Here is a 72089-nt window from a genome sequence, read left to right on the forward strand (position 1 = left end):
CATCCCCTTGCCTTGCCTTGCCGATGGCAGACGGTACAATACGACTCCTAGCCATCGTCGTCATCCCATGGGTGCTCCTGGCCAACCTTGGTTAGGTTGGTTGGGGGCACCTGGGAAGACATGGGTGCTCCTGGCCAGCCTTGGTGAGGTAGGTCAGGGGCGCCTGGACAAAAATGGGAATGATTCCAGGTCATTCTCTTCTTTAAGTTTCGTCTAATGGAGATTCAGTCCTGCCTGAAATATCATGCCAGCTGGAGGCTTTTGCCTCAGGCTGCTCTCCCAGTCAGCAGCACCGCATAGTCGCACCTCTCTCAGCCTACCCCTTGCTCCCATAGCTCATGAAGCCTGGGCAGTAGTAAGGAGCAGTTCAACTATAGGCTGAGCAAGTGCATAATGGTGGTAGAATGTGCCTTTGGACGTTTAAAAGCTCGCTGGTGCAGTTTACTGACTCAGTTAGACCTCAGCAAAACCAATATTCCCATTGTTATTACTGCTTGCTGTGTGCTCCACAGTATCTGTGAGAGTAAGGGGGAAACGTTTATGGCAGGGTGGGAGGTTGAGGCAAATCACCTGGTCACTGATTATGCGCAGCCAGACACCAGGGCAGTTAGAAGAGCATAGCAGGGCGCGCTGTGCATCAGAGAACCTTTGAAAACCAGTTTCATGACTGGCCAGGCTACGGTGTGAAAGTTCTGTTTGTTTCTCCTTGATGAAACCCTGCTCCCTTGGTTCCCCCTACTTCCTTGTTAGTCAACCGCCCTCCCCTCCCCACTTTGATCTCCGCTTGCAGAGGCAATAAAGTCATTCTTTATTAATTCGTCATACAAATGGCGGGGGGGATAACTGCCAAGGTAGCCCGGGAAGGGTGGGGGAAGAGGGAAGCACAGGGGTGGGGTAGTTGTAGGGGCACCCCCTATAATGGCATGCAGCTCATCATAGAAGCGGCATGTCTGGGTCTCTGACCTGGAGTGGCCATTTGCCTCTCTGGTTCTTTGGTAGGCTTCACGTGGCACTGGTGCGGGTCCCTGTTATAACCTCTGTCCTTCATGCCCTTGGAGATTTTTTTCAAATATTCTGGCATTTCATCTTTTGGAACAGAGTTCGCTTAACATGGATTCGTCTCCCCATACAGCGATCAGATGCAGTACCTCCTGTTCAGTCCATGCTGGAGCTCTTTTGCGATTCTGGAACTCCATGGTCACCTATGCGGATGAGCTCTGCATGGTCACCTGTGCTGATCAGCTCGCTATGCTGGCCAAACAGGAAATGAAATTCAAAAGTTTCTGGGGCTTTTCCTGTCTACCTGGCCAGTGCATAGGAGTTGAGAGTGCTATCCCAAGCAGTCACAGTGGAGCACTCTGGGATAGCTCCCAGAGGCCAATACTGTCGAATTGCGGCCACATACCCCAAATTTGACCCAGCACGGTCGATTTCAGTGCTAATCCCCTCGTCAGGGAGGAGTACAGAAATTGATTTTAAGAGCCCTTTAAGTCGACAAAAATGGCTTAGTCGTGTGGACGGGTGCAGGGTTAAATCGATCTAACGCTGCTAAATTCGACCTAAACTCGTAGTGTAGACCGTTAATTAGGCTGTGCTTTCACCTGGGCTAACAAGCTGCCCCTGCCCTATTATGAAGAGGTTACAATCTAAGTGTAAGGCTACAGACAACAGATGGCTAAAACAGTGATTTCTGGAGACTGCAAAACAGTGAGGGATTAATCCAATAAAAGTGCTCCAAAACTGTACATACAAAATTATAAGGACATAATGGAAGCCCACCTTTGAAAATTTGATCCTAAGAAATGAATACCAGTCAAATTTCAAGTACCATAGACATGGTCAGCTTCACTAATCTTGTATCTGAGATTGCGCACAGTCAGTAGTTATTTTATATCATACCATTCTACCAAATTTCCTGAATTTCCCTAAAAAGATTAACACTTTATAACTAAAGCTGGGTGAAATTTTTCAAGATGAAATTTTTTTCACCAAAAAATGCAAGTTAAGTCAACTCAAATTCACTGAATTCTTTTGGCTGAAAAGACAACAAAACATTCCAAAACATATAAATGTTTCATTGGGACATATTGGAAATATTTCAATCTGAAATGCCTTTTTGTTTCACAATTACCCTGATTTTATTAAAGATTTTTTAAAAAATAAAAAATAAAATAAAATATTTAGTTTTGGGTGAAAAAACAACATTTAATTCAACCTGAAACAATTTTATCAACTTTTGTTTCACCAAAAAATAAGTTATTTGCATAGTTCTATTTATGACACCCTGAATATTATTTTAAGTACCATAGCATCCTACAGCATTAGACCTTAACACTGCACCATTGCTATAGCACTAATTATAAAAGTTACCTTCCAAAATATGGTTTTAAAAAGGCAAAGATTTCATATATTTGGTACTCTATAGGATGTGGTCTCTTATATAAAACAATGATAGCATATTATATAATTAATACGAGAAGTCATTTCAGAAAAAAAATTGTTCAGACTTTCATTAGGGACATTTTTCTGACCTACTTAAACTGGACATAGTGACTATGATGTATGAGAAAAATCCCCACCTGGCAACAGTAGTTGCTATGGTGATAACAGTGTGGGCAGGAGGAACTGTGATTCATTGTATTTTTAATGCTTGACTTCATCATCTTCACAGAGGAACTGCATCTGGCCTAGGATTACCTTTCAGGCCTTTTTGTTATCTCCTGTACTGCCACTTAGGGGGCAAATAAGATGGCTTTGGACATCTTATTTAATACAAATTTGTTACACACTGGAATGGATAGAAGAGCTGTTTTTCCTGAAACACAGTGCATGTTCAAATGAAGGAAAACCTCAACATTCTATACATTACATTAATGTCATACTGACAATATAACTATTACAGGTAGGATTCAGAGGGAAGAGTAAGCACTGTGCCTTGCCTGATAAAAAGGGAAAGCTCATGGCTTTCATTCCAGAGGTCTGCTGCTTCAACTGTAACAATGGATTTTTTTAAAAGGTAATTTATATTGAAAGTTGATGAATTACACCACCATTCCTTGCCAGTAGTTTAACATTTTTAAAACTTAGATATATCTATGGGAAACACACCAGGAAAGCTGGAGGGCATCAAGATTTAATATTTTTCTTTGTTAATTGGAAAATTAAGGATTTGAGTCAAATATTGGTTTTATTAATTCTACAGCAAACCAAGCTTTAAAAGGAAAACTCTTGAAAAAGCAAGGTTGAAGTGGAACACAGTTTGGTGTAAAGGAAAGGGTTGCATTCTGATATAGTCTTACTCTTCCGATCACGGGCACTCGCTTTCCAAATGTACCCTATTCCACAGAAGTTGTAGCTGTTGGGCAAATATCTTCAGGTGGACAATGCTCAAATATCACCAAAGCAGGTACAGTAGCTGGATTTTTTTTTAACCTCTCATAATTAGTACAATACATAAATTCTTGCCCATGCGTATATTTATTGTGTATGCCCCTTACTTTTAATTATTGTGCATGATTAAATTGCCAGTGTCTTTTAAAACTGTAAAATACATATAGCCTGAAATCGGATACTTAATTATACGATGATCCATTGCCTAGAAACAGCTTAAATATATGATACCAGTTCTTTATAAGAAAGCATAGATTAATACCATTCTGTTAACTTGCAATGAAACACAGAAAATCTACAACGTACATTCCACTAAATATTATTGATGCTTAGAGAAGCAGGCAATTATTTATATGACATTGAAGAGACAGTAAAATGAGTTTTATAACTGCTGACCATCGTGGAGGTTTCTCAGTGTTAACTATTATAGTTATTATTGCATTTAATATCCATAATATTAGCTCTTGTGAAATTCACAAGGAGTTAGTGTCAGTGTTCTTTTATATTGCCAGAACACTTTCTAATTTTGTATGCCACCACAAAGCTGGTGAGATATTCTGGATTCAAGGTCAAAACAATGAATGTAAACAGTTCTTACAGAGTTTTCAAAGGTTCTAGTTTTCATATGCACTTTTATCAGAGTGCCTAGGAAAACAGAAATTACTTTTTTTCTGGCTTTATATTATCTGATTTTCTTGGAATACCTCAGATTAATCAGACCTGTGCTTTTAATTCAGTGGTTTTGGCTAGTGATTCAGACAGCAGAGCAATATTTTGTAAAATACCATTCAAATACCAAATATCACATACAGCACTCTGAGAACAGTATTGGTCTTAAAGACAGACAACTGTAAATATTGATCAACATTCCACGATCGGATGCTGTTTCATTAATATGTTTCTAAAGACTTAAAAATCAAGGCGCAATGTTGCTGATGCATTAGGTGGCCATTTAATTAGTATGGAACCAATGCTTAAGCACTAGTGTTGAATAGCGCTGCTGTTACCAGTGCCGCCTTCTACATATGACGTAAGCATACAGCGTACTTTGGTGTTGAAAAGCCTACGGGACTTTTTGCAAGAGTTGCCCTGGTATCCTACACAAATTGCAGCTAGAGTAATTATATCTATCTAAATTCACTTCTTCACTGTGCAGTTGCTCTACGCTGTAAGTAGCTGACTTTTAGACCTCGGTAAAGGAATTTCAGTAGCAGGTTTAGTGAACCATCTGTGTATATGTGATAGTCTTTGGAATCATTCTAGATGAAAGATTATTTACAAATACACATTATTAATTATCATTACTGAAAGAATCATGTGTTGTTAACATCTTTTAAAGTGCCAGTTTGAACATTTATTCTCACACAGAAAAACACTGCAAGTTTGAGTTAGGATTGCTACAATGCATAATCCACCAACGCAAACTGTAAAAACAAGGAAATAGTTACATTATTCAATTGCTCAGCAATGTTTCAATCATCAGCTCCCCTTCCCAATCTCAGCTACCTTCCTTTAACTACCCACAGCCCACATACATCTACCTTCCTAGTCATAATGGCTTCTGTCTGAACTGCTTTGTCTTTTCCGGTAACATAAGTCAGAAGACACAGACCACATTAAAAGGTGTAAGAATTCTTTTCTTCTTTCCCCTTTCTGCCCTTCCTCTCTCATTGTTGCCAACATTCATTTTTGGCATCCAATTGCTCACTACAACTGGGCTATTCTCTGTTACTGTATTGATCTGACAACGTGTGTGCACACACACAAAACACACAACCTTATTATCCCCACCTATGAACAGTGATTTTAAATCTTGAAAATGATTTTGCTTTCTGAAGTGCTGATACAAAGCAACAGGGGCTGCTATTTTAGTAGAAACCAGAACACAGACACGGAATAAGTTAGAGAGGAAGCATGGCCTTCTAAAGCACTAGACCTGGACTCAGGAGATTCAGTTCAATTCCCAGATCTACCACAGACTCTGTGTGACACCTTGGGCAAGTCTACATGTACCGCACTGCAGTGGCGCAGCTGTACCTGGTGAAGATACTCTATGCCAACAAGAGAGCTCTCCCGTCAGCATAATAAAACCTCCGCGAATGACAGAACCTATGTCAACGGGAGAAACTCTCCCACCAACATAGCGCTGTGCACACAAGTGCCTATGTTGGTGTAACTTATGTCGCTCAGGCGGTGGTTTTTTCACACACTGAGTGACATAAATTATGCCGACATAGGCTGTAGTGTAGATATGGCTTTAGTCTCTGTGGGCTGGATTAACAAAGGGATTTAGGTGCCTAACTTCCACTCTAAATTGCCAAATGCAAAATTTAGATCTTCAAAACCCCACCTAAAACTGTAGGTGCCTAAATTCCCTCAGTGCCTACATTTCCACTGATAAAGTCCATTAGGTGCTTACCACTGGACATACACTCAGCCACCTAAATTCAGACACCTAGGCAACTAGCTCATACCTAAGCCCCGGTGGGATCCTCAAACTACGCATTGCCCTATCTATCTCACCTGCAGGGCCCAGTCTAGTAGGCATTTTCAGAGGCTACCTAACATATTGGGCCCAGCACAAAGTACAGCTGGAAGAGTTTGTGGTGGTGCTGCCCAGTAAGCAGAGCACTCACTCCAGATTAGAAGACTTGGGTTCAGATCCTGTCTGTCTCCCAGATTGCAGGCGAGTGTCCTGACCACTGGGCAATAAGGTGTTCTGGGTTGGTGCTCTCTCAGTCTTTTCCTATTGAAGCTGCATGTATACTCTCTCTCTCTCCTCATGGTGAAGAGATGTTGGTGGCCTGTAGTCTACCTGAGCCCCTTCCAGTCAGTCCCTAGCTCAGGTGAAACATTTTCCTTCCTAACCTAAGAGACGGGGGGGGGGGACCTTTAAAGGACAGGCCATGACCCCTTTCTTCCCACTTGCCAAACAAAGGATCCTCTCCTTCAAGGCTGTGCAAAGCACACTGGCATAGGGACTGTCTCTTATTCTAATTATGTACAGCACCCAGGGGCAGCTCTAGCTTTTTTGCCGCCCCAAGCACGGCAGGCAGGCTGCCTTCGGCGGTTTGCCTGCGGGAGGTCCGCCGGTCCCGTGGCTTCGGCGTACCCACCGCCGAATTGCCGTTGAAGCAGCGGGACCCGTGGACCTCCCGCAGGCAAGCCGCTGAAGGCTGCCTGACTGCCGCCCTCGCAGGGACCAGTAGGCTGCCCCCGCGGCTTGCCGCCCCAGGCATGCGCTTGGAGCGCTGGTGCCTGGAGCCGCCGCTGACAGCACCCAGAACAATGGGACCATGATCTAAATTGTAATCTCTCATTGCTAGTGTAATACCTTACTTTAACTTAGAATTATTTGTATGAAAATCATGTAATCCATAACTCTATAGCACTTGTGATTTTTCAAGAGCCTGTTGCTGACAGATGAGGGAATACATTTTTTCAAATGTTGGCTGAAAAATAATATCACTTTAAGACATGCCATACTCAATTATATGGCATCGTGTCATAAGAAAATCTGATACAATCTGACATACGCAGAGGGTTTTGAGCATCAGAATATAATGCTAAATGTCAGGCAAAAGATGTGATCTATCATGGATTTCTGTGACACACAACAAATCTAATATTAGCACCCAAAATTAGCCAATCAACTATTTTTAAAGGATTAGCAAGTATATCACACGAACATAATAACTATTACCCATATATTTTAAGTTTGGTTTCTCCAAAACCCTTTTACATGCATTATGATGATCTGACAGAATATAACTATTAATACCTCTCCTATAATTTGCATTGTCATGTCAAAATCAAAACAACTGATGACACCTGGACACAGAAGCCAAAAACCAGACTGTCTGGGTATAACCTGGATGGGGGGGAAACCCTTCAAAATGTTTAATTTGCAGAAACTCACTATGAATGGAAACACAGATGATGATGATGATACAAAATATAGTAGTCTACAACTTTCATATCCATTGTTCTGCTGTCCACCAATAAAGTTCACCACCACTGCCTCTGGGAGGATGACACAATATTATAGAAAACAGGTATGCAGATTAGTACTTTTGGATCTAAATTTTCAAAAACTTGAACTTATTTACACACAAAATGTGTTGTCGCACCTGAAAATGGAATAAAGAGTGCCTGTTTATTTGGTTGTAATTATTGTTTTGAAAACCACAACCAACTTTTGATGCACCCTAATGGGTGAATCTACTTAATCATTTGACATATATCACTAAGGTGCAATATTTGCTCCTAGTTTTGGCCCATGGATTTACAGATTTGAAAGAGTTGGGGACTGTAAATGCAAACATTTAAAACTATTTTCAGAAATAATAATGTACAAGCTTTCCATGTACAAATTTCCATGACTGGAGAACTCTGTGTAAGCTCAAAAAACTCATGTCTCTCACCAAAAGAAGTTGGTTCAATAAAATTTATTACCTCACCCACCTTGTCTCTCTGACTCATTTGACATGCACTGAAAAAGTATGTCCCAATCTACTGCTCATTAAAGTCAATAGCCATCTTTTCCCTGATTTCAGTGGACACTGAATTGGGCCCTTATTTCTTAATTAAAGTTAGCTCAGTTGGAGATGACTAATTTAGCTCATTTACATGACTTTCTCCTAGTTTTTTTTTTCATTTAATTGGAACAGCCAGCAACCTGCTAACATGACTCTTTTTGCAAACATGGTTATGGAAAAAGGAGGTTTGATTTGTTTCCTAAAGGGTAGAATATGTTGGTATGATGCCTTTCCTTTGAAATCTTGACTTTTGTTCCACCTGGTGTAATTTTTACGAGCATAAACACACCCAAAAGTTGATGGAATGCAAAAGTGAATGACTATTTTCTTCCACATTATTCATCTTATGGTTACTAAGAGAATTTTTATACAAAAAAGGAGCGAGCGAGTGGGCTGACCTATAGATGCATGTTCTTTATTAAAACTATCTGCCCACCCATTTCTCAATTTATGGAAGAAAAATTAAAAAAGAATCCATAGTCAATAAAAATTCAGTCAGATATGCACTTCTCTTGTCCTTTTTAATGCATTTGACTTCAGGCTTTCAATTTTTAAACATGCAATAGTGTTCATTCATAGGCAAGTGCAGCTTCCATTCATTCTGTGATGGTAATCAACCTAAGTGCTCCCCTTTAAAGCTATTAGGCAATCTCATTGTAAATGAGAAAACAAATATTTCATAGCAGAATTCATTACCATCACCAATTAACCTATTAATCAAACATCCACATAATTCGAGAGTTAAAGATGTTGGATTACAGGATTGTACATGAAAGGAGGCACACAGGAGAGAAATGTTGGAGTAATAGTGTAATTCTCTAATGCTGATAATGTTGTAAAAAAAGTGCTTATTACACAGAAGACTAAGAGATACCAAGTTCATGCGTTTTTCACCAATTTATGACTCTCCCAATAAATTGCTAGCAATACACTTGCAACAGGCAACTTAGTAATTCATTTAACAAGTTTCCTTATACAAATTGTCAACGTAGCTGAGAATTCACAGATTCTAAGATAAGCTTAGGTGAGATTTTCACTACATTTCAAAATAACTTCACTTCCCCATGCATAAGATTACTGGAGATATCTTGCTATTTTCTAAAATAAGACAATGAATTAAAGATGCAGTAGGGATTTTTTTTTAAATAGATAAAAGTTGGGTCAATATTTCTCTTTAGAATTGCCTGAAGACTGGACACTAAGATGTTGGAATATGTGCTGGAGTAACGCGTCAATAAATTGTACACTGATGACAGATGGAGGAGTGGGGGGGACAGGGTCTTTGATAACCCCCTCACTAAAACAAACATTATATTTGGAAGTATTCCATTAAATCTTGCCAATTGCAATCTGACATTTAGTCACTCACTATATACTAGCCTTCATGCTAAAGTTATACAAACAACCAAATAAGTTTAAAAAAACAGTATTGTAGAAACATGATGCCACAAGGGGATGATTTTTAGGGCTTTTTCCCCCTACCTTAAGCAGAAGATTGCATGTCTACCAATTAGTAGATGTTGATGTTCCATACTGTAAAATTTTATTTTAAATGTCAGACCAGGCATCAAAGAGTTAACCTGGAGGAAAAAATGTCCAGACTTCCAGTTCAGATCTGAAGGGAGTAAATAAGGAAGAAGAATAAAATTGTATAGCAATGTTATAAGAAAACAGAAAGAGAGAGAGAGAGGAATGCTAAATGTTGCAGGAAAAAAAACTAAAACAAAACAAACAAGCAGACCACTTCAACATACTGAGCATCATTGGTCTAAAAATCAGTTCTAAAGATATAATGAATATGCCACTGATTCTCATAGCATATGACTGCCTGGAGAGGTGAAAGGACATTTCAACCTCTAACAAGAGATAGTAAAGGAAGGGTTGCCTGGAGTCTGCTACATTTTCAAATTTCAGTCAAAAGGGCAATTGAAGGAGTCCTTTCCCAGAAGTTGTATTGCTGACAGAACTGTGAGCCATTATTAATTATATTCATTATCAGTAGCACATAGAAGCCATCAATCAGGAATCAGGACACAACCATGCTAGGTAATGAACAAACATACAACTAGAAAGAGCTTAGACTCTAAGTAATGCCTAATGGCTACTGATGAGGACAGAGTTTTAGGGGCACAAAGCAACATCTGCCATCTAGAGGAAGAAACAAGGAATTAACCCTTTGTCAGACCATCCCATGATCTGACAAGTAGCAGTTGTGTGAGGTGGGCTAATTTGTGATGGGGCTGGAGGCTCCACTAGTTCTTTTCCTAATCCCTTTGTGAAGGGGATGCTAGGGCCACAGTAGCTACTAGAACCAGTAACTTACAAGGAAGGATTTGTTCCTCTTATCTGATGGACTTACCCAGCCAAATTACTTCATCTGGATGCAAATTGGATGTGGGTCATATTATGGAAGCTGCTTGGGTTTTTAGTTTAATCTTTCCCTTTTCATGTGGCAAACTACATGCATTCTTCTTTAATTTTGAAGTTTGCTCTGAGCTGCTCACATCCTGTGTCATATCAATTGCTTTGTACTGTACATTATTTTTATGCTACTCATGTCTATATGGCTCTTTCATAACAACTAAAGTGATCACACATCCTGTAAGTGTTGTTTCTTAGGCCTCCTGACTGCTGTGTGGTTTATTTTCAGCACAGAATTCAGAACAAGATACACAGTATAGATTAAAGCAATATCCACAAAGCATATAATCATGCTCAGACTTTCTTAAAGTACAATTGGATCCCTGCCCATAGCCAGAAAGTATGGATTTTTCCAAGATCACATTTCAAAACACAGTCTCTTTTGACTGTCTCAGTAATGCTAGCTTTCACTCACTTATTGAGAGCTGAATAGCTTCCCCTAGCATTTTATTATTTTAAACGTGGGCTATTACTGCCCTCAGTTCAATTACAGAATTATTTACAAGGGTAGATTTTACTGATTGGACTGTGCTATAGACACTTATATATAAGCCGTTACTTCTTATTTGAATAATTAGGCAAACGTTATTCAGGATTAATGGCTGTCATTGTTAAACAGATAATTCTTTCTACTTAAAATGTGTTACAGCTCACTGGAAAGAGAAAAGTGGAAACTTAATTTTATCTAGGGGTGGTACAACCCATCCAAGAAAATAGTGGCATGAAAACAGAAAAGAAAGATCTTAGGCTGTTTCTCTTACAGCTAGATGCATCTCCCACATTTTTAGTCCATTTTGTGTAACTCTGAACCCAGGCCAGACTGTCCCCAATGTGATGGCTGCTTCATACAACTCTCTTAATGCATACTGGCCCCAAAGCCAGTGTAGCTGGTGGGAGGAATTGCTCCTGTGTAGGGGGATCCTTTGGTGGCATAGAGATGGTGCACTAGCTCCTCTTGGCCAGGGTCTCTGCATCCTATTGATCCCCAGGTGCCTTTGGGGGCCACTGGCAGCCAGTGTAAGTGAAAGCAGCAACATTTCATAAGGGGGTTGGCCTGATGCACACCCAGCCCAGGAGCAAAGGAGTTCAAAGATGGTTTAAAAGCAACTTTTCCAAACTTAGTTGTGCTATATGCTTCTTAGGCCCAGCCAAGGATTTCTCTCTCCCCACCACCACACCCAGGACCCCCTTCTCTCTCTTCGATCAACTATGAGTGTCTGCCCGCAAGTGGTTGTCTTCTTTCTCTGTGCCTAGTCCCTTCCCTTCTCTTGCAGGCTTCAAGACAGCAAGCTCTATAATTCTCCATGAGGGTCCCTCTCCCCTACCATCAGCCAACACCCATCTTTCAGACCACGGCTCCTAGAGGCCATTTTTATTTTCACATAATTCCACTTCCTGGTTTAGAACATAAGAACAGCCATACTGGGTCAGACCAAGGGTCCATCCTGCCCAGCATCCTGTCTGCCGACAATGGCCAATGCTAGGTGCCCCAGAGGGAGTGAATCTAACAAGTGATCTTTCTCCAGCCATCCATCTCCACCCTCTGACAAACAAACAGGCTAGGGACACCATTCCTTACCCATCCTGGCTAATAGCTATTAATGGACTTAACTAGATATTCATGGGGGTTCTCTTTTAAACCCTGTTATAGTCCTAGCTTTCACAATCTCCTTAGGCAAGGAGTTCCACAGTTTGACTGTGCGCTATGTGAAGAACTTCCTTTTGTTTTAAACCTGCTGCCCATTAATTTCATTTGGAGGCCCCTAGTTCTTATATTATAGGAACAAGTAAATAACTTCCTTATTCGTTTTCTGCACACCACTCATAATTTTATGTATCTCTATCATACCACCCCCCCTTAGTCTCCTCTTTTCCAAGCTGAAAAGTCCTAGCCTCTTTAATCTCTCTTCATATGGGACCCATTCCAACCCCCTAATCATTTTAGTTGCCCTTCTCTGAACCTTTTCTAATTCCAGCATATCTTTTTTGAGGTGAGGAGACCACATCTGTATGCAGTATTCAAGATGTAGACGTACCGTGGATTTATATAATGGCAATAAGATATTCTCTCTCTCTTTTTTAATGATTCCGAACATCCTGTTTGCTTTTTTGACTGCCGCTGCACACTGCATGGACGTCTTCAGAGAACTATCCACGAGGACTCCAAGATTTATTTCCTGATTAGTTGTAGCTAAATTAGCCCCCATCATATTGTATGTATAGTTGGGGTTATTTTTTCCAATGTGCATTACTTTACATTTATCCATATTAAATTTCATTTGCTATTTTGTTGCCCAATCACTTAGTTTTGTGAAATCTTTCTGAAGTTTTTCACAATCTGCTTTGGTCTTAACTATCTTGAGCAGTTTAGTATCATCTGCAAACTTTGCCACCTCACTGTTTACCCCTTTCTCCAGATCATTTATGAATAAACTGAATAGGATTGGTCCTAGGACTGACCCTTGGGGAACACCACTAGTTACCCCTCTCCATTCTGAGAATTTACCATTCATTCCTACCCTTTGTTCCCTGTCTTTTAACCAGTTCTCAATCCATGAAAGGACCTTCCCTTTTATCCCATGACAACTTAATTTTCAGCCAGGACTGTAGCAGTGAAACAAAATCCCACAGAAGGGGGTATTCTTGTGATGTTTTCAACACAGTTGAAACCAGGTAGTACTAGAAAAAATTACCTGGGAAGCCACATTTTACAAGATTTCCAGATTCATCTCCAGAAAAGAGAGGCTCAAAGGTGTTCAGAGAAGCTTTGGATAAACAGCTGAACTTTAAAAAATTCTCTGTAAACAGAACTTCCACATCTTCTCAATATAACAGTACAAATGACACTGCTTGTGCCCACCACGCATGTAAACACAGAGAACTCAACTTACAAACATGGGTGCTTTATTGGGACCGTGCTTAGTTCCCAAGATGTTGGGTACCACAGAAGGCTCTCTAGGAGCTAAAGTAATGCACACAGTGAAAAATAATAAAAACCTAAGACAGACAGATCTCATACTTGTATGTTCAAATTAATAGATAACTAATGCACTTTTTATTTATTATGACAATTTAACTTGTATCTACCTCAGTGTCTACTAATTACATGCTTAAGTGCTTATTTGAGCATCCAAATATGGGCCCTGGTCAACCTCTTAAGATGTCTTTTGAGAATGGGGCACACAGTAAAATAGTAAACTGAAACAAACAGAATATGTAAAGGCGGGATGATTTATGGAAAAAGATAATACTGATGAGACACAAGAAAGCATTCCTTTTGCAAAATGAAAGTTGTAAAATATCAGCATGATTAGTGTCCTATTTGTCCACTTAGGTTTTTTTTTTTTTTATACATAGTCATCAAAATATATGATATTTCAAGGTGTGCATCAGCAATGAAGTAAGAGTCAGCAACTCTGTCTGCCATAGCTTAATAGCCATGACTGGATCTGCCCCAAAACACCTTACTAGAGACAAGAACAGGAAGACAAGCTGATACTGGAAAAAATTCAATGAATGGTATAATGAGTACTGACGTCTATACTGCGAACCTTGCAAATAAGTGACCACAACCAGCCAAATCCAAAGCAGGTACAGATTAAGAAGAAAGGGGAACGGGTGTAACTGAATACTACAATCAATCAGAAGATGTAGTGCCAAATTACAGTTTAGCCCCATATATCGGTTACTATGCAGAGAAATGCTGCTATTTTTATTGATCCCAGTTCTTTCAAGTGACGCCAGACTCTTGGCCTGAAATGTACATAAATGAATGCAAATACAATGGGATAAAACTATTACAGTTTGTGAGATCTATACCATATATATATCTCCACAAAAAAGGAAGAAATATTGAAAAGGTAGAAATATTAATGCTGGCTAAATAGTATTCAAATTGTTTTATGATTTTTTTAAATCAAATATCATTTACTCCTGTTATTTACCCAGCTCCTACAAATGTATATATTTTTTTTAAAAGTCACAATGGTTTCAGCAGCTGCATTATCAAAAGGAATGAGAAGAAAAAGCTACTGAAGAGCAGCGTACCACCTTGCCACATCTTATTTTAAATCATATTGTTTAATATAAAAATGTTAACTCGTAGGATTGGCCAAATTCCAGTCTGGGTAATTACATCTGCCTCCTTCAGTTGTCCCTGTCTTTCATTTGAACATAGTATGCTTCATTTCTTGTCCTCAGCTGCTGCTGTGTGCTATTAAAGAGACACTACATACCACCTCAATAACTTTTACATGCCCATGATGGGCAAAGTAACATAGGGAATAATATTCTGGCTATAGAATGGGAGCTGCATGAATATAGCAATGACTGATTGGACCCAAAGCTTGTAAAGTGTTTTGCATTGTGGAGGGCCAAAGTGGAGAGAGGTTATACAGGAATCAGTAGTATGGGGTGTGGAGCCATCAGGTGTAATATGGCAATCTCTCCAGCCACCCTCAACTCCCTCTAAAAGGAACTCTGGTGTATCATTTGGGTCCAGAGAAAGCACATGGTTTATTTTAGAACAGGGACCTTTCTCTTGGGATGATGTAGCATGGGAGGCTGAAGGGCTGTGGCTGTGGAATGTATCTTCCCCTATGGCAGACTGAAAGGGACATATATAGAAAGTCTCCTTTGAAAGGGACATAATGTTGGCTTAGGCCTTGTCTACACTACAAGACTATTTCGAATCTACTTAAGTCGAATTTGTGGATTCGACCTTATGAAGTCGAATTTGTGTATCCACACTAAGGACACTAATTCGAATTTCTGAATCCACATTAACAGGGCCGGCATCGACTTTGGAAGCGGTGCACTGTGGGAAGCTATCTCACAGTTCCCGCAGTCCCCGCTGCCCATTGGAATGCTGGGTAGAGCTCCCAATGCCTGCTGGGGGAAAAAATGTGTCGAGGGTGGTTTTGGGTAACTGTCGTCATCGAACCGTCAATCACGCCCTCCCTCCCTGAAAGCGCCAGCGGGAAATCTGTTCGCGCACTTTTCTGGTCAGTGACAGCGCGGACGCCACAGCACTGCGATCATGGAGCCCGCTGCGATCATCGCTGCACTTATGGCCGTTGTCAACTCCTCGCACCTTATCGTCCACCTCTTCCACGGTCAGCTGCTGAGAAATCGGGCGAGGAGGCTCCGGCAGCGCGGTGAGGAGAGTGGCGCAGACCTCTCAGAAAGCAGGGTACGCCGGGCAGTGGAGATCATGGTGGCAATTGGTCAAGTTCATGGTGTGGAACGGCGATTCTGGGCCCGGGAAACAAGCACGGACTGGTGGGACCGCATAGTGCTGCAGGTCTGGGATGAAACAGAGTGGCTGCGAAACTTCAGGATGCGTAAGGGCACTTTCCTTGAACTGTGTGACTTGCTGGCCCCTGCCCTGAAGCGCCAGGACACCCGGATGCGAGCAGCCCTGAGTGTGCAGAAGCGAGTGGCCATAGCCATCTGGAAACTTGCCACGCCAGACAGCTACCGGTCAGTAGCGAACCACTTTGGCGTGGGCAAATCTACCGTGGGGGTTGCTGTGATTCAAGTAGCCCACGCAATCGTTGAGCAACTGCTCTCAAAGGTAGTGACTCTCGGAAACGTCCAGGTCGTCATAGATGGCTTCGCCGCGATGGGATTCCCAAACTGCAGTGGGGCTATAGATGGGACTCACATCCCTATCCTGGCACCAGCCCACCAGGCCAGCCAGTTTATTAACCGAAAGGGCTACTTTTCAATGGTGCTGCAAGCACTGGTGGACCATAGGGGACGTTTTACCAACATCTTCGTCGGGTGGGCGGGCAAGGTTCATGACGCGCGTGTGTTCAGGAACTCTGGTCTGTTTAGACGCCTCCAGGCAGGAACTTTCTTCCCGGACCACAAAATAACGGTTGGGGATGTGCAGATGCCTACAGTGATCCTCGGGGACCCAGCCTACCCGCTAATGCCCTGGCTCATGAAGCCCTATACAGGCGCCTTGGACAGTGAGAAGGAACTCTTCATCTACCGGCTGAGCAAGTGCAGAATGGTGGTGGAGTGTGCTTTCGGACGTCTCAAGGGGAGGTGGCGGAGCTTACTGACTCGCTCGGACATCAGCGAAAAGAATATCCCCATAGTTATTGCTGCTTGCTGTGTGCTCCACAATGTCTGTGAGAGCAAGGGCGAGACCTTTTTGGCCGGATGGGAGGTTGAGGCAAATCGCCTGGCTGCTGTTTACGCTCAGCCAGACACCCGTGCCGAAAGAATATCCCAGCGGGAAGCGCTGTGTATCCGGGAGGCTTTGAAAGCAAGTTTCCTCGGAGAGCAGGCTAACCTATGACTCTCCACTTGATTTTAAGAGACGCTGATCCTGGACCTGTGTCTCTATGTGTTGAGTGAGATCTGCAGTTACATACCCCGTTCTCCAAGTTTCCCCCACTTCCCAAACACGTTTTAAAACAAATTAAACAGAACAGTTATTGTTAATAAATCTTTCTTTTACTTTGCATTTCTGTTCTGGGTTTGAAACATGGACACATACCGTGCTGGGTACGGTGTGCACTGATGTACAGACCGCTTGTACAATACAGGACGGACAGCCTCCTGCTCCTACATAGGTCTCTGGGGTGGGGACGGTTTCAAGTGGTTGTGCATGTAGGGGTGGGTTTGCTGGAAGGGGCGAGCGGGGCCGTCTTTGGATAGGGATTTGGATGCAGGCTCTGGGCTGTGGGTTTGGGCGTAGGAAGGGGTGATGGGTGTGGGGGAAGGGTGAGTATCTGTCCGTGGATGAGGGCTCTTGTTGGGGCTCAGGGCAGCAGAGAGGATCGCGCCTACGGTGGAAGTGCATGGTAAGGGCAGCATGCCTTAACATTAGGGGGTGGCAGGTGCTAGGACCGTGGACAAGCGTACACATCACAGAATGACCCGGGGCAGCATACACCACACAGAGTGACCCTGGTGACTACTGACTGCAGTCTGTGTGTGCCCTGCAGTTGATCCTGCCCCCGATACTCTGTACCCTGCTAATGTAGGCTATCCCGTGCAATTATAAATCCCCTGCCCCCCCCCCCACATACACACAGTCTTGTGACACGAAAGACGTGACGGAAAGAGTGAACAACAGCAAACAGCTTTTATTAATCTACTACATAGTGGGGTGATGAAACTTGGATTTGGGACTGGGTGATCCTGTAAGGGAAGCGCTTCTACACAGTTATAGCGTCAGAGGTGTGTGGTACATTAGCGCTCAGCTGTGGTGCAGTGACAGTTCTCACGGCCCCTACAGCCCCTCCGTCTTGTAATTTTAGGTGAGGGGGGGACAGGACTTCTTGGCGTTGGAGAGTGGTTGCAGATACAGTGCAGGGGGGCTCTCTCCTCCTGCCTGCGGTCCTGCAGAACATCAACAAGGCGCCGGAGCGTGTCCGTTTGCTCCCTCATTAGCCCAAGCAGCGTTTGAGTCGCCTGCTGGTCTTCCTGCCGCCACCTGTCCTCCCGTTCGCTGTGTGAGCGCTGCTGCTGAGAGAGGGTCTCCCTCCAGTGGCTCTGCTGGGCCGCCTCGGCTCTGGAGCAGGCCATCAGTTCCGCGAACATCTCGTCCCGAGTCTTTTTCTTTCGCCGCCTAATCTGAGCCAGCCTCTGCGAGGGGGATGCCGGGGCAGTCCGGGAAAGAGCAGAAGCTGTGTGATGGGAAACAGTAAGTGATTTCCTTGAACAGATACATGTTTGCGAACAGTGAACACAGTGTAGTCAGTTTCTCTGAACAAGACCATACAGGGCACCAAGTTCCACGAGATCTCAGGACAAGTTCGAGATTTCGGAATACGCTCTCATTGGCGGTGCCATTGCACAGGAGAGCGGACAAGCGGGGAGAGACAGCTGAATCCGTCTTGCAGACAGTCCTGGTAAGCCTTAAAGTAGATAATGCTTATCATTTAGTGGATAGCTGTGCTCTCCTGCTAAAGGCAATCTGTAAAGCAGAAAGGCTGAGCCTTTTCCAGCCCCTCCCACCAGTGCACGGGAAAGATCAATGTATGCTTGTTCTCTGTGGCCTCCAGCACGTGGCTGTTAAGCGAGGGTCGTTGTTATGCAACCTAATTTTAAACCATTAACAGTAGTAACAATACACTAATTGCCCTACTTAGATGCAGCCTGTCCAGAACGACATCACCCTGAGGCAGGTCACTCGGAGTCAGAGAGAGCGGATGCTAAGGGAAGCCCTGCACAGACCAGGACCATATGCAGCAATGCTGGTGGAGGCGATGGTTCCTATGTACATTAGGATGTCCTGGCGCGGAAGAGTGTGCTTCCACGGAGCACCCAACAAGGCACCTCTCCCAGGAACCTCCTGCGGAGGCTTTTCGAGCTGCTCTCTGAGACCTTTTTTGAACTGTCCCAAGAGGATTATTGCTCTATTCCTATATGTGTGGACCTACTTTTTCTATAGTTTGAGATTTTAAATTTTTTATATAGTATTTCTATTTTTATATACCTGTTTTTAAAAAAATAAATGTTTCCCTGTTTGTAGCACTTACCGCCTGATCCTTCCCCTGATTCTGAGTCCGGGTTAACGGGCGGGGAGGGTTGGTAGGGGATCTCTGTGAGGGTGATGAAGAGATCCTGGCTGTCAGGGCAAGCGGTATTGTGTTCGCTGTCGCCTGTGCCGTCCTCCACAAACCCTTCCTCATCTTCCCCATCGGCGAACATCGCCGAGGAACTGTCCAGGTACACTATGCCATCGTCAGAGTCCACGGTCACTGGTGGGGCAGTGGTGGCAGACCCACCGAGAATGGCATGCAGTGCCTCGTAGAAGCGGCATGTCTGGGGCTGTGCTCCGGAGCGTCCGTTTGCTGCTCTGACTTTTTGGTAACCTTGTCTCAGGTCCTTGACTTTCACGCGGCACTGCATCGCATCCCAGCTGTATCCTTTGTCTATCATGGCTTTGGAGACCTTCTCGAAGGTCTTTGCATTCCGCTTGTTGGAGCGCAGCTCCGAGAGCACAGACTCCTCGCCCCACACAGCGATCAGATCCATGACTTCCCGGTCAGTCCATGCTGGGGACCTCTTTCTATTCTTGGATTGCCCGGACTCCTCTGCTGGAGAGCTCTGCATCGTTGCAGGTGCTGCGGAGCTCGCCCCGATGTCCAACCAGGACGTCAGATTCAAAGTGCCCAGACAGGAAAAGGAATTCAAATTTTCCCGGGTCGTTTCCTGTGTGGCTGGTTAGAGCATCGAAGCTCGGACTGCTGTCCAGAGCGTCAACAGACTGGTGCAGTGTGGGATAGCTCCCGGAGCTATTAAGTTCGATTAGCATCCACACCTAGCCTAATTCGAGCTAGCCATGTCGAATTTAGCGTTACTCCACCTGTCGGGGTGGAGTACCAAATTCAAACTAAAGAGCCCTCTAGTTCGAATTAAATGGCTTCCTGGTGTGGACGGTTGAGCGGTTAGTTCGAATTAACGCTGCTAAATTCGAATTAAAGTCCTAGTGTAGACCAGGCCTTAGAATGACAGAAATTGATTTAAGACTCGCTGTGGAGTAGGTCATGTCATCACACTTGCTTTATTCAGTACACTCCCTGCTCCTGTGCTTGGTTTATACATGCACCTGAGAATCTGGCCCATTCTTTTCCATTTTTTGTTGCTAGTCTTATGCTTCTTCAGTACTGTGTAGCTTCCCCACCTGCTCCATTTCTGAAATGGCAACAGTTACTGCTTTGCCACTGACATACAGAATGGAGCAGAGCAGTCATAGTATCTTGCCAGTATATCATTACTAACTGGCTCTGAGTTAGGCGAAGAACACCTAGCTGCAAAACTAAGCTTGTACTGCAATGTAGAAGAGCCTTGCTTATACAGCTACAAAAAGATATCATCCAGTCATCATCCCCTAAAATAAACCTTAGTTGTTTGTACTGCAATTGCTGATACTGCAAGAAACACTGAATGGGGCACTTTGCTGCCACCAAAGCAAAAACTAGCAAATTCCTTAAAGTGATAAGCATCAAATAAATTAGTAAGAGAAGAAAAACAACCCTACTCTAAAAAGAAATTATATACGAACCTACTCAATACAATGAATTCCATAGGTTTTTCTTCCCATATAGAATCTGAATTTCAAATTTGTTTTTAAACTAAGGCTAATCTTGTGCCTACATTTTCCACAATAAATCTTGCCTTCAGTATTGATAATATGTATATTTTTGCATGCAGCATAAAAATCTGCCTCAGTCTTCCATGTTAAGTGATATCACCAACATTCTGTTTTAATATACTCTATTTTTCTTCCAAAAAATCTTTTACTTTATTCCAAAGGGAGAAAGGGATGAGTGTCTCAGATGATACACTGACCACATAATACTTAATGTGTGTGAGTTCTGCAGTACAGTGGCACCACACTTTTTACTAAATCCAGTTATATCAAAAATTCATTTTGATAATGACACCACACACAAAAAAAACAAAACACAACAAAAAAAATCAATTGTTGTCAATTCTAATTAGGTGAATGATAAGCCTCATTGTTAAGGGATTTGTCTCGAATCAGATTCTCAAATGAATTGTCAAACCTTGAATCAAAGAGATCTATCTTGTGAGAAAAGAAGAGTATGGTAAAAAGTCTTATTGGAACTCTCCATTACAGAATTAAAACAGTTAATTTTGTTTGGTGGAGACTTGATTATTTTTAAAAGAGACTTCTTTTTTTCTTTAACCTCAGCAACTACATCATAAACATTTATCATTTCTGTTTGGTTTCATTTCCTTGTTTGTTTACTAAATGTTAAAATATCTGAACTTCAAAACCAAGTAAAATCAAAAGATGTGTCCAAGTTCATACAGTAAGTCAATAGCAGAGCTGAGACTAGAAGGCCAAGTGTTCTGGCTACAGCTGGCTGATATATATATTTTTTAAATTTATTTTAACATTTTCTCCGTTTAAAAACAGCCTTTTCCTTACTTCAGAAATGTATACAATTTCCACCCCCGCCCAATTAGTTTTTTTAAATAAAATTGGAAAAACAAAAAGGAGTCATTTTTTCAAGCAAAAATGGGGAAAAAAAGGTGGAAAGAGGAAGAACTAGGTGGATAAATATAAATAGAACTGAAAATATAAACAGAAAAATTCAACATTTCTAAAATAAACGTTTCAGATACACTTTTACACAAATGTTGAGGAAATTAAAACAATCATTCCTTTCTGAAATCTCTTGAATTAAAATGACTTCAAATTTTTAAAAATTGATAATTTTCCTCTGATTTTTCACCCTTTCCCTTTTTATCTTTGCCTAAATCTATAAACTGATATTTAGGTTTTAACATGATGCCGATCATTATAGCTCAATTAATGATCCTTCACAGATTTCAGTGACCTTTGAATAAAAGGCAAATCTCATAACAACTGTGTTTTGCATTTTGGATACTTTTTATGAAAAAGTTACCTGAATCCTTATGGTAGAGGATCTAGCCCTGAGAGCATTCATTTAAAGTAAATAAAGCAGCGCCTGCTGAGTGGATGCATTGCTTTTAGAGCAGAATTAGATGAAAGGAAATCATTCCACCTCATTAATTTCAATCTCTCTCATATCTTGGGGGGGATTTTCACAAAGTAATATAGCATTGTAACCGAAGCTTTGATCATTCCATGTTCCTTCCTTATGCTGCAAACCTACGCTACATTATGAATCATAATTATGCTTCTTTGTTTTAGAAAGAACACACACCGTTCTATCAACATGCAATATCCTCACACATGCTTGAGTTTGAATTAACTTATTTGCAGTTACTCTAATGCAAATTTTCATTTTAACTTGAGTAACACTGGTGTTTTATTTAAAATTTTGATAGCATGATCATCATATAAAATATACTGTTACGAGTTATGACTCTTTAAAGTTAACTAGGGTAGGGACCATTTTCCCAGAAGTATTGGAGTTAAATATAATGAATTCATTTACTATGCTGACATATACTATAACTATGCAACATATTTATCAGGCAGACTGTATGGTAACCAGAATGTAGGAAAGAAGCACTGTGAGAGATGGACTAGTTTACCTGTGACCTAGTAGATACAGCTGACAGACTCTCTCAGGGAACTCCAATAATTCAGTACATTTTCTGTTTCAACTCACATGGTGTTTAAAAATCCACTTAGCTCCATTAAACCATTGCATTTGTATTTGACGTTAAAGGGAATAAGTAACTGGTTTTCTTTATTCGAAAAAGAAAAAAGGGCGGTGCTCCTTCCTCTCCTTCTACCTGAGATAGTTAAAACTGCAATTGATTTGTTATGGTTCTTCTCTATTATATAAAGCTTACATTATCCTCTAATTAAAGAGCAGAAATAATATCTGCAAGTAAGGTGAACAATTACCACAAAGATTAATGAATAACTATAGCACACTCAACTGGTAGATAAGCTACAAACTGGCATTTGTTTGCAGAATTATTTGGTGAAGAATTACGACCAAGCAAATAAATGTGGGGAAATTGTGGATAGTTTGAAAATGGAGGAGGAGGATACATTTGTCAAATCAATGGCTTTATTAATTTTTGCCTACTTCTAACAAAATAATCATAAGTCATTGCACAGAAAGACAGCCAGCCATTCCTTTTTAATTCTATAGCAGAATATGAGTCCTGATGGACTTTCAGCCTTAGAAGGTAAACAAAAAAATATCAGTGTGAATACCAGAGTAGTTAAGCCCTTTCTGGCGATTGTGTTATTAGTAGGGCTGTCAATTAATCGCAGTTAACTCACGCAATTAACTCAAAAAATTAATCACAATTGATCATACTGTTAAATAGAATACCAGTTGAAATTTATTAAATTTTTTGGATGTTTTTCTACATTTTCAAATTATATTGGTTTCTATTGCAAACAGAAAACAAAGTGCACAGGCTCACTTTATATCATTAATTTTTATCATTTTTGCAGTGCAAATACTTGTAAACAAAATAAATAGCATTTTTCAATTCACCTCATACAAGTACTGTAGTGCACTCTGTCTATTGTGAAAGTAACTTACAAATGTAGTCTTTTTTGTTACATAACTGCACTCAAAAACTAGACAATGTAAAATTTTAGAGCCTACAAGTCTACTCGGTCCTACTTCTTATTCAGACAATTGCTAAGACAAACAAGTTTGTTTACATTTGCAGGGGATACTGCTGACTGCTTCTTATTTACAATGTCACCTGAAAGTGAGAACAGGCATTCACATGGTATTTTTGTAGCCCACATTTCAAGGTATTTACATGCCAGATATGTTAAACATTCATATCCCCCTTCATGTTTCGGCCACCATTCCAGAGGACATGTTTCCATGCTGATGATGCTTGTTAAAAAAATAATGCATTAATTAAATTTGTGACTGAACTCCTTGGGTGAGAATTGTATGTCTCCTGTTCTGTTTTATCTGCATTCTGCCATATATTTCATGTTATAGCAGTCTTGGATGATGACCCAGCACATGTTCATTTTAAGAACACTTTCACTGTAGATTTCACAAAACACAAAGAAGGTACCAGTGTGAGGTTCCTAAGGACAGATATAGCACTCGACCCAAGGTTTAAGAATCTGAAGTGACTTCCAAAAATCTGGCATGGATGAGGAGTGAAGAATGCTTTCAGATGTCTTAAAAGAGCAACACTCTGATGCGGAAACTACTGAATCCGAACCACCAAAAAAGAAAATCAACCTTCTGCTGGTGGCATCTGCCCCAAATGATGAAAATGAACATACATCAGTCCGCTCTGCTTTAGATCATTATCAAGCAGAACCCATCATCAGCATAGACGCATGCCTTCTGGAATGGTGGTTGAAGCATGAAGGGACATATAAATCTTTAGCGCATCCAGCACGTAAATATCTTGCAATGCTGGTTACAACAGTGCCATACGAATGCCTGTTCTCACTTTTAGGTGACATCGTAAACAAGATATGGGCAGCATTATCTCCTGAAATTGTAACCAAACTTGTTTGTCGAAGCAATTGGCTTAAGTAGGACTGAGTGGACTTGTAGATTCTAAAGTTTTATATTGTTTTATTTTTGAATGCATTTTTTAAATACATAATTCTGCATTTAAGTTCAACTTTCATTATAAAGACATTGCAGTACAGTACTTGTATTAGGTGAATTGAAATATACTATGTTTTTTACAGTGAAAATATTTGTAATAAAAAAATATAAAGTGAACACTGTACACTTTGTATTCTGTGTTGTAATTGAAATCAATACATTTGAAAATGTAGAAAAACATTCAAAATATTTAAATAAATGGTATTCTATTATTGTTTAACAGTGCGATTAGTCGCAATTAATTTTTTTAATCGCTTGACAGCCCTAGTTATGTTACACAAGTTAGACAATATGCTGTATAAAAAGGTTTTTATCTACAAGGTTATATTAAGACAGCTTAAATAGAGAGACAAAGCTCATGGGAAGATTTTCCTGGTGTAAATTTTCACAGCACCAATGAAGAAAACTTGTCTAAAAAAGTGTTGTGCCTGGTTTCCACCCAACCGTTATATTCCTCCTTGGCCACAGAATGTATAAATGTTGGCATCTGTCTTAAGTGGCCACCCAGCACCCCAGTGAATGGCAGTTGTTTTAACAGTACAATTTTACTTTAATGGACCATAACTTTGGTGTTGCTTTGAAAGGGACAGTTTAATAAAAGGGGTTGCCTAATGGCTTTGCTCCTTAGGACAGATTGTCCTGGAGTACATACTTCTGTAAAATAGTATATCTAATATTTTATGATAAAAATATCAGGCTTCACTCATCTATTTTGCATAAAGTCCAGCTGACTTTAACACATTTGCACAGCCCAATTTCCTTTATTTGGGAAGATGAACTTTTAGAGAGGCATGAAACAAAATGCCAGATATCACTAAAGGATAAAACTTTGTGAGTAAATGAGCATTGGCCCAAGTCATTAACCATATAATCAGACTGCAGATGCTGTAATGCATTACAAATTCTTCTAATTGCTTTGTTCTTACAGAAAGGTGTTGGGGATACCAAACAGGGCCTCCTTAAAGCTGCTTCACAGAGACACTGTACAATGTAAGACATAAAATGTGAGCAATCCTCTTTGTTTTATCTTCCCCCGCGATCTTTCTCCTGCTCACACACAAATCAGCACTTTAAAAGGAGATTGCTCCTCATGCTATTATGCTTGGTGACAATGTATATACCACTGTCAGCTACCATTTTTAACAAGTTGTCATCACCTCCGTTGGTTTGGCACAGCTAATCAGGCTTTTTGTGTTAAACTGCAGTAATCTGCCCAGCAGTTTAAACTAGTTTAATTCACATTCAGGATATACCAATTTGATAAGGGGCTAAGGGGTAAAACAGAGCACAATATCAAAGACCAGGTCATATAGAAAATTGTCACAAATTCACATCTCAGCTACAGATTCTAATAGAATTAATCCATTGAAATCACAGCTTTGATACACCAAAGCCTTATTATTGGTCTCCTTGTTTTATTAACATTACTATGTACAGACTCTAAACTTTATGAAATTTCATAAATGCCACAGCTGCTCATTTACAGTCCAATGAATACTTCTATAATACCCAGATTCCATGGCTTCCAAATTTTTATACTCTGCACACAGCATTCATTCCAACACAACTTCCTTTTATTTCCTGCACAGTTGTTGAATATGCTGTGGGCTTGATCCATAAAGTCCATACTGCCTCATGTAAACCCTCATCATACAACTCTCCAAGCCTAGACGATTAACCAAACTTGCTCATTATAGGAAAGAGACCCTTGGCTGGTTTTGACCAGGCCTGAAAATGAACTACCCTGACAGACTCTTCTCAGTATCTCTTGCTTGAATGGTGAACAAGTTTTGCTCCCCTCACCCCATACAGCAAAAAAGGCTTTCTCCTTATGCAATTTTTGTACAATTTTTCAGACCTAGATAGTTCTGGTAAGGCTGAACATTTGTGAGTTATTGGCTATTCCGGGGTAGATTGCTCTCTCTCTCTGCACTCCCCACCACCTGCCTGAGATGCCATCCCAACAAAAGTTTTGTCAAAACTGATATGTTCCTACAAAGCTTGTGTGATACATGAAGGGGGAGTTGAGGGGGGCGAGGAGTAGCTCCCTTTGATGGACACGCAGCCAGCCAGCTGTAAAATCCCTCTTGGTCTGTTCTCTGCTTGCTTTACCTGTAAAGGGTTAACGAGCCCACAGGTAAAAGAAAAGGAGTGTGCACCTGATCTAAGAGCCAGTGAGAAGGTAGAACTTTTAAAAATCCGGAAAGAAACTTTCCCTTTGTCTGTTGTTCTCTGGGCTGCAGGGACACAGGCAGTAATGCTGTAACCAGCTTTAAGCCAGGTATGATTATAGATTATCAATTCATACCTCGAACCTACTTATCTGGAGCCTCAGATATGCAAGTAAAATTAGAGAATGTCTAAAAAGACTCAATTGGGGTTATTTCTTATTGGCTTGTGGACTCCTCTGTGCTAACCCTAGATGCTTTTGTTTGCTTGTAATCTTTAAAATGAACCCCCAAGAAAGCTATTTTGGGTGCTTGATTTTTAGAATTGCTCTTTTAAAATTCTAGCAAAAGCCTAAGTTCCAGATGTATTTTCTTTCTTTTTGTTTTTAAGAAAATGTACCTTTAAGAACAGGATTGGATTTTTGGTGTCCTAAGAGGTTTGTGCATATGCTGTTTGATTAACTGGTGGCAACAGCTAATTTCCTTTGGTTTCTCTCTCAGCTCTTCCCCGGAGAGGGAGGGGGGGGTGAAAGGGCTTGAGGGTACCCCACAGGGAGGAATTCCCAAGTGCTCCTTCCTGAGTCCAAGGGTTTTTTTGCATTTGAGTAGTGGCATCGTTTACCAAGCAAAGGTCAGAGAAAAGCTGTAACCTTGGGAGTGTAATACAAGCCTGGAGTGGCAAGTATTAATTTTTAAAATCCTTGAGGGTGCCCACTTCCTGCACTCAGAGTGACAGAATGGGGATTCAGCCCTGGCAGCTTGGGTTTCAACAAATTGGCATTTGCCAATGAAAAACATTTCATCAAAAATTTCCCAATCTGCTCTACTCACGAGATCCTGATCTTATTTCTAATCCGACCCATTTACAATAGGCCCATATATTGTTTTTTAGTTACTGCCATAAGGCTTGTAACATGCACAGAAAGTGGGATTAGCAGTACATAGAACAACAGGGCCTAATCTAAAACCCACTGAAGTCAATGGTAGTCTTTCCACTGACTTCAGTGGATTAGATCTAGTCCCATAGTGAAAAGTGCAAGGTCATGCATTTAGGGATTTGTATCTATTGGGTTTCTGGGAACTGGGCGGGTGGAAGCGCGCCCAATGCTAAAGGATTCCCGCCCCCCCCCCAGCCTAAGGGGAGGATCTACAGGACCTCAGAAACCCACTAATTTCAGGGGACAACTAATAAAAGAACAGGGACAGGAGTGCGGTCAAAAGGTCATAAGAAGGGAGCCTGACGGGGACACTGAGCAGAGAACCCCGGACAGCGCCCACTGCTCCTCGAAGGCGTCAAGGTAAGGAGGCATTTACCTAGAACAGTCAGTTAGTATTTGTTAGCAGAAGCACAGTAGGGTTGGAGATGATTATCTGTCAAACCCCAAAGGAGAAGGTGTGCTGTTTATCAGGAAATCTTTAAAATTAGAGACTTCATGCATTGTAATTTATACAGTATATTGATATGCTGTAGCAAGGCCTATGATAGAATTAAAAAACCGAGAGTTTTGAAAGATGTCATTAGTGAGCATAAAGCAGCTACTAGACTAAACAATATGACTTATCCTAGAGCCAGCTATTATTGTGAAGTTAAGTATGGTTCAGCAGCATCAGAGATTTGTAATTGGCTTGGAAATTTCTCTCTCAAGAGGAGGAGCTAGACAAAGGAGATTATTAAAGACATTCAGACTGGATTATAGCACAGGATACTATTTCACCAAAGGGGAATTAAGGAACGTACTGACTTCACACTCAATTATTTGAACATATGGTGCGATCGGCACTACTAACAACATAATTTCAATGTTTCTGATCTATTTTGTCATGGTTCTGTTTTCCTTTGTACTTCAATCACCAGCTACCACGTGCGTCATTTATTGTTTTGAGGAACAAAGTATCTTGAGTTTACTCTCCACTGAAATATTAATTATTGTTTTAGAGTAGGTCAATGTAACTGGCATGAACATATCTCACAGTTGTACCATCAGGATTCAATTTCATGTTTATAATCCATACAGATTTTTGTTTCATAACATCCTCCCTACAGTTTTTAAAAAGGTCAAATAGAACTAAGAATTTTATATATATGGGGGAGAGAGGGAGCTTAACATTTTGGAAGCAAATTTTCAAAGATGGCTCTGCCCAGATTCAAAAATTACACCCACAAGTTTACATCGCAATTTTTGCAAAAATTGTGGAAGAAGAACCAAATTACCTGATCTGCCCATACAAAATAAAGGTCATTTGTTCCCACAATATATTTTGGGAATGAATACAAATGTTTCTGTTGAAAACTTATTAACATTTTCAAAGCTTACCATGTTGCACCTCTAAAATGCATTTAGCAAGTTTCCATATTCACCTCATTCATATTGTTCCTGAAAACTTACTTCTGCAGCATCAGCTACAAAAAAATGAACAGTAGATTTACAAAAAAACCCAAACACAACAATGGTTAAACTATGAAATAATGTCATCTTATTTTTGTAACACAACATTCTTTCCCTTCTCCATTCTTGAGATGAAATCCTGTCTCCACTGAAGTCATTGAGATTTTTGTCACTGATTCCAACGGGACTGGATATCACCCCAATATAACTTTGTTTGCCTATCCAGTCCACGATTTAGAACCTGGGCTCTTCAGGGTAGAGACCTATCTTCAATGTATTTACCATACAATTCCTATTGCATGTGAGTACCATAAAGCACTGAGTCTAAGTCCAAATTAAGGGTTTTTTTAGGTTGGTTTGAATTTAATAGTTCAGAAAATAGGCAGACTTGAAGAATTACAAATGCCTCTTAAAAGAGGTGTAGAACAAGGGGGTCTGGCAACAAAAAAGGTTTTTATTTTTCCAGTGTTGCAGCTTACAGTTTATATTTATTGAATTTTCTTTCTATGCTTACAGAAATAAAATCAATAAAGCCAACTGCTGAATTCTACTCTTGCTGAACCCTGAGGGATTGTCTTGCACTTAATGTGTCTCGGATTTCAGCCTGGAAGCAGAGCCAGAACAACTGAAAGGATAATAAAGGTTAATAGTTGGGTCTTTATAGTTCACCTCTGACCTTGCTGTCATTTCATTTTTCACATAGCTGGCAAGTCACAATGGCCTTATTTCTGTTATAGCAGTTTAGTATACTATTTCCTTCTGTAATTTAAGGATGGCAATAATGTAACTAACAGACATGAAATGACCGAAGACATGTTTTGTTAAAGGTTTTTGCTTCCATTATTACATTTTCTTTTGCTATATTATGTGTAGTATTTAGCTCAACCACTATTCCTTCAGTACACACTGACTAGTGAGAGCCACATGCAAAGGTTGGAGTGTGATCTTGTGACATTCCTTGGCACTCTCTCTTGCATCCTGGTAAAACTCAGCTTTTATCAGCCAGCATGGCACAACACTTCCCATCTTTTCTTCTGTGTTGGGAGGACCTTAAGAGAAAAGGATGGAGGAAATTATATCCCAGTTTTCAAGACCCTTTCCACATTTCCTATAGAATAATGTTGGATAGTTATATATTTCTAAGAGTAGAGATAATTCACCTGTAAAAGATACAGTATCAAGTAGATATTTGATAGCTAATGCCCAAATAAATCTGTTAGTCTTTAAGGTGCCACCAGACTCCCTGATGTTTTTGTGGATACAGACTAACACAGCTACCCCTCTGATACTTAGTATCAAGTAGGAGAGTCTTTGTGTTTTGGCAATGGCTTAGTTCAACAACTTCCAGAATTTCTCCTAAGTCCTTAAAAAGATTACATCCTCTGCTTATTATTAGACTCAGATCAACATAGGAAACTGGTAGAGTTGCAGACGTATTTTTCGCTGAGATCCAATTAACTTGAATCATATTTCACATTCTAAATCATTCCTTCTTTCCCTCTCTAACCATCTTTTCTTTCCCAAAACGCATGTAATTTTCATCAACATTTTTCATGTTTTTGTAAAAAAACTAAAAACCTGGAAGTGAAAACATTTTTGGATTTCAGTTTTCTAAGTTTTTCTTACTAAAATGTCCATTTTGTTAAAAAGCCATTTTTTGTTTAAAAATATGTTTTGATAAAAATTTCAATTGGTTCTGCTCAACTCTTCCTTTTATAGTATTTAATTGTACGTTATCCTTGCTACAAAAGTGCAAAGTGATGGTTACATTTAAAAGAAATAAAAATTTGTTAAGGTAAGCAATGCTCAGTTAAGGACCCCAAACAATATTAACTTGTTCAGAGGCCATATGGGTAAGGGGAAAAATACGGATAAACATTAATGTCCCTTTTAAAAAAATCAGTTCAATATTATGTGGGACCACATACATTATATATCTAAATCATAACCATTTTATTTCATGATATTTGGGCTCCTCAACTGTGTATGTCAATATATAAAAATAGCTCAACTCAACCTTAACTATGGAACTACAAGCGGCACTTCCATAATGAATGTTATCCATGTTGTATCCAGGAACAAGCAAACAATGAAGTCTATCTCCACATAATTATGTCAGTAATGAATGTAGCTCTATGGGACTCATGGTCAAGATTATGACAGCATGACAAAAGCTAACAGCTTTGTTAGGATACATTATATTAGTTGTGCCTTACTCTTTGTTACTACTCTACCTGTACCACTATCCCAAGTATAGGAGATTTGTCCCTAAAGAAACCAGTATTACAGTTCCTCCAAATAAAAAAGTAGGCCTAAGTGGCAGGATTTAGTTTATATTCTTTATTACAAAAATATTGTATAAATAGTTGAACCTCAGCAAGATGTCACTGTAGACCCTTTTCACTATTAAATGAAAGACAGGATAACCCTGTGGTTAAAGCACTGGACTGGAACTCAAGAGATGGGGACTTGTGTTTCTGGCTCTGTCAGTGACTTCCTTTGCAATCTTGAGTAAGTCAGCAGTCATTGACTTATAGGTAATAAAGGTAATAATTGGAGATATACCAATCTCCTAGAACTGGAAAGGAGCTTGAAAGGTCATTGAGTCTAGCCCCCTGCCTTCACTAGCAGGACCAATTTTTGCCCCAGATCCCTAAGCGGCCCCCTCAAGGATTGAACTCTCAACCCTGAGTTTAGCAGGCCAATGCTCAAACCACTGAGCTGTCCTTCCCCACACTTCATTATTTTGCAGATGGGAAACAGAAGCACAGTGAGATTAAGGCCCTACTTCAGCAAGCTACTTAAAGACATTATTTACTTTAGGCACACTTCAGGGGGACTTCGTGTGCCTAAAGTAAATAATGTCTTTAAGTAGCTTGCTGAAGTAGGGCCTTAATCTCACTGTGCTTCTGTTTCCCATCTGCAAAATAATAACACTTCTCTCTTCCCCTCTCTACATGTCTTGTCTATTTAGACTTTAACTCTTGGGGAAGGGAATGTTTTATAATGTATGTAGGAACAGCTTCTGGCACAGGGGAGTCCTGATCTCAGGAAGGGAATACTACTGCAAAAGGCTACTGGAATACAAATAAATGAATGCTCTGACCTGCATTTCTGGGAAACCTGTCACATTACCAAAACATGCACATTTTGCAACCAGGTTCTGCCCAGATTTTTCAATGCACATGCAAAAAAAAGTGTATGAGCACAACTTGTATGCATTATTACCTTTATTGCATGTGCAATCATGTTACTTGTGCCTGAATTTTTGCAAGTACAATTTTAAAAAGCCTGGAGCTAAAACACTTAACTCATCAAGAACTCAAAAACAGATAGATAGACCAGCTAAAGCTGGGTACTAAATAATTAAAACTAAAGTGAAGTGCTAGAAGATACTCCACCCAGCTGTAACAAAAAAAAGACTGAAAGTGACAGCTATTAAGTAAGTTTTTAGATTTAGAGTCCCAACTGGTCTGATAATTTCTATGAGACATGTTTTCTGCAACCTCTTTCAACATCGCACTTTCCTGAGGGATGGCTGTTACACCAGACAAGACTAAGAACAAATGAACAAACAACCAGTGTGCTGTACAAATTACCGAAGAACCCTGTGATGGGACAATCTGTTTCTTCTCTTGACTCTCTCCTTGTTGCTAGATGGTGCTGGTAGCCCCTTGATTCCTTCTGTCACGAGAATGCTAAGGCGCCATACAGTTTTCAGTGCCCCACCTCCTTTGCCCCCACCCCTTTCTTTAAACCAAAGAATAAAAAAAGGTGAAGTGAGTAATATTTGGTAAATTGAGGTGGAATCAGGAGCCATTAACTACTTGCCGGCCCATTAGTGAGTTAGTTCAGGTTAGGCTCCAGTAGGATCCCATCACCCTTCCCAAACCAGATGCTAGCAGGGAAGAGCCCCTTACCTCAGAACCTTCTGTCCGGGTGCACCAGCAACAAGGAATGAAAGAACCAGAGCAGGGCCTCCCAGGGTTATTGCCTGTCCCAAGGAGCAGCAAGAACTTCCCCAACAATAGTTAAGAGCAGTGGAGAAGGCAAAGGTTCAGCCAAACACTCCAGCACCTGCATACCAGTATGGCCAGCAGACTTTTAAAATATGAACTCTGGCATCATTTTCTGTCTGCTGGCTGGTTACAATTAAAGGTATATCTCCCCTCCCCAAGGCATAAGCAATTAGCAATGGGTCCATCAGTGTTTTTCCTCAAACACTAAGAATATACTGTCAAAAGAAAAAAGGGGGTTACATCACATACTAATATCAGTGGTGACAGCACTGATTAGCATGTGTTGTCAGCTGGAGATAAGCTGAATCAGACAGATTCCATAGATTTACATTTTATAAAACGATCATTTAGCTCAGATGACTATTGACTGAGTAAACTCATTTCCTATAGCCATTATTAGCTCACTATATATATGAACAAAGCATGTGATTTATTCAAATATTTGCTTATATTGCTTGTGAAACTTGGTATGATATTGGAGGGAAACATCTTTATTCAAATTATAAATTCAGCAGCAGAAAGAGAAATAAACAATCAGCCTACAAAAAAATAACAACATCTTAAATGTTAGATTTTTCCCACCAAAGCAGACATACTGCAGCAATTGAATTAAGCTATTTGTACAATCTATTTGCCTTGCCTTTTTGTTCTGTGGCTCTTGTTGCACATGAACCTACCTCTACACTCCATCGGCCCTTTTGGCTGCAACACTATTTCACATTCCCACATGCCATAACTTTGTGGCCAGAAAGTACAATGGGACCCAGAACCTTCACCCCTAAATCATAAATACTATGACGATGTATGCACTAGAATTACCTTAGATAGGTAAGCAATTCTATTATGTACATTTCCATGGCACAGTTCACCACGGCATCCAAGTACCACACAGACCATAGAACTTGCAAAATAATTCCTAGAACAGAGCTTTAGAAAAACATCCAGTTTTGATTTAAAAACTAACAGTGATAGAGAATCCACCACATCCCTTGGTAAATTGTTCTGATGGTTAATTACGCTTACTGTTAAAAATCTATGCCTTATTTCCAGTCTGAATTTGTCTAGTTTTAGCTGCCAGCCATTGGATCATCTTTCTCTGCTAGCTTGAAGATCACATTAATAACTATTTATTCCCTGTGTAGGTATTTATAGACTGTAATAAAATCATCACTTTAGCTTAAGAAAAGGCTAATAGACTTAGCTCCTTGAATCTCTCCCTAAAAGGTATATTTTCTAATCCTTTAATCATCCTCATGGATCTTCACCGAACCCTCTCCACTCTATCAACAATCTTCTTTAACTGTGGGAACCAGAACTGAACACAGTATTCCAGCAGCAGTCACACCAGTGCCAAATACAGAGGTAAAATAACCTCCCTACTCCTACTCAAGATTTCCCTGTTTATGCATCCCAGGATCGCGTTAGTTCTTTTGGCCACAGGATCATACTGGAGTTCATGTATAGCTAATTATCCATCCCAACCCCAAATCTTTTTCAGAGTCACTGCTTCCCAGAATAGAGTCCCCCCTCTGTAAGTATGGCCTATATTATTTGGTCCTAGATGTATACATTTACATTTATCTATATTAAAATCCACATTCTTTGCTTGCACCCAGTTTACCAAGTGACCAGACCACTCTGGATGAGTGACCTGCCCTCTTTATTATTTACAGCTCCCCCAAGTTGTGTCATCTGCAAACTTTCAGTAATGATCCAGGTCCTTGATAAATATATTAAATAGCATATAGCCGAGGACTGATCTTTGCAGGACCCTACTGGAAAAAGGCCTGCAAAATGAAAATTCCCCATTTACAGTTACATTTTGTGACCAATCAGTTAGTCAGTTTTTAATGTGTGCCATGTTAATTTTATATCTTTCTAGTTTAATCAAAATGTTGTGCTGTACTAAGTCAAATGGCTTACAGAAGTCTAAGTATATTAGGTCAACATTTTTACCTTGTTCAGCCAAATTTGTAATCCCATCCAAAAAAAAATCTAGTTAGTTTGACAAGATCTATTTTCATAAACCCATGTTGATTGGTAATATTACCCTATTTTAATTTTTTATTAATCAAGTTTGTATCAGCCACTCTATTCTCTTGCCCGGGATCGATGACAGGCTTATAATTACCCCGGTCATCCCATTTTACCCTTTTTAAAAATTGACACAACATTAGCTTTCTTCCAGTCTTCTGGAACTTTCCTGGTGCTCTGATACGTTTTGAAGAATCAACATTGATGATCCAGCAAGCTCCTCAGACAGCTGTTTTAAAACTCCTAGATGCAAGTTATATGGACTTGCTGATTTAAAAATGTCTAACTTTAGTAACTTCTGTTTAACATCCTTCAGAGATATTAGTGGATTGGAAAGAATGTTATCAGCATATAATGAGACCACATACTCTCCCCCCCCCCCAAATACAGAACAGAAATATTTATTGAACACTTCTGCCTTTTGTGCATTACTGTTGATAACGCTACCATTCATCTAGTAATGGACCAATACCATTGTCAGAATTCTTTTAATTTCTAATATAGTTTTTAAAAACTCATGGTCCTTAACTGGGCTGGCCATAGATTTCTATACACTTTTCCTTTAAAAAAAAGTAAACAGATTCCTTCACTTCCATTCTCAACCAAGCCTTTTTCTTTTTTTTTTTTTTAAAACCACCACATCCTTTTTTTTGGTTGGTGTGGGATTGTAACTTTTGGGGCATGTAGTAAGGTGTTCTTAAATGATTCCCAATTATCATTCTTTTTTTTTATTAAAATTATTTCTCCTAGCTGATTTGGCTTATAAAATTGTTCTCACATATTTGAAACTGGCCATTTTAAAGCACAGTTTATATATTACTCTTATTATTCTTCCAAGTTATCAGTGACTCAGAAACAGGTTTTTGACAAAGTGCCACTCCTACTCCATTTTTGCTGACTCAATCCTTCCTAAATATAAACATTTATTTTTCAATTATGCAAACCATCCCACCAAGTTTAGGTAATACATTGAATTTATACATAAATGATCAGTTCCAAGTTTGTCTGGTTTTTCACCCAGGCCCCTAGGCAAAAAGAATTTCTTCACATCCTTTGGTTCCTTGATTAATTTTGTTCTCAACATCTTGATTTATTGTTGAATGCTGATATCCATTTTTACCCTCCTCTTCTGCTATTAGTTTAACTCCCTCCTAATTATTCTATCCACCCTGTTCGCAAGATGATTGACCAACTTACGAGGAGAGGGGGCTATATAGATTGGATGGCCTCCACCTCAGGAGGAGGACCAATATCCCCAAAAAAACAAAGCCCTGCACCTATTATCTAACCAGCAATTCACTTCCAGAAGCATTTGACTTTTATCTTCCTTTACTTGGGGGACAGGAAGGATCTCATAGAAGATCACTTGGACATTCTTCTTCTTCAGCGGTCTTCCAAGTTCCCTGAAGTCATCTACTATATGCAAGATAACTTTGTGTAGAGTCATGTGTGCTGATATGACCCATCACCAATGGATCCTGTCAACTTCAGAAGCCTATCCAATCTTAGAGTGATGTCTCATGTCTTGGCTGCAGGAAGGCAACACAATGTCTTGCTATCTGCCTGTCCCTTGCAGGTTTTTTCCATTGATTCTTCTGAGTATTGAATCTCCAACAGGAGATGTCTGTCTATCTTGGCTGGTTGGAGAACTCTTTGAGAGTAAGCATGATTTTCTTACAGGTTGGGCCAAGCTGCCATCCACATACTTGTCCTGTACATCTTTGTTCCCTTGGACCTGCTGGATCTCGAGAGGTATCTTCCATAGTTTCCTCATTGAGAGCCTGGTATTGATTTGAAACTTCTAGCTGTGTGGAATTCCTTCTGCTTCTCTTTTCTCTGGTGGCCACAGTCTGCCTATCCTCAGCTATCTCCAACTGTGTAGAATATCGCTGTCATCTCTTGCCTTTAGTGGTTAAGAACTGCGAGGTCTCCTCTATGACTACCTCTCTCATCAATTCCTTTCTGGCCTGCTTCATTCTTCCTTGTTTCCTGAACCTGGTTGTCTAGGCACTCTTCAGCTTCTTGGACTATTTGTAGTTCCTCCAGCAGACACCAACTAGCATTTCATGCATACAAAATCCCTTGCGGCTTCAAGCAGGAAAGAACATGGCACACTTCTTGCAGGTCACCACCACTGTTCCAAAACTGGCCATCTTGATATCACACAGATATCACACTCCCCCTCCAAACTCCACCTGAAACTTTCCTGTTAGCTTTCTTTCTTTGTGGCTCTCAAGTTTGCCTAGCAAGAGATTTTTTATATGAAGTCTTCTCTGCTTAGCTCAGTTCAGCCCCACCCCTCACCACCAGGAAGCAATTAACCACTTAGAGACTTCAAACAACTGGGCTAATCCAAGTCCAAGGGCAAAAGCCTTGTGGTCTTTAGCAAGATACTGATCAAAATGCCAAGGGCTTACTCAGGGCCCAGCTACAAAACCCATACACAGAACAAAACAAACAACCCACAGACAGACCCAATGCCACTCACCAAGGTCCATTTCTTCCAAGCACAGAGTCTGCAGTTGGGGCTTCTTCCCCTGAAATTTTCCTGTTGATCGAGACATTTTGTTTTGACGGACCCTATTTTGATTTCTTCTATTTAATATCACATGGACTAGGGTTTTTTTTAAATAACTTTTCATTTCAAAATGAAAAATTATTATTTTTTACATTGGAATTTCTTCCTGGTTTTCTTCTGAAATGAAATTCCAGCAAAAATCATCAGTTTTGCTAAGCATTTTGATTTTGATACACCTGCATTCTGACAGAAAATGGTTCTGCTGAAAAAATTTCTCCAGCCAGCTTGAACATTCCCTCTGCATGCAAGTACAAACCTATAGATCCATACAGAATTGGAAATGCTCCTTCCCCAGCAGTTCATCTCTATACATCAAGTAAATTTTGTAGAAGAAGCAAATCAAAGCAATAAACTCTGAGGGATGAAAATTTGAGAGGACAGACTCTGGCACTGCCCAGAGCCAAATGTGGACATTTTATCTTAACAGGATTGGAAAAGATTTGTCAGAGTTTTTGAATGGGATCTGGAAGGGTTGACTTAATTATGTGGAAAAATTAAGTATCAAAATTTGATCTAAGAATGAATACTAGACTGAACATCAGAAAATATTTAACAGTGGGATCTCTCCTGGGAAGTGATTGAATTTTCCCCACTTATTTATTTACCACAAATCATTCTCTAGGTGGGGAAAAAAGCACTTAAGAATGCAGTATATGGCCTTTTTTTGGCTCGTTGGTAATATGTGAATGTAAAAGACGACCAATTAAAAAGATGAAAAAAATAACTAATTTTCATAATTACACTAAGAAGAATATTTTAAAATTGAATGAGATCTGATTCCTGGCTACAGATCATGCTAACTTTGTATCTTTGATCCTACATCTTGATCTGTGTGACATGCTGCTCCCGACTGTGCTGTCTCAGAAACTTCCTTTGTGTTTCTAACTTGATGGCTGATAGATCAGATTTATCTGGAATCTTAATGGTGGTCCTCACAAGTTAGAATCGGTTTTAGTGTGTTTGTAATTAATATTTAGTTATTGGTTAAAAGAAACAGGCAGAAAACAATCTTGAAAAAGAAGCACAGAAGGCAGAACACACAGGAGACTAGAGATGCCTCAAGGATCAGAGACAGGAGTGACGTACCACGGGCATCTTTCCTGAAATAACGAATGTGGTAGCCTCTAATTGAGAAGCAAGACAGATGCCACTGACATTTTATTTGTTATAAGTAGAAAATAAAGTATATCTAAGTGACTACAGGTAATTGATCTGTTCTGTTTTAGGATTTCACTGTTTAGTTTTCATACAGGCATTATTTTGAATGGTTAGGGGACTACTCAGAAGTATCCCAAGAAATTATTTGGGGTTGGGGTTTTTGTTTGTTTTTTGGGAGTTTGGTGTTGTGTTTGTTTTTGCTTTTCTGTTGCTATTATAAATTACATGTCAAGGCTCATTAATTTGGTCTCTCAGAATGAACAAACAAAGCAGATTCTGTCCAAATCTAAACAGAAACCCCTGCAAAGGACAGGCCCCGTGCAAACACAATCTGCCTCAATCCAGACTACAATAATAATAGGAGATATACCAATCTCCTAGAAATGGAAGGGACCTTGAAAGGTCATCAAGTCCATCCCCCTGCCTTCACTAGCAGGACCAAGCACTGATTTTTGCCCCTGATCCCTAAGTGGCCTCCTCAAGAATTGATCTTACAATCCTGGGTTTAGCAGGCCAATGCTCAAACCACTGAGCTATTCCTCCCCCTACTCCTCCTACTTTTGAGATCCTCACTTACTTCTTCTCAGGTCATCAGTGCCATAATTGCAAATATCAAACTAGAATGCTAATTCTATTGAATCCAAACTCATATTTGGGTTCAGCTCAGGTTACTTGAATGTAGCCAGAGAAGAAGCACTAAGATTTTACTTCCATCTGCTTGGTCATCTCCACAAAGACACCTCGAGAATCCTTCTACAATAAAGTATTGTATGTGAAATTTTAAAATTTCTTATGTAATATAGTCAGTCACCTTCAAAGGTATGATCTTGTATTTTAAAGAGTCAGGTCTGTCATGCGTGACTACAGTAGTGAGTATCTGGTGTCTTGTATGCAATCCCAACCTCAGCTCTTTGTGATTAAGTATTCAGATCGAACTCTTCAGCTTAATCTCCCTCCATCTGTTGAGTTGCCCTAAGAAGGCCTTTAAGAGTTATTGGCTTTTGTAGGGGGTTATTAATACTGTTTGCTATAAAATTTTAAAAATAAAGAATTGATGCATTTTGTTGTATTGTCATCATACTAAAAACATAAAAGAGCATCATCATCGTCATGCTGTCGAAACTGATGCTAAGCAATATTTAAATAGGCTGTTGAAGTAGGATCCAATCGAAAATATAAGGCTACATTTGTATGTTTCTAAAACTTGAGGTTTTTGAGATGCATGTCATACTCAGTGCAAACTTGACATTGCATCTGTCTCTGAGGAAAGTAAATCAGTGATGATTACCCAGTGCTTGATTGTCCAACAAATAGGAAATTGTGTATGTGCAAATTCCCCTACTTTTAGGTGACTTGACCATAGTCACACAGGAACTCTGTGGGAGAGCAGGGAATTGAACGTGGGTTTTCCTAGTCCTAGGCTAGTCCCCTAACCATTGATTATCCTTCCAGTTGCAGCTACTGCACACTGACATGTACATATACAGCACTGCCGAATGAAGAACACACATTACATCATAAAGGGACTAGTCATGTGACTTCTACTGCATAAACCCCAGGCAGACTATCCAAAGCAATCAGCTTGAGTTTTGTCTGGTGAAATGCTGGTGTGTTAAGTTGCAGAGAACAGCTACAGAAGATAAAAGGAGTGTTTTTCCAGCTCTTGTTTCAGATGCAGTATGTTGTGACCACAACGTATTTTTAAATGCTAAAATGTTGCATTCTTGAACTAGTAGAGTTTAAATAAAAGAGATGAAGTTTTTTCTCTGGTCTGTTTATTCTATGGTATTCTAAACAGAACCATGACTCTTCATTATATGTATAGTGTTTGGCAGTGTTACTGGGGTCAGTACAGACATGTATCTTAGGAAGCAGGAGGGGAATAGATCTGTTTAAGAGCAACCAAAGCAAACACGCTAATATTCTTTCTTGGCCCACCTAGACCATTTCACTTTTCCACATACTGTACGTTAACTATGTTACCTTTATACATAGAGCTAAGTATGTAAAAAGCAGGAAATGCCAATGTGGGGGTTGCATGTACAACCTTAACTCTGACCCCCCTCTGTCTACACATTCTGATTATATTTAAATAAGTCTCATACTAGTTTGCAGATACAATATCATATCACATTTTGCTGCACCCTGGGAAGCCATGTTGGTCTCCTTACTGTGCATTATACAAAGGCCACAAAGCCCATCTCAGTCCCTTCACAACTTAAAAGGATTACAAACACTGAGATGAGGGGTGAAATCCTTGCCCCACTGATTTTATTGTCAACCCAGTTGTCCCCACTTTAGAAGGTCTGCAGGGGACTAGATTTTTTTTTTTAAAAATAGGTAGCCATATAAGCTACCCATGCACATTGAGTGACTCCTCCTTCTGAGAATAGTGCATGTTACACAATTCATAGAAAAAGTGTACTGCATATGCTGAACAATTTTCAAACACAAATCAGCCAAACCAAAATAAATTTCTCTTGGAACAATGAAAGGCACTGCACTACACTAAGGGCTATTATTTATTTGCTAAATTTCATCAAAGTCCCAGCTCTACAGCTGTTCAAAAAATGGTTACTTTTATAAGGCAACCCAAAGTCCTTACATGCAAGACAGACTTGTTGTTTTCCATCAAACTTTTTCTTTTTTTAAAAACTAAAAAAAATACACCATTTGGCAGACAGCAGGCCTAGAAAATTCTAACCCCAAATTTTAAAGCTTTTTGATATTATCACTGTCAGAAAACACAGGGTTAGAATGCAACAGTCACTGCAATTCTGCTGTAAGAATGATGACATTTTGTATTTATTTTTTCTTAAATTATTTATGAAGATGGATAAGATTTAGTGAAACTCAACAAATCCAAATTCCAAAGCAGTCCAAGTTAATTCAACATTTAACAATATAGACTCCCTTCATCATAGTCTATGCAATATCTCATTTTCCTCTGTTACAATATTGTAAGTTATTTCTGTGGGGACAGGGTGTTAACTTGGGGACAGGGAATGTGAGCTGTACTTTCGTGTCATAAGCATTTGGCTTTCCATTGAGGTTTCTTATTTTGGAAGTTTCTACCATTATGTGGTGATGGAGAATGAGTAATTACCAGGACCGGCTCTAGGCACCAGCAAACCAAGCATGTGCTTGGGGCAGCACCATTTCAGGGGTGGCATTCCGGCCACCATCTTTTTTTTTTTTGATCAGAGAAGGGTTCAGGATTTGAAATGCTTCCAGAAAAGTTTCTCCTCCAGCCATTTCTTATCCCTGCTCCACACAGTACCATCATTCCAGCAGCTATTATTTACCACCCATCTTTTTCCTGACTGGCCTGCTCTCAGATGCTCTAGCAGACCAATGATATGCATGTCAAAAAACTAGCTGCTCCTTCTCTGGAGGGGTGCTGCCACTGGCAATTTCTGGCTTCCTCTCTACTCCAGCGGAGCGGAGGGCGTAGTGCTGCTTATCATCCAGGCCCACCCAAATCTCAGCAGGGGTGTAGTGCTGCCACATCAGTCCTAAGCGTCACTCAGGCACTTGAAATCCAGGATGGAGCTGTGTGCCTGCCCTTCCAATATCTATGCTCCAGCGGTGGACTCTCAGTTGCAGCTACATACACTTACACTTCTGAATTTGGTCCTCTCTTATTGTGAACACCGCATAATGATTCAGAACAATGAGGAAAATCTTTATGCTGAATACATAGTGGCCACTGGAGGCAGATGACTCTGCAGAAGGACAACAGTTGCTATATCCTTCAGCAGAAGCCACCATACTTGGAGTAGCAAATTTTCTGCTCTACTGCAGTAGCATAACTGGAAATTTCAATGGCCCCCGACTTACAGGTGGACGGACAACAACAGACCATGCTAGATCATCTTCTCCTCTGACACCATACCCTCTTTCTAGCCCCAGTATCCCCAGATGCAGGTCTTCACCTGCTGAACTGGGTATGCAGAGGGGGAAGCTCAGAAAATGGCAAGGCATGGCCAACAGAGCTTAAAGCAAGCCCCAATTTAGCCCGAAATTATGTTTAAGAAAAGCCAACTGAAGCTGAGAATTTTGTACCATTTGAGCATCCCTCAGTTTTCTCTATATTCCCTTTCATCTTTTTGTTATTGCTCACATATCAGTATAGTTACTCTACTGCATTACTGCCACGGTTATTAGGCTGCTGAATTCAAAGTGGCAGCAACAAATGACAAAATGGCTTTAGTTCTTTTAAAGGTAAATGAACTCCCATGGTCCTCCTAGCCAGCAACCACTTAGCTTCTTCAGCTGCAAGTCCAGGGTATGCTGTAAATCTTAATTTCACCAATGTTATTGAGGTTGGAGCAGTCAGCTGTAGTAACATGAAATTGTGGTGTTTTGGACCACAGAAATCTGTAGTATTTTTAAGACAGGTTTTTTCCTCCCTCAACAGGATGCAAAGACACTGTGCAGTCTAAACTTGGTGACCTGAGTGCCTTCAAATTTTCAGCTTTCAGAATGAGCAACTAAAGCAGCATGGATTCTGCAGAAAAGTAATTACTTGAGTATTATGTTTTAATACTTGAAGCTTTGTAGAGCAGAAATTTTATTTCCAGCAGAATCCATTAGGATGTAAAAATCAATATTATGGCTTCTCTCTGGTGACACCAGTATTTAGAAAGACCAACGGTGGCTGAAATGTAGAATTCAATGGATTCCTGTAAGTAAAGAGCCACTTTTTATGAGACTTAAAAGGCAGCTGAAGTGTTATGTTGAAAAGATAAATAATTATTTTTCTGAGCAGTGCACTTTTCTTTGGGAAGATTGGGTTGTCAACATGATATTGATTCAATAATACTGATGACCACTGTGTCACCGAAGTAGCTCCCATCATCATTTTAAAACCTTGAGAAAATATTACACCTACCATTGCCTTCTTCATTGTAAGGAATATTAAACCGTGTGCCATATAAGATCTCGCATCTCCTTCAAAATAAAACAGTTTAATTACGGCTGTCAAAAATTCATGTGGAATCACCAGATCTTTGACTGCTCTGCAACTAAAATTTGGCTGAACAAAAGGAAACACATTGAATCCTGGCTGATAACCAGTTTGCCAGAACTTTTGCTTAATTTTGTATATAAAAAGACAAAATAAAAATAGACTGTATATGGAAAACAGCCAATTATCTTTCCTGTAGAAATTGCAATTTACCAGTGCAAATGCAAAGCTATTATATATCTGGCACTTTAGGCCAAGATTTTTTTTTAAAATGCATGGCTCCTATATCCATATTTAGGCATTGAAATAACTGGCCAGATTTCCAAAAATTCTCAGTACCCTGCAAATCCCACTAAGTTCAAATATTTTTTACAAGATGGTTCCATGAAGAATTTGCAGCTACTTTGCATGTCAAAACCCCACCAAAAGCTGATTTAATATGCTGAAATTAACAGAAATATTATGGACAAAAAGAAAAGGCCAGCTTTAGAGGTAATAGAAATGAGCATCTGCAGAGAGCCATCAAGGGAAAAGGGCTTTCACAAAGTCCAAAGTCTTAAACATCATTTGAAGCACTATAAAATTAATGTCACTTGGAACAGCTCTATGGAAGTTCTAAGCCTGGCTCTGTGAGGAAGTCAGAAGGTATCCATTTTAATCAATCTAGGCTGGTTTCACCCCGGTGGAGCGTCACTAAGATCAAATGAGTTACCATGGAGATGAATTTGGCCCTCTTTAAGTAACTCCATTGTCAGGTGGACACAGTAATAATCTCTCTTTATAACATGTCATGAATGCTTCCCAGACCAATAAAGCTGGGTTTTAGCTGGAGCTGGATTAAGGCATAGATACTAGGGGCCCCGCTCCCAGAGTCACATGATTATATCAGAATATCAGCCCTATGCAAATCAATGAGGTGTTAACATCTAGCCCCACTGCTGTAAGTAGGGGACTCAATCAACACTACCCCAGAAAAGGACTGTATGCAATGTATATCAGAAAATTGTAGCAAAGCCAAGCATGCATATATACCCAGGCTGCTGGGGGTAAGTACGTAAGGGTGGCCCCTGCTGCTCTCTCTGTGGTGGGGGAGAAAGGAATCCCTATTGCCAGCCCCACCACTCCCAAGGGAAAGGGGTTACCTGTTGCTGCTCCTAAGAGGATGACAAGGGAAACCTATGCCATTGTCCGTGTCATGGCAGCCTTGGGCCTGGACTGACTTAATTCAGCTATAATAAATATAGACCCCTTCACTGTGCTACCTGGATTCATTTTGGTGATTTTATTTTCTTGCTTTTCATTTTTGGCTAATTAAAAGGCATTTTGCTCATTGAAATTTTGAAGAATAGTGTTAGTTTTAAAGCCAACAGCTTGGATTCCACCCCAAAACCTATTGATAGCAGTGCAAATTTCAGAGCACTACTCTTATATGATCTCCATGTTACCTACCCCTTAATGAGTGGGCAGCAATAGCTTTGATAACCAAATGATCTAAATATGTAGCCCTCTGTACTGTGCATTATGGCAATCTAGTCTCAAAATGATAAAGACATGGATAATGATCCACATTCATTATAAAGGGTTGCATTCTTCTTACCACATGCAATGGAAAAAAGCGCTTTTGTCTATGAGCTAGAATGAAAATTCTGTGAACATTTTTAGTCTAGCCCACTACTAGAACAGAGGATCCTCCGCTGATGAGTAGTCTTACATTGGTTACAGTAGCACCAAACTAGAACAATTATACTTATGAACACTGAAATAAAACAGATATTCTAGAGTTGCAGAAAAAAAATGAAGCTACCACTTTCCACCAATAGATTACGATGATTGAAGCAATATTGTCTTTAAAGGACTTTGTGTCACAGGGCGGACAAGCTCAAAGATCTGTTATTTAACTCCTGCTACTCCTATGGTTGTAAATGAATACAAGATCTTTTTGAACATTATTCTGGTACAATATACTGGTAATTGCAGTGTTCTCAGGGTGGAAAATGTGTCACTGCATAGATTATAGAAACACATACAAATATAAATAGGTACAAAGAGCTACCAAGACCATGGATCTGAGATGTGGCAAGGAGGTTAAACATGAGGCTAAAGGAAGAAATGGTTGGCCTCCAAAACAGAAAATGTGTTTAAAACCAGTAACACTGAGTGTTCTTTAATCTATGCAACTAATGAATAACTATAATGACCTTCTGGTCCATGTGTGGGTGCTTTTAAAGTAAGCAAACTGACAGCACTGAAAGCATTTAGGCCTTCTGGAAATTACAGTGATCAAAGAAACAGGGGGGGGAAATGCAGGTTTCAGTTGGGAAAGGAAGAAGCTGGGACTTTTCCCACAAAACAGGTGTGGCACAAATAGCAGGAGAGGACTGTAGCATTTGGGACTGAAAATCCAACCCCTTTCCCAAGTACTGAATTCACAAAAAAGACAGCAATTTTAAAAGGTACTATTCTACAAAGTATCATTATTTGATTTGCTAAAGAAATTTGTTCTACACCACTGTTCTCAACTATAGCAGATATACTGCTCAGATTAGACTGATGAAGCAATGACCTTTTCAATAAACAATGTGCTTATCTTCTTAAAAACAAAAAACTTTTGGTAGTATGGCTATTGGACATGGAATCAGAATGGCATAATTGTTTGTCAGGCCCTGCACTGAAAACTATATTTCTTTTATTTCAGTGGTAAAGTCTTATGCACCATTGAAGCTAATGGCAAAACTTCCTCCTTTGATTTCTATGGTACAAGTTCTGGGCCTTAGAACAGAGGGTCAGAGTTCTAACACCATTGCCATCACGCAGGCCTGAGCAGCCATGACATGCAGGATAGAAATGACTGTGTAGTCCATTATGGGCACAAATGTGACATTAGTAAAATATTAATGTAATATTTTTACAGAACAGAGTTTACCATCAGTAGAAGTGGATGACTGCTGTGAAGGAGAATGAGAAAGCTGGCATTAAGTTAGCCAAAGGGATCAAAGAAGCACCATGCCTTTCATTATAAGAAATGACTCAGAACTTGTGACAGAAAATGGAGACTAACAAAGTGTTTGAGAGTCACTGGCAGAAAATTAATTAAGATCAGTACATATAAAGGGGGTCATTTTTCATGGCGTTATCAATTAGGGTGACCTGATGTCCCGATTTTATAAGGACAGTCCTGATTTTTTGGTCTTTTAATTGTATAGGCTCCTATTAGCCCCCACCCCCATCCTGAATTTCACACTTGCTGTCTGATCACCCTATTATCAATTGCATTTGGTTTTGTCTTATTAATAAAAGGAAATAGTTTCCAGTGATTCACTCTGATGGGTTGTTGTTATAGGCAATCATAATTCTTCAGTAAAAGAGAAACACTTCAATACATTTGAATGTAGATCATATGAAAAGGATCCACAATCACATCAAGAGGTCATGGCAAAATCCATATCAAGGCCTGCAATGAGAATCATTAACTAGTTCTTCATTGAAGCAGCAGAAGGACCAGTAAAGAATTCAGCTGTGAATGTCAGAGTTCACCATTCCATGTCATATTTTAAAGAACCCACCAGTTCTGAACAAAAAAAAACCCCCAAACCAAACAGCTTTTCCGCCCTTCAGATCCCCTCCTAGAGTACATGAACAAGAGGTCTGTCCTATTCACAGCCTGTGGCACCGAAAATTTTATTCTTCCGAGGGCTGTAATACTTTAGCCTAATCCAGATTATTGGGCTTAATGCAGGAGAAACTGGGTAGGGTTTAGTGACCTGTGGTGTGCAGGAGTTCATATTGGATGATCTGGTTGTGCTTTCTGGCCTTAAATGCTATGAACTACAGTGCACTGCTTCAAAAAGAAAGAGTGGTAGCTAGAAGACCTCAAAGACTGGCATTCCACCAGATGATGCATGGGGAGGAAAAACAGTAAAAAGGAGAGAAATAAATGTCAGATGGAAGAGACAAATGACTTGGAGAAGAGAGAGAGAAGAAGAAAGAAAAAGTTATGAAATTATTTCTTTGCCATTATTGCCTCTGTGCCTAGATTTTTTGTCTCTTCTTGGAGAAGGTGTGGGAAATAGTGTACTTTACGTTTGTGGAAGGCAGTGGGAAGACAGCCTTCGGGCTGACTAGGGAGTCTATGAGGTAGCATGCCACCACTTTATTACTCCATTTGGTGCATTACTAGTTTGGGCAAATCTTTCTGCAGAAGCCATCATACATGACATTCAGGACATCATTTAAGGACATCATTCAAGACATTTCAGGATATTTAGACCAACGCAGACAAGTTCAGATGCAGATATTTGTGGAAAGCAAAGCTTTTAAAAGAAAAGAAAGGGAACCATTTTCTCAGTTCTGCTTAAAAAGAAAATGCCAGGCCTCCATTGTTCTTATTTCCAGTTCATTTGCTTGTAGAACATTGACAGCAAACTCACTGCAAAAAAGCTAATCCAGTAGTCTTTATTTTGATAGTATTGTTCATATGTATCAGTTGAGCTTTGTGCAACATTTTAAAAGCTATTTTTCTCATGCAGCAAAGGCCAGCTGTTATATGCGTCAACTGGTACCCTCCTAAACTATAAAAAGGCATTCAGCCCTGTTGAATGGACCTATATACTTGCTGCCTAGCAAATTTTTGTTAGGAAGATTTATCACCTAAACACACCACGTAATGGCTGCTCCAGTTCTGTAGACAAACAGTATCTTTTCCTCTATAGGGATATAAAACGAAGATGCCATCTCCTCTTCTCAATTTAATTTGGCAGGAGTTAACTCTAGAATAAAGGGAAGCCAAATAACTCACACCGACTTCAAAAACAGCACACTCACTGATAGTCTAGTTACCTAAAGGAAACAGGATTCAATATACCACCACAACTGCTCATTAATATTTAGTTAAGCCCCAAGTCAGCAAAGCACTTAAATATGTTCCTAACTTAAGCACATGACTAGACCTGCTGACAAAACAGAACAAACAATAAGCATGTTTCATGAACTTTTGCTGTAGTGACACTTTGCTATATGTCTAAATTAAATTGTAAGCTCCTGAGGGCAGGGATCTATGTATTTTTATTATAAGCACCATGAGCCCCCACTGCCAAGCTCTAAGTTACCAATCAGCAAATCACTGAAGCAAAGTTCTTCAATGCGACTACTAATGTCCTTGAATTTCCTTTGCTGAACTGGTCTGGAACCAGTGCTGGGATCTAAACTCAATATCACACCCGCATAACACTGTGTGACTGACAATCATCCCCTACATGATGGCTGTGAGGGCTCACTTCAGGAGACACTGCATAGTACACAACAACAATGTAAGTGCTTTAGGGATTTCTTTCCTAATATAAAGGATTTGGGCAGTCAAACTTGTACCTTGTCACTAGGATGTGTGTCTCACAAAGGTAACATACTAAAGAGTGCTCGCTAACCCCCTGCTAATATTGTCTGATTCAGGCTGAAAGAGGATATTCAGCATAGCTAATAGTTCAGTAGCCTATTCATCACATCAAGTGTAGTGTATAATCCAGAGTCCCCAGTTTGGATCGAAATATTCCTGAGTGTGCATATAGAGTGGCAATACGATCAGTGCAAATACCAATTTAAAGAAAGAAAAAAAGAGGGCTTGGAAAGGCCAGGTACATTTTGGCCCATGTTGAGACTATTTAAGATGGTTATGAAAGGAGATCCATAGTAAATCATCTTAACTGAAAATGGTGTGGCAGATAGGGATTTTCTATTGGTAACCAATAACGTACCTGGCTTACAGCAATATAGCAGCTATAATTAAAGTGATATCCTAGGCATAGCTTGCATTTTGGAGAAGCTAATGTTTTACATGTGTTGGTGAGGTTCTATTTATAGTGTAAAAAGAACAGGAGTACTTGTGGCACCTTAAAGACTAACAAATTTATTTTAGCATGAGCTTTCGTGAGCTACAGCTCACTTCATGCATCCGAAGAAGTGAGCTGTAGCTCACGAAAGCTCATGCTAAAATAAATTTGTTAGTCTTTAAGGTGCCACAAGTACTCCTGTTCTTTTTACGGATACAGACTAACACGGCTGCTACTCTGAAACCTGTATTTATAATGTGTTAACCATTGAGCAAAAAGCAGTGGCCAAATACCATGACATTGATCCAGTGGGTGACTGTACTCACCTTTCCAGACCACATTTCAAATCATTGCATGTTGTCTGTGTACAAGTGAAGGGATCAATTCCTTAAAAATTTACTCAAGTGAGTACTGCATTCCCTTTGAAGTCAATAGGACTACTCAGGCAAGCAAAATTTGTGAAACAGAGCCTCAGACCCATATATACATAATTCAGCAGAATTGACGGAGGCTGATCCAAAAAGGCCAAAGTCTGAAATTGAAGGGTGTTGTGTGGACTGGCCAACATGTGGGGAAGCTGCTGTGTTGTGGCTAGATCGAGCTACTTCAATAAATTTTACACTTACCTAAAATGTAATAAATAAATAAATACAGCAGACATTACTAACAGTCTTAACATATTATCATCATCATCAGTTAATAATACTCACACAGCACTCCCCATATCCTGAGGTTTCCCAGGGATCAGTATGGACTCTGGTGTAACTTAGAGCAGCCTTACGACTATTCCAAGTTGCACCTGCTAGTAAGCCATTATACTAACTGGGAATAGCTTGAGAACAACTGAACATGCCCCAGAGATCTATGGTGTAGAGAGGAGCCACACAAAGCTGTACTGTCTTTTTTCACTCCCTTTGTGCCATAGGTAATCCCTTGGGGTTATTTCTCTTGGTTATATGGCACCTATGTGTCACTGCAATGGTGTGAAGGGGTCACTGTGGAACATAGACTCTGGCTCAACATGGCTGTTAATTTATAGAGCCACAGGTCAAAAGTGTAATTTCTTTCTCTCTCTCTAAGGTAATACTGTAGTTTAATTATATGTGGTAACAGAACAATTTTCTGTAGAATAACTGTTTTTAAAAGGAACACTGAATTATGACACCAGGAACTTCACTCTTAAAAATAAGAAAAAGATCAAGCTCAAACTGTGCACTCATAACTCAACTTTATATGCATCATATTAGGGTTTTTCTACCTATTACTCACCATTTACGAATATGAAGAACTAAAAGGATGCTGCTGCACAGAGCTCATTCTCACCACTTACATTCTTTGGCATGCATATAAAACAGGAGCAGCTGGATAGACATCCACAAATCCCCCAAGGATGATTCATAACCCCAGGCGACTGTCCCAATTTTGCAAACTGAAATCTGGCCACATAGCATGCTGCAACTGTTAAAATAATCATCAGAGCTGTATAGAGATGATACATTTTCAATCCAAACCCTTTGAAGAAAAACAGGAACAGATTTTTTAAAAAGCTTGTTTGGGAGCTTTGTTTTGTACTTTCATAATTCAAAAATGTCTGGTTTTTTAAATATATTTTGCAGCCTGTTAGCTTATTCTGAAAGAAATTATTGATCTAAAAGAGAGCACAAAATGCCCAGAGTATTCCTGTTTGCAGAAGCAAACTCAGGCCCTGATCCAGCAAACTGATCTGTGCAAGCAAATCCCTGTGCTCAGATGGTGAACCTTCAACTTCAATGGGGCTCAAGGTAGGCATAAGTGTCCACTTGTGCGAATCAGTTGGCAGGATTAGAGTCTTAACAAGTGTCCAGGAGGCCAATGCCATTAATTATTTAGCTAGGTTTTCATCGCTTTAAAAACATGAGTAAATGTGTATACATATTAATCACTACTGTTTTCATATGCAAAGTATATCATGACAGTATAACTACTAGGATCAATATGAAATAATTACTAGAAAGAGTATTTAATCATTTTGATACTGTGTTTTTAAAGCATAGATATTGCATAAAACCCTAATACAATTTTATTGGCCTACAGGGAGATCCCTTGTGTCAGGTACATTAAAGCAACAATGAGGGTCTGATCCCAAGAGATAAGGAACACCTGAAATTGCCTTTAATTTCAAAGGGAATTTCAACACTTTTCAGTTCAAGCCCTTTGCCAGTGAATACAGAGAGAGTACTTTGCAATGGCAAAGGATTTACATGGAAGTTTGGTTGCACCTCTTTGGTAAAACATACTTTTAAAAAGACTTACTATATTTATGTGCATTTAACCAGATAAAACCCAATGGTTCTGTATTAAAACAACTTTTTGGGGCCCTGGGGTCATGGGTTAGATTTTAACATCTGTTCACCAGTGCATCTTAGGCCAAGCCTCTGAAGGGTTTACACCAGCCTATACCAATGTAAACCCTGGCAGAGGGCTTCTGTGATTGATAGCCTGTTGGGAGGAATTTGCAGTAGCAGCAAGCAGTTGCTGCCTCTCCTTGCATTATGAGGGTGGGGAATTGTAGTGGAAGCAATAGATTACATAGACACTCAAGTTCTATATATTTAAAACTTTTAATATATAATTGTTATTGTTGACTGGTTTTTGTTTAAGTATCATGGCAGAATTGGGTTTCATATGAGGTGGTGGTAATGGCCTGTTGTACTGTGTGTGGTGTAAGAGGCACCTTGCTGGTGTGAGGAGGTATAATTTACATCTCCCTGTGTCAGTTTTAGTGACTCTGCCTTTGGAAGTTCGAACTACAGTGGCTGTAGCCCAGTCCACATCACCCCTTGAAGAGGCTAAAGAAATGTCTAATAGCTAGAAGAGTGCAGCCCAACCTCAAACAGTAAGACAATCACAGGGCCAGCTCATTCCTACCAAGTTCTCACTGGGTCTATTCAGGGCTGGCCCACAACATTTTGGCACCTGAGGTGGGGCGCTCAAATGATGCCCCCATTCCCCCCTCTCTTGGGCCAAAACTTTGAAAGGTCTCAGTTCTGCCTTCTTCCTGTTCTTCTCTCATGGTACTGCTCTGCTTTCTACCTCAATGAAGGAGAACTAAACTTAAAATGCCTTGTTCAAAAATTTTAAGTAACACTTAACTTTCAAACACCTGAACAGAAAATGTAACTTTTCTTGTCTGCATAGTAAACACTCGCATTTTTATCTGTTTGAATAATTAAAGTGGTGCTTTCTGTTTCTTCTTGGTTGCAAAGATTTGAACTGCTTCCAGCTGAAGGTCCAGAGTCTGGGCCAGCTCATGCTCTACTGAGATGGTTGCAAGGCCGACCAGCCTCTCCTGTGTCATTGTGGAGTGTAGATGTGTTTGTATTAACTTCAGCTTGGAGAAGCTGCATTCTCCACTGGCAACTGTTACAGGAAAGGTTAGAAGCATGCACAGAGCAACAAAAGCATTTGGAAAGAGGGTGGTCATCTTATTCATGCACATGTATTCCAGAACAACCGCTGGAGTTGATCTTGCTGAAATGTATCTTGAAAGGGCTTTCAGTTCATCACCTAAATCACTCGCATCAATATCACACATGTCATCATGTGTCACTATCTCTAGTGCCCTGCATTGCTGGTGTAGGTCTTCAGATATAGTGAGGAGTTTTGGAATATCATACAACATCCCAAATATACTGCTATGTTCCCTGAGCTGCATGAAATGTTCAACTGACTGTATTGCACAATCTAGCACCTAGTTAAAGAATTCAACTTTGAATTGTTGTTTGGGGTCTCTTATGGGATTGTCCTGTGCCTTGTAATCAAAATGTCTTCTTCGGTGATTCTTGTATTCTTGAATGGGTGGGAAAATAGCTTCAGTGTGAAGTTCCTCTGCCAACTTCTGTGCACTCTTCAGAACGTTTTGAAATCCCTCATCTGACCGGTAAGACTGTAGGTATGACTTTGCTTTGTCCAGTTGTTCCATTGCTCCAGATATATCAAGGTCAACACCATTACAACATTTATTTCAAACAGTATGTCATGCGACAACACTAAGCCACACAGAAATTTGAAGTTATGTATGTTTCTGGTGATTCCATTTCCCTCTGCCACTGTTCTCCCATGAACAGTTCCTGTCAGAGCATTATCCTCTATGACGGCAACTATGGCATCACCTATTTTCCCAATCTGGTGTTTGATAAGTTTTATTGCCACCAATCGACTTTCCCATCATGTGGCACTCAGTGGTTTCAGTGTCAGAGAGGATGCTCCCAGATGTTGCTTCAAAATTTGCCAGTGATGAGTTGATGCAGAGAATACATAGATGCTCTGAATTATATTTAAAAATTCAGCAGCCTCACTAGAAGCTGATGCTGCATCACTGACCACCAAGTTCAATGAATGAGAACTGCATGGGACAAAAAAAGTTCGAGGGCATCCTCGGATCCGTGTCTGCACTCCTCGGTTCTTTCCTCTCATGTTGGCACCATTATTGTAGCCCTAATCTCTCAGGTCAGCTATCGCAATTCCCATATCTTCCAGCTTTTTAAGAAGCACATTTGTCATACCAGCTCCTGTAGTATCATCAATGTCAATAAATTCTAGAAAATGCTCTGACAGTCACCATTGCAGGGACATTTTCACTAGATTCTGTTGTTACAAAATGCACCATTAAAGTCATTTGTTCCGTATGGCTGATGTCAGATGTGCAGTCCAGAATAACAGAGTAATTTCTTGCTGACTTCAGATCTGCCACAATCTTCTGTTTGACTTTTCTTGCCAGTAACTGTATGATCTCATTTTGAATGTTTTTCCAAGGTAGTGGTGGGTTTACAATTCCTGGGTGGTGACTCTTCTTAGATACTCCTGGAGTACAGGATCAAACTCAGCCATCAGCTCCACAATATTAAGGATGTTTCCATTGTTTGGCACATACAGCTGATCTGAAGTGCCATGCGGTGCTAGGTTTTGGGTAGCAAGCATTCTCCCAATGGCAATGAGCCTTTTCAGAACATTTTGCCAGTAAAGAGACTCTGATGCAATCTTGTCTTGATGCTGATCACCTATGGTGGTCTTTAACCTTAGTCTTATCTCAAGCGCTTTCCACCTATAGAATGCTCTCTGGTCATTTGCTGCCTTCTCATGGCATGCCAGATTTCTAGCCAGATTTTTCCAGTCCTTTGTTCCTGTAACCCAATGTGGCTGGAACATTAGACTGGAAGAGTTTGCAACAAAAACAGTATGCAGCATTCTGGGTTTTTGAGTACATGGCCTCTCCACTTTGTCACCATTGGGGATTTCATGCCAGTAATGTGTTGGATGGAAACTTCTATTTTCATTGTCTTTGGGGAACATGAAGTTCTTCCACTTGCTGTGGCCCATGCAGTACAAGGAAGTCCCTCAGGCTACTGCTCAAGTGGGTCCACAGTCCTGGATCATCTAGACTTAAGGAACTAAACTCAGCAGCAGCTGTTTCTCTTGTGCCTCCACCACACTCTTCTCTGATCTACACTTTTCTTCAGAAATGTGCATGGTTACATCCATTTGAGATGGAGATATGGATGCTACAGTAGCTGCCAGGTCACCTGCACTCTGACTAATTGAAAGGTCAGGCATTTCCTCACCACTCACATCCTCACCGAGACTGGAAGGCTCGCCGTGAACATGTATGTCTATGTATCTCAGGAGAGCTCCTTCCTGCTTAGATAGAAAAGCTTCCTTTGCTTTCTTTCTTTTTCTGAATGCTGCCCCAGAGGGGCGTTTTCTTTTCACTCATGACTGCTGTTCTGTGCCAGCTATAGTGGCTCTCAACACTCAATTGAAGGGGACAAATAAGCAGGCTGGTAGCAGCGCCTGAGTGAGGGAAGATATCAGTGTCTTAAGGGCCTAACTGGTTCCTACTACTTCAGTTGACTGCCTGTTCTCCTCAAGTGGGTTCAGGGAAGCAGCAGGAAACAGGAAGCTCCCTGAGAAGCTGGTGTTAAGAAGTCTGGGGGTGCTAGAGAGGTACATAAGAGGCTCTTCCTCCGCTTTCCCTCTGCAGCTCCTGCTGCTTTCTGTTATTCCCTCTCACCTTTTCGCCTGCCTGTTATGTCTCTTGTGCCCTCCTTCCTTCAGCACAGCACTCCTCCATCTCTGCATCTAGAGCAGAGAAAACATATGCACCAGCAGCAGACAATTTTCTACACTCTAGGTCCTAGTGACGCCCCCAACAGTCTGGCACCTGAGACAGCCGCCTCAGTTCACTTCATGGTAAGGCCAGCCCTGGGTCTATTTACTGACCAGGAACTCCGCTCCCAGAAAGGCCACCTGGTTGCTCAGGTCAAAACTGCTTCTTCCAGAGATAAGATCTTCTCCAGCCTCCTATTATTTGCATTTCTGGAGACAGCCTTTATACTGTCTGTAATCAATTCCAGCTGGGGGGCTTCCTGCTTCTTAGCATCTTCATTGATCCCTTTCTCACTTCATGGCGTATATGCCTTATCATACAGCCCCATTTCCTTATTCTTTTCTTCATTTTAAACAAGGACTTGCCCATTCAATCTAACCTATTTATTTACACCAAGCTCCTCACTAGGGTATGTGAGCACCTTGCAAAATCTCAAGGTAAATTAACAAGAATTTCTCTTTCAGTCCCTTCCTTTGCAAAAATTACATGAAAAAGCTACATTAAATAAAATTGAGTCTGATCTAAACTGCCAAAAGCCAAGAAAGTTACATTTAAGGCTGAGAATTTTTTTCCCTTAGCTCACTTTTATAGTGCATAAATATTTCAACTAATATGGTCTTTTCTCATGGGAACTTTCATACTGTGGGCAGCAAGCTGAAATATCGCAGTACATCAAGGACTGATTTTAGCTTCAACCCTTTCAATGCCTGATGGGTATTTGGCCATACAAGTGGCATGTGTATGACCTTATGTATTTATGCGTCAGAATTCTACAGTGCTTGAATACGATGCCCACACATATGACATTTATAGCTTTTTCAGACGATGTGTCATAAGTTCTGTTACAGAACTTCTCCCAGGCTCAGCAGCTGCACAGGATGCATAGTAACTAGAGAGTGAGGCAATGTGGCATTCCATGCCGCTCCTTCCTGAGGCTTAGCCTCTGACTTTTACGGTTGGGTGCAGGAGAAAGATATCCTTCAACTATATTCAGCAAATACCACCACACCACCACTGCCACCAAAGGCCCTAAAACATGAGGCAGGTTATTCCTTAGATGACTGAGCAGAAGTCAGATAGGAAAGACGTTTAAGGGGACAGCAGCTCAAAGATTTTTTTTCTATGTTGTTCTCTACCAGAGATTAGTGACCACACAAGCCTGAAGAATGGTTTTTGGTTTAAAATTATGCTGGGTTATGGGGTGAAATCAAAAAACTAGCCAGATGCAGGTAGAAAAAAAGTGCTCATCCACTGATGCCGCCTAGGATTCTGGGGGCAATCAAGGGTCTGGAAGGGCTAAAAGTTACAGATTTCTTGGATGAAGGATGACCTCAGTAGTTTGGGTGGCAACTGTTCTTGCTAGATCCTCAACATTCTTGCCCCAGTTCTGCAGCATCACTTCCATCTTTTCTGGAGAGAGTTTCAGCTATCTGGCTCCCATCCACCTGCCAGTCTCACTTAGGCAATGAAAAAAAACTGATAACACACTGTGTGTGTCTGATGGAAACATTCATTCAGTTCTAGACTAAGAGTACTGTAGCACAACTCCCCTCCAAATCTTCCCCAGTGGCCTTTATATATATTGAATAGAAAAGATACCAGGGTTGATTTGTAAGTGTCCCAAACCATCGTCTGCAACATCTTACAGCAAAAAAGATTGAACTATTGAATAGTATCACCCTTTGCAACCATGGTCTGAAGGTAGCTTTATGAGTTTGTGTCAGCAGTATCAAAAGCTGTTTAAAGATCTCAAAAAAATCATAATGCAAATGCCAGCACTGTATGTGCATTTTGTTTCCTCTGTTACCCTGTTAGTAAAAATAATTAAAACTATTTGTATTCTCAAGAATCAGCATGCACACGTGAAAACTGTCCATCACTAGTAAATCAATCACCAATAGGACTAGCAACTTTTTCATGCTATTCACAGAACTGAAAAGACCAAAGAAATCTGAAGATTCTAGATTGCCCCAGAGTTGTCTTGTCACATCCATCTCAATCTTTTACCAAAAAAAGAAAAAAAGTTAGAAATAAGGAATTGTTAGCATTCAGATGGTTTCTTCAGTAAGACGAGTGATTGTTTGGCCCTGAGTTGCTAGCAGTTTGGTCTCCCAGCATATAGGCTAAAGCTCCAGTACCTCCAGAATCCCAGTGAGAAAAATTCCTCTGGAAATTAGCCGAAGATGGCATTGCATTTCTCCCAGTCAGACATGTATCTGGCAACACAACTGAAGCCAGCCTGATCTAGCTCTGATCGATCCCACCCACAAATGATTAAAAAGATTCCTTAGGTTTTAAGCAGCTTTCAACCACCTAACAGTTCTATTTAACTAAATGTCATGAAGGAAAAGAACAGGTGAAGAGGATGGGCATGAAGCTGCTTCATCAATGGCCTCTAAGCAGAAGGGAATATGGACCAAGATCCAAGAACAGTGCAATAAGACATCATTTCCATGCAATCTTTGCTTCTCAGAGATACAAATTTTGGCAAGTTTGGTCCATTTTCACAAACAATTACCCAGTTGGTACCAGAAAATTCCTTGCAGGTGTTACATACACAAAAAGCATATGCACATTTTTGCTTGTGCAACATAGGAGGTTGTATCTAAAAATGTGACCTCAGATTTGTACAATAACAATGTGTGCAGTAAAACGGCTAGCATATTATTTTCTGGGTGTGAGGTGATGGGGAGGTATCTTCTCATCAATTTGTGATGTCTATATTTACATATGACCACAAGTGGCAGTTGCACTTGCATAGTAAATCCCACAGACCTCAGTAAGATTCAACCCTTCCACTCCAATCAGTGAACCGCATTCAGGGCCTCACGGATCATTGGAGTACGGGGTTTTAGAGCCTTTCAGGCTCAGACATTCCTAGTGTAATAAATGGTAAATTAAACATTACTACAAATCAATCAAGTACACATACCTGCAATATGGATAGACTCTATACCACTGATATGAACTAAAAAATGCCCACACATTGGTAGTGATTCATCATGCTCAGCAGCTATTTGTTAAGAATGAATAATATCAATTCAAAATATCTTATTTCAAAACATTAAAAAAAATCTTTGGATTAAATCTGCCCCTGTGAATATATATATTTATTAATTTTAGAATGACTATGGTCCATATTTGGCAAAATGTGTTAGAAACTGCCACAAAGGCCAAATTAGTTGTTAAAAATAAAAATTTGCTTAGTGGATTTTGATCATCTTTGGAAAAAAAGCTTGCACTTGTCTGGGAAAATTCAGCATTATGAAATTAGAAACTGCTGAGATGGCAAAGTAGGAGTCATGGTGTTGGTTATAGAAATGCTGACAGACCCATGCTAGCAAGTTTAATGAATTCTAAAATCATTACATGAATAGTCAGGAGTGCAATGGTATCATGCTGAATGCCCCCAATACCTACATTCTATTAACCCATTACTTAATGAGGGATAGTGGTGCCAAAAAGACAGAGGGCCAGATCCTCAGCTAGTATAAAATCGATGCAACTCCATTTTCTTCAGCTGGAGTCAGCTGAGGATTTGGTTCAGCGGGTGTGCAGTGGCTCTTAGAGATCAGAAGGTGAACCAGGTTGAAATAATAAGTTAGTAGGTAAAGAATCTGGCCTTCCGAACCAAAATATGTGCAATAATAAGTAACAAATTATATCTTGAAGATTCCAATATACAGAGAAATACAGCTAATATTACTTTTTCAGTGGAATACGCTAATATGGGATACTAAGCAACAAGAAAGTTGATGTGACAAACATGTTGTGAAAAGCATATTCCTTCCTCTCTTGTAAACAACTTAATTGGTTGAGTAATTAGAAAACTTCCAGATATAGGATCAAATCCTGAAGACTGAGATATTCAGAGCCAAGTAGTGAATTTAGTCAAACAATTCCTGATAATTCACTGTCAGTTGTATGGCTAAATCTCAACCAAAATCTTTATTCAGGTATAATAGCCTTTGGAGCAAATGGGAATTTTGCTCAGGCAAGGGCCAAGTGAAACAGACTAGGGACCGAATGGCTGGGTAGCAGTTATGCAGAAAAGGACCTAGGGGTTACGGTGGACGAAAAGCTGAATATGAGTCAACAGTGTGCCCTTGTTGCCAAGAATGCTAATGGCATTTTGGGTTGTATAAGTAGGGGCATTTCCAGCAGATCAAGGGATGTGATCATTCCCCTCTATTCAGCACTGGTGAGGCCTCATTTGGAGTACTGTGTCCAGTTTTGGGCCCCACACTACAAGAAGGATGTGGATAAATTGGAGAGAGTCCAGCGGAGGGCAACAAAAATGATTAGGGGGCTGGAGCACATGACTTATGAGGAGAGGCTGAGGGAACTGGGATTGTTTAGTCTGCAGAAGAGAAGAATGAGGGGGGATTTGATAGCTGCTTTCAACTACCTGAAAGGGGGTTCCAAAGAGAATGGATCTAGACTGTTCTCAGTGGTAGAAGATGACAGAACAAGGAGTAATGGTCTCAAGTCGCAGAGGGGGAGGTTTAGGTTGGATATTAGGAAAAACTTTTTCACTAGTAGGGTGGTGAAGAACTGGAATGGGTTACCTAGGGAGGTGGTGGAATCTCCTTCCTTAGAGGTTTTTAAGGTCAGGCTTGACAAAGCCCTGGCTGGGATGATTTAGTTGGGTTTGGTCCTGCTTTGAGCAGGGGGTTGGACTAGATGACCTCCTGAGGTCCCTTCCAACCCTGAGATTCTATGATTCTATGAAACTGAATCGGAACTCCAGGATTTGTTCCATAGTGTTGATTAATGTGGAGAATTGGTATAGAATAGAGCTGGTTCCCGCCAAGAAGAAAAAAAGTCAGTGAAAACAACAACAAAAATTTTAATAAAAAATTCACAGAAAAATTCAACATTTCAGTGAAAATCAAAAACAAAACATTTAAATTCAGAAATGCTGCCTTAGTGCCTCATGTTTGCATTCTCCTCTCTAGAACAGGCTCCATGTTCACATCCCATCTCCTGTGGCACAGCATAGTCTCCTTTCATGGTGAGGGGAGGCAGTTGCATTATTGGAAGTCCCTAGCTATGGCAGATCATGGGAGATACAGTCTGGCTGTGGGGAGCCTGCCCCAGAAGAGAATGGGGCATGACAAAAACTGAACTATAACTCTCATGCAGCACTGTGGTAGGATATCCAAATGGTTTTCCCCACCACAAAGTGGTTTCAATAGAAAAAATTTTGAACAGCCCTAGTGTAGAACATCTTTGCCACAAGCTACCTTATTATATTCCCTATTACTGTATTAAGGTACAGCAGCATTTCTAAAACTGGGATCTGGAGACCCCTGGGGGTCCATGAGGATACTCCAGGGGTCTGTGGGCCCTGCTGATCAACTCCTTCCTTTCCCTCCCACCTCCTGCATGTCAGGGAACAGCTATTCAACGGGGTGCAGGAGGTGCTGGGAGGGAGTGAGAATGGGGTGCATTCAGGGAAGGGGGTGGAAAGAGGCAGGGAAGAGGAGGGTCAGGGGTGGAGCAATGGTGGGAAGAGGTGGGGCAGTGGTGGAGTCTTGGGGGAAGGAGTGGAATGAGGATGGCTTGGGGGTCCCCAAAATTTTTTAAGTCAAAATGGGGGTCCTCAGGTTGCTAAAGTTTGAGAACCGCTGAGTTACCCTATACAGTGTGTAAACCTGCCACAGTTAAGTAGTAATGTCACTGCTGAAATTAATCAAGGTTTATCAGATTTATTATTTTGATTTTTACACAAGAGAGATAAGTAGCATAAAGCCAGGTTCTATGATGTTAGCAGGAGTGCTCCTATGAATGGTGACAGTTATGTTACTTGTTGGTGACTCAGTGTTGAATTACAAGAAACTCGGCACCCTGAAGTACAATAATCTAGAAGTACCAATTCTGAAGAGACTTGGGTTTGAGATAAAAGTCTGGAACTAGTTCTCAATTTAAAGGTTAGCCCTTATCTATTTAATGACCCAAGCCTAAATCCCAGAAGAGAACAAACTCCTAAACATCACAGCTTGGGCCTGTGTTAGTACAACTGATCACTAATGAATGGAATATGTCAAGTGACCTCATATACTTCCACTGATCCAGCATTTATTTATTTTATTTCCTATGGAGCTCATCAAAGCATCACAGCACCTCACAAGCATTAATGAGTTTATCCTCACAGCTCCCCTATGAGGTAGAGTACAAGGTGAACTGAAGCAGAAATAAATTAAATGACTTTCCAAAGATCACACAGAAAGGACCAGGTTCATACTAAGTTGTACTCTGGTGATTTACCCTTAGTTAAGCCATACTAGCAAACAAATCCTTTATGCTTGCCAGGTAGAAGCTTGAGTTCTTTTCCCAGGGCCACATACATGCAGCTGATTAAAAACCCAGGTGTTTTATATATCAAGGATCATTGCAATGCCAACAAATTCCAAAATCAGGTATGGTGTGTAGATTTGGGTTTAGTTTATTCAAACCAATTCAGTTTGAGGGTGGGTGATGGGCTACAACCTGGCTTTGTTCTAATTTTTACCCTATTTAGTTTCAGCATTCTTCTAGGTTAGCCGCCCCCCCCAGGATTTAATGCTTTTTTTTTTTAATGGGCAAGATAAGTGAAAGATCATTTCCCTATAAAGTGATGGCAGCAAGGGTGTAGTTACAATATACTTTTTTTTTTACATTAGCCAGGAGTTTTCTGCCCCATTGTAATATTTCAAACAGGCCGTGAGGCAAAGACAGAAATTCTTTTGTTAATTTCTAGAAAACAGGAAGATTCTTCTCAGGGGATGAAAATGTCTTTAAATAACAGAGACATGCTATTTTCAAAACCAGAACATTTTAAAAGAGGGACTCTCCCTTTGGTATGTTTACTTCTTTTGAATACTATTTTGATGGTGGGTTCTGGGGGTGGTGCTGATAAAATGAGAGGAAAAAACTAATGCAGTCAACTTAGCAAAGATCATTGTGGACAAGTGTTATGGACATTTCCTTTATAGTGTCCCCTCTATCTATTTTGCTCCTGACCCGCAATTTCCCTGCTAATCTAAACATAGGTCCTCTCCTTAGCAAAGGCTTCCAACTGTGATCATTATTGGAGTAACAGAAAACAGGATGGCAGCAGAAAACACTGTAGAATTTGCTGGTGAGTTTGTTACATATCCGCAGTTACTTTCTTTCAAGTGTAAAAAACAAATCTGGTTATTTGGTTGAAGGATCATTTCTAAAGTGTTTCTGGTCCAAAACATGACCAAACCATACCACAGCATTGTAATTATCCAGTACGTCTTATTCATTAACATGCAGCTTTCAACTAACAAGTTACTCCCTTTGAAGAATACAATTTAGAGCCCTGATTGTCCATTTCCTTGCACTGTAGATAACAATTTACACCACATAATGACAGTGCAGAGTGGGTGTGAAATACTTCCATTTCAGAAAGGCAGGATTGTACATACACTTTGTCTATACTTGAACCTTGTGATATCATTTACACCTGTGCCAAGACAGTGAGAATCAGGTCCTACATTCTGTTCATATCTGTAGGCAGAGATATGAATGTCAGGGACACAACAGGTCGGTTCATGGGAGAAGCCATTTATTTACAGGGGCTTCCACTCTTTAGTATGCATTCAGTTTAAGAGATGCAAAAATAAACCCTACCATCATAGTTGATTTGCTTGCACAGTGGCAAACTCTTTTATGCAACAGATGTACTCTTAATTCCAAAAGAAACTAGTATCTACAGGAAACAGGACTAAATAAAACCCATCAGAGTGGGCCACTGGTCCAGCAGAAACAAAAGGCTCAGAAAATAAATCCTTATGTTAGGATACAACCCAAATCTTTAACTCCTAGGTCATGAGGAATCATTTTTATAGAGTTTCCTGGCTTTCCTGACAGTGTCTACAGTCCCAAGTCCTGTCTCATCATTATCCCTCCCCCAAGTTCCCTGGAAAGTTGAACAGGAAGAGCATCTTCTGCCTGCTGGTGCTCAGAAAGGGCCTCTGAACCTTCTCATTACACAAAAATTTGCAGTCTAGCATTAGATTTCATGAGCTAATTTCTCTGTACTCTACTTACTGGCATACACAAGCAGCTTGACCTGGAATCTCTAATCAGTTCATCCTCTGTGCTTCCCTTTTTGCAACTGCTTGAGGAAATGCGTCTCCTACTGCAATGAAGAATACTCTGAAAGCCTAGATGAAAGCTATAATTCTGCAAATGAAAACCATTGATTTTTAACACACTGTCTTGGTCTTCAGAGCATTTTTTTCTTTTTTTGGATAAATACTGCATTTATGTACCTGCAGCCTTTATCAACCCATATCACAGGAACCCTAGAGCAAGACGAAAATTGTACTGAAGAATAATCTCAAGGAAATTAGTTCAGAAAATAGTGCTGGAAATATGCAGAATGGCTCTTCGTGCTTTAGAGCATGCCTTTCTAAATCAGGCCTATTTCACATACATAAGAAATCACCTTACATTTACAAGATGAAGTTGGGAAAAATAAGGCAATTAGTTAACCAGTGAAGGGAACACAGCCTGTAATCTGACACACTATGCTTTCAACAGACAAAACAATAGTTGTAAACTATTCTCATTAACACAAAAACCAAACTTGATTGTGAAACAGAGCCTGAGGTTTCCCCCTTTGCCCCCAGGAGATTATTTAGAATCACAATATTGAGCTGTGATTAAGCCTGGTGTGGCGGAGCGCCAACTCACCGCTGTGGCACCTCCTGCTGGTTGTCCTGGGAATTAGCTCTTCCAGCTGGAGTGCCCTCTGCAGGCTGGTCTCTCACCTGCTGCTGCCCCCCCCCGTGTCCCTCCCGGACCCCAGTGCCCCTCTACACCAGGTTTCTGCCCCCAGCAGTAACCCATAATCTAGATCTCCCCACACAGGGGAACCCCCAATCCTCTATCCCCACCTTGTCTCAGTGGCTACTGCCACTCACCATCTAGCCCCCACTCCCTGGGGCCAACTGCAGTCTATAAACCACTCATCAGCAAGGGGTGTTGGACCAGCTGCCTCTGCCTATCTCTGGGCTGCTCTCTGCAACCCAGTACCTTTTCCAGCCTTTAGCAAGGCCTGCAGCCTGAGGGTTTTCCAGGCCGGAGCTTCCCAGATTTTCTGGCCTTTCCCCAACCCTGCTCAGCTCCCAGAAGCCAGGTCCTCCCTCTCAAAAGGCTAGAGAGAGTGTCTTTGTCATTCTGGCCCACTGCCCTCTTATAAGGGCCAGCTGGGCCCTGATTGGGAAAGCAGCCACAGCTGTAGCCAGTGCAACCAGCCCAGCTTTCCCCTGCCACAGCCCTTCCCCAGGGCTATTTTAAGCCCTTCAGGGCAGGAGCGGGGTAACCACCCTGCTACACATGGTAACCTCTTAGTGCCAACTGGCAAGGGGCACAGAGGGAGTGCAAAGAGGCTATAAAGAGCTCCTCGGTCTGTTATTTACACTAGTTCACCAAAAGAGTGTCATGCGAGGTCTCTAATAAATGCCAGTGTCACATGAGTCATTATCATGGTGAAACTCATCTACAGCTGTGTAATGAGTTATTATATACATTGAAAATATCTTCTTAAGATGTGTCCAGGGACTAGTCACCAGCAAAGGTGAAAACAGATAAACATTTCTTGCATGACAGAAAACACACAAATTAAGTATTGTACAGTTCACAATGGGCCTCATCAGTCTGAGCCCAATGCTAATGAAGCACTGTGAATACTTCAAAGAAAGAAAAGTTCTGAACAGCGGGGAATGGGACAACCCAGTCTGAAGCTACACATCAAAGGTATGTTCTATTATATTTAGGGGACAAAGAAGACACCCTCGCATCCTTCATCTAGGAAGTAAACGGGCAGCAATTTTGCTTCATGGAAGAGGGCTCTCAATCAGGCAGGGTTGAAAATACTGAGCGAACTCTGAATGAAATAACTAACAAGTTAACTTTCTGTCTGAAGAAGCTTAAGTGTAGTCTTGAGAAAGCATAGTATGATTTTGTTTTATATATAACCATTTGTTTCCATTATTCTTACTCACTAGCTCTGGATCTCTCTTCATTAATAAACTTATATTTATAGTGAAAACAAGAGTATCTTAAGTGTTGTGGTTTAACTGAACTGTGTTCCAAGGTATAAATAGTAAGCTGTAGTTCACTTTTCCTTTGGGAATGTTAGACCTGGTAATTCTGAATAGACACTCTGCGTAGCCCCATCAACACTTCCACTGGGACTACTCATAGTGGAAGATATTATTTTTGTGACAAGGTTTGGAAATATCTGGCGCTAAGATTTCAGAAAACCTTAACAAGAAGTTTACTCTTGCATATCTGAAGTAGTACTAAAAGAGCTGTTGCTTGGTAGAAGGGCAAGTCAGTTGAAATGTGTATTTGATTTTGTGATTTTAGACACATGACAGGGCATTGAGAACTTATAAAAAGTGTTTTTATTGTCCTTCTACTAAAAGAGAAAGAAACATGGTATTGCATGGTTGTCACTGAACTGTGTGATTTGGTAGGTTTCTTAAGATATTTCACCTACTGCTGTGTTCTGTCAGCCTATTTTATTCTAATATTAACTGGGACAAACTGATTGAACATATTATATTAATCTGTTCCTTAGGGACTCATTTATATTTCAGTTAAGTTCATTAAGGGCCACATTTTCACAAACAAATGTGTATATACATATATTGGAATGTGCTTTCCTAAATTTGGGTTCTTTGTGTTGGTCCTTTTCCTAGCTGCACCCTTACCTTAGGCTTCAGCAATGCTTCCTTTCCTCCAACTCCTTCCACCTGGGCTCTCTTGAGGGTACTGGAAGGAGAGCTTTTAAGCACTATGAGTGGGACCTTGATTAGTTCCAGCTGTCTCCATTGGCCTAACAGCCTTAACTGACCCTTTGATGGTTAATTGGAGTCAGGTGCCTGCATTAGCCTAACTACCCTAACTGCTTAATTGGCGTCAGGTGTCTTGATTGTCCTGGAGTAGCCTTTGTTTGGCTACCCAGGAACAGGGACCTGCTCATCCTGAGGTTGATATATTTGTCTTCCACTACTCTTTTATAGCCTTCTGGTCTGAGTCCGTCACAAAATACATAAAAGGGTGGTATAAAGAGGACAGTGGTCAATTATTCTTCATGTTCACCAAGGATAGGATAAAAAATAATCTGTTCAGATTGCAGCAAGGGAAATTTAGGTTGAATATTTATAACATTTTTCTAACTGTAAGGATAGTTAAGCACTGGAACAGGTTACCTAGGGAGGTTGTGGAATCCATGTGCTTGGAAGTTTTTAAGTACAGGTAAGACAAACACCTGTCAGGGATGGTCGAGATAATACTTAACCCTGCCTCAGCACAGGGGACTGGATTAGATAACCACTTGAGGGCCCTTCCAGACCTACATTTCTATGATTAGTGCAACCACCACCAAATATGGTGCCTTGCTTCTCTCCTCACACTGATTTGCTGATTGTTGGATCAAAGACAAACAGTGTTAACATATTTTACCATACAATGTAGTTAATTAAAATACATTCTTTTTTACAGAAACAAGGCTCTGTCCAGATCAAAGTGGGGCCACCTTATATAGAGTTAGGGCCAGCTCCAGTGTTTTTGCCTCCCCAAGCGGTGAAAAAAATAAATTAAAAAAAAGTCACAATCAGCGGCACTCTACCGCTGCTGCTTCATTCTTTGGCAGGTCCTTCCCTCTGAGAGGGACTGAAGGACCCCCCCGCCGAAGAGCCGGATGTGCCGCCCCTTTCCGTTGGTCGCCCCAAGCACCTGCTTGCTGTGCTGGTGCCCGGAGCTGGCCCTGTATAGAGTTAATTTTCATATCTATTTTGTCTCTTTTTGCAGCCATTGCTTCTAAAAGACAATATTTACTTCAGGGGACTCTCAAGATTCTACCTTAAGTTCGTAGTTGTTTAATATTTATATAATGCCCTTATACAATTCATTTTGTTGGCATGGCCTCAAGTTTAATATATTTATGCTGACAATATGCAGATCTACCATTCTGTAAAGCCAACAAATTTTAATCCAGCTACAATAGTTCTGATGACTGCCAATGGGACATAAATGTTTGAATGACCCAAACCTTCTTTAATTCATCTCTAAGAGTATGTCTAGACAGCAAAAATTGAGCATAGGCTACCCTACCTGGGCTAGCTTGAATCCCGCTAGCATGGATTACAACAGTAACAGTGAAGCCAGTACAACATGGATTTATGTTACCTGCACTGAAACCCACACTGCACTGTCTTTACTGCTATTATTGTAACTCACACTAGCTGGACTGAAGCTAACTCAGGTAGGCTACCCCATGTGGAGCTTTTGTTGTGTAAACATACCCTAAGAAAACAGAACTGCATATGACTGGATTGCATCATCCACTTAATGGGGCCATACAGTTTTTAATTTTATTTTTGAGGACAATATGATCACACCAGAAGCCACAAGAAAGAAAAATGGTGTCTGTTTTGGATTGGAATTGACCTTTCAAATAGGATTGAGTGAATACTAGAAAGGATTATCTGTGAAAGTCACAGATATTTGAGCAGGATTTTCCAAAGCATTCACTGTTGGCCTACCTTCATTGACTTCAAGGGGAGCAGAGTTAGGCCAACACTGAGTGCTTTGAAAATCCCACCTAATATTTATTTCAAGTATTCTTGATTGTAACACTAGAGTATTTGAACACAAAAGGAATGCAGCTACAAGGGAATCAAAGTTTACTAAACTTCACGTTTGTTGTTTTTGTTATTTGAATTTCTTCATGCCCTGTAGCATGACATCTGTACATGTGCTTTTCAAGCTCCAAATTTCACCATCACTTCATTGATCTAGCAGTGCTTGTTAGGCCTAAATTATATTAGAAAATCAGGCTTAGCACCAATAAGGCCTTTGAAAGAACTTTACTACATAATCAGAGAATACCAAGACCCTGGCTTGTTATATCATTAGATGCAGATGATGTCCCAAGGCAGAGACAATCACCTCCTGGCTGAATTGTTTTTTTCTAGCAGAAGCTTCTACATGATATAACAGAACACAACATAAATATCTCCTACCAATATACATCTACATCACCTCTGTCCCCAGACATCCATACATATCTGTTTGTCAACTCTCCTCTTTGTCGTTCTCCTTTCTTCTTACCTAAGGGAACTCTCCCTTAAATTTCAGGGACCAATTTAGGTTACCTACCAAATAGCAATAGCAAACACAGTCAATGTAGTGTGTAGAATTATCTTTTCCTTGTGAATGTGATAGTGCTTATCATTCCAGTATGTTAGAATCAGGGGCGGCTCTAACAATTTCGCTGCCCCAAGCACGCGCTTGGCATGCTGGGGTCTGGAGCCGGCCCTGGTTAGAATGAATTGTTATTTGTAATTCACTGTTGCATCTATACTCACTATGCCCTGTTTGCACATCTGACCTAGCTATACTCAGCACAGGACCTGAGTGGGGAGAAGTGAGAAAAATGTAACTTTATGCCAAGTTCGTGCTCCCCAATTCTGGGGCCACTTTGTCCCCCAGAATAGGACAGAGTACCTTCATAACTGTTCTAACTTATGTATAGCTATCTATGTCCCTAGGGAGCCATTCCAGTGGGTGGAAATAACCAGAGCACAGAGATTCAGTATCAAGGAGGATAGGAGTGTTACCTAATATTTGCAGCAGGTAGTAAAACACCCACAAATCTCATTGTGAATTGTAAAAATGTACTGGATTTTTCTCCCCCGTCCTCTCCCTCCTCCCCCCTCACCCACCGCCCAGCAACATTAAAGACATTCTGCTCATCAGCAATGAGTGAAAACTGTATTTTCAGAACATGCAGTGCAGTTAGCTAGAAGAGCCTTTTAAATTAAATGTGTTCTTGGAATTATATATTTTATTGCTATTCATAATTAATGGAATTGTAGCATTTTTGCTAATGGAAAACAACCACTGCAGAGATGGCTTTGACTGTATTTTATTTTTATTACCCATCTTAGGAACTAAAAATGCACTTTACCTGTAATGAAGGTTACACAATGAAAGCTTTGTAAATATTGCAATCAGTAAGTAAGCTAATATTCTTTCTTTCAACATCACTTATTGTTATGCAAAAACATTTGCTTTAATGCCTTTCAGAAATGTACAAAACTGTTCTTTTTCAGGGGCAAATAAGAAGTAAAAGTAAAACATCCAATGGAAAGCTGCCTTCTTTCCCCATTGCCTCCAGCCTTGCTTGGCAAATGCAATAGGCTTAATCAATATCACATGTAACTAGGGTTGCTGGTGAAGGCAAGAAAAGTTCAGAGCTATTGATCTGAGCCCTCTCCCACCTTTAGATCTCTGAGGATTCAGATCTAAGAGGAAATGGATCTGAACTCTGTCTGATTATAGTTTCGAAAACCAAAGCCCCAACCAAAATTTTGCAAAAGCCAAAAACACTATTGAGGGTGTGATGAACTGGGAAATATCTGTATTATTTTTTATGTTTGCCTCTGCATAGTTGCTCACCTGCTACTGAGTTAGAGCCAAAGGGATTGTTAAAGGAACCAAGCAGGAAAATTAAAAACAACAACACAAATAAGAGCCCTGGAGGAAACAGTGGAAGAGCTGTCTATTTGGGAATAGCCACCACCAGGCAAGCTGAGATCAGTTCACTCTTCTGGAGGCTAAGCCTAAGATCAAAAGGTAGATACCAAACATTAGAGGCCCTAAAGGGGCAGAAGGGCAATGGAGCCCTGATATGCTCCTTCGTCATTGCATCATCCTCAACATACAATACCTTCATGAAGCACTATCCCCTCTTGAGATCCCAATAGGGCAGAGCAGCTCTACACTGCCCCCTACTCTGGCCTGTGACTAAATACCACAGAAGTCCATCTGTACAGAGCTCAGAGGGTGAGAAAAACTATAATTAATAATACCACTAAATCCAAGCTAACATACATGTTCTACACACAAAATTTTTGTAATGTGATACTTATTTGTTTAGATCAGTGTACCTTTGTCATACTTCATAAATGTACTTAAACCTTATGACATTTAATTTAATGAAATAAAAATAAAGAAGAGAAGGTCTAACAACATGAAACAAACCTCTATTCATTACAAGCTAGGTAGACCATTTTGTAAACATTTTTCAGACTACAGAGTAATAAAATTCTCCTTCAAACTGATAAAAACCAAAGTCATAGGCTGAAATATTTAATCAACAGATTTGGAACATGCATGTATTGCTGCTTAATCATCAAGGCATACAAAATTATTCATAATTACAACACATGCCACATAAAAACCTAGAAAATAAGCTATCTACATTAATTTTTTCTCTTCTTTGATTTTTAGTTTTTTGGACATTAGTCTCATTGGATTTATTTATATAATAAATCTGGACTTTATGAGCTTTCCAAGGAGCAAGTCAGGTGGAAGGTAAAGTTGATTGATGTGTCTTGTGCAATCTGGAGAGGAAAGGTATGTGTTTATCACTCTTACCGTGAGGTGAAGAGAGAGATTACGGCTAAGCTGGAAGATCCTCAATAGCCAGAGAGAAGTTGGAGTCATTAGTGAAACCTTTTCATCCTAAGACTATGGGAATGATTAACATGGGAAAACTGAAAGTTCCCTGAAAGAGTCATTGGAAAAGGCATCAGAAATTTTTTTCCCCTCTGTGGAAAATTTGACAAAACTGAAAAATAATTTTTGTCAAAATTTCTATTTTTGATAAAAATTGAAATACCTAATAATGCAATTGAGAAATGCTGCTGCAGTTCCTCAGTTGTCATTCAGTGCCTCATTCCCTCATTCTCCCCTGTAGGCTGGGCAGCCTGGTCAAACTACATCTCCCATTCCCCTTTTTACTCTACTGTAACAATATCTGGGGAATCAGTGAGGTAACCTGTGCCTGTGAGCACAATATACAAACAAAACAGGTCTTATTTGGTGACACTGTCTGCCTTGGTCAGCAGGAGCTTGCCATCAGAGCAACCTCTCTGTTGCCTGCAGTCTTATAAGCACCTACATAATATCCTATTAGGACAATAAGACAATAATGAAAGCACAAACTGTCCAGGGATCAGATACAGACCCACACCATGCTAACAGTACCCTCAGGTTCATTTCAGTCAAAAATATTTATTTTTAATTATTTGTATTGTGAAAACACCCTTATATGCCCCAGCTGAGATCAGGGCCCCACTGTGGTGTGTGTGTCATGCTCTGAAGTGTCTCTAACCTCTGTTTGCCAGAAGCTGGGAATCGGTGGCAGAGGATGGATCACTTTGACTATCTGTTCTGTTCATTCTCGCAAAAGGACCTGGCATTGGCCACTGTCTGAAGACAGGATACTGGGCTAGATGGACCATTCGTCTGACCCACTATGGCTATTTTTATGTTATGTTCTCATGTACAAACATATAATAAAAGGCAGAACCTGC

The 72089-nt window shown here is 40.4% G+C and overlaps 1 long non-coding RNA gene across 1 annotated transcript; it reads left to right on the forward strand.

The window, feature by feature from the left end:
- Window positions 1-2653: 2653 nt before the first annotated feature.
- Window positions 2654-26975, forward strand: LOC120407389. Its single transcript, XR_005599932.1, has 4 exons — window positions 2654-3016; window positions 3203-3406; window positions 25326-25401; window positions 26957-26975. It is a non-coding gene; the product is annotated as an uncharacterized LOC120407389 (long non-coding RNA).
- The last annotated feature ends 45114 nt before the right edge of the window (window positions 26976-72089 follow it).

Source organism: Mauremys reevesii, linkage group 6 (assembly GCF_016161935.1).
Source record: "Mauremys reevesii isolate NIE-2019 linkage group 6, ASM1616193v1, whole genome shotgun sequence".
Lineage (NCBI taxonomy): Eukaryota > Metazoa > Chordata > Testudines > Geoemydidae > Mauremys > Mauremys reevesii.